This window comes from Populus trichocarpa, chromosome 11 (genome assembly GCF_000002775.5).
Source record: "Populus trichocarpa isolate Nisqually-1 chromosome 11, P.trichocarpa_v4.1, whole genome shotgun sequence".
Taxonomy (NCBI): Eukaryota; Viridiplantae; Streptophyta; class Magnoliopsida; order Malpighiales; family Salicaceae; genus Populus; species Populus trichocarpa.
Window position 1 is genome coordinate 6,012,778 of NC_037295.2, and position 71,179 is coordinate 6,083,956.

General features: G+C 31.8%; 6 protein-coding genes and 2 non-coding genes across 21 annotated transcripts in view; 6 read left to right on the top strand and 2 right to left on the bottom strand.

The window, feature by feature from the left end:
* The first annotated feature begins 4,120 nt into the window (after positions 1-4,120).
* LOC7472291 (shaggy-related protein kinase eta) lies at positions 4,121-8,367 on the top strand. Its single transcript, XM_002317368.4, has 12 exons — positions 4,121-4,457; positions 4,981-5,073; positions 5,195-5,254; positions 5,332-5,604; positions 5,673-5,747; positions 5,822-5,878; positions 6,398-6,538; positions 6,639-6,689; positions 6,767-6,862; positions 7,047-7,130; positions 7,383-7,484; positions 7,702-8,367. Exons 1-12 carry the CDS (start codon positions 4,443-4,445, stop codon positions 7,795-7,797), a joined length of 1,143 nt encoding a protein of 380 aa, XP_002317404.1. The 5' UTR covers positions 4,121-4,442; the 3' UTR covers positions 7,798-8,367.
* A 6,824-nt stretch (positions 8,368-15,191) lies between these two features.
* Positions 15,192-21,635, top strand: LOC7472290 (probable LRR receptor-like serine/threonine-protein kinase At5g45780). 6 transcript variants are annotated; one of them, XM_024611472.2, is made up of 12 exons: positions 15,192-15,655; positions 15,783-15,915; positions 15,997-16,068; positions 16,468-16,611; positions 16,726-16,797; positions 16,876-16,935; positions 17,367-17,440; positions 17,524-17,673; positions 17,766-18,104; positions 18,649-19,040; positions 19,665-19,986; positions 20,337-21,635. In XM_024611472.2, the coding sequence occupies exons 1-11, from the start codon at positions 15,556-15,558 to the stop codon at positions 19,980-19,982; spliced, it is 1,854 nt and encodes a 617-aa protein (XP_024467240.1). In that variant the 5' UTR covers positions 15,192-15,555; the 3' UTR covers positions 19,983-19,986; positions 20,337-21,635. The 6 variants fall into 6 exon arrangements, with proteins under 6 accessions (XP_024467240.1, XP_024467241.1, XP_024467243.1 ...); XM_024611473.2 differs by lacking the exon at positions 20,337-21,635 and adding an exon at positions 20,147-20,335; XM_024611475.2 differs by lacking the exon at positions 20,337-21,635 and having other exon boundaries at positions 17,524-17,586; positions 19,665-20,134.
* A 5,027-nt stretch (positions 21,636-26,662) lies between these two features.
* On the top strand, positions 26,663-29,555 carry LOC7473399 (uncharacterized). Of its 2 annotated transcripts, XM_024611835.2 has the most exons (3): positions 26,694-26,788; positions 26,924-28,147; positions 28,935-29,555. In XM_024611835.2, exons 2-3 carry the CDS (start codon positions 27,219-27,221, stop codon positions 29,140-29,142), a joined length of 1,137 nt encoding a protein of 378 aa, XP_024467603.1. In that variant the 5' UTR covers positions 26,694-26,788; positions 26,924-27,218; the 3' UTR covers positions 29,143-29,555. The 2 variants fall into 2 exon arrangements, with proteins under 2 accessions (XP_002317402.1, XP_024467603.1); XM_002317366.3 differs by having other exon boundaries at positions 26,663-28,147.
* Positions 29,556-35,231: 5,676 nt separating this feature from the next.
* TRNAE-CUC (transfer RNA glutamic acid (anticodon CUC)) lies at positions 35,232-35,304 on the top strand. The gene has a single exon. It is a non-coding gene; the product is annotated as a tRNA-Glu (tRNA).
* A 40-nt stretch (positions 35,305-35,344) lies between these two features.
* LOC7455899 (60S ribosomal protein L11) lies at positions 35,345-50,933 on the top strand. Of its 8 annotated transcripts, none has more exons than XM_002317364.4 (5): positions 35,345-35,511; positions 35,619-35,769; positions 35,858-36,053; positions 36,846-37,056; positions 50,760-50,933. In XM_002317364.4, the coding sequence occupies exons 1-4, from the start codon at positions 35,509-35,511 to the stop codon at positions 37,036-37,038; spliced, it is 543 nt and encodes a 180-aa protein (XP_002317400.1). In that variant the 5' UTR covers positions 35,345-35,508; the 3' UTR covers positions 37,039-37,056; positions 50,760-50,933. The 8 variants fall into 8 exon arrangements, with proteins under 8 accessions (XP_002317400.1, XP_052301263.1, XP_052301265.1 ...); XM_052445303.1 differs by having other exon boundaries at positions 36,846-36,993; positions 50,696-50,933; XM_052445305.1 differs by having other exon boundaries at positions 36,846-36,929; positions 50,632-50,933.
* On the top strand, positions 48,926-48,998 carry TRNAE-CUC (transfer RNA glutamic acid (anticodon CUC)). The gene has a single exon. It is a non-coding gene; the product is annotated as a tRNA-Glu (tRNA).
* Positions 50,934-52,098: 1,165 nt separating the features above from the next.
* Positions 52,099-54,443, bottom strand: LOC7463822 (SAP-like protein BP-73). Its single transcript, XM_024611795.2, has 3 exons — positions 54,283-54,443; positions 53,047-53,385; positions 52,099-52,680 (listed from the first exon to the last, which is right to left on the bottom strand). Exons 1-3 carry the CDS (start codon positions 54,389-54,391, stop codon positions 52,337-52,339), a joined length of 792 nt encoding a protein of 263 aa, XP_024467563.2. The 5' UTR covers positions 54,392-54,443; the 3' UTR covers positions 52,099-52,336.
* Positions 54,444-70,483: 16,040 nt separating this feature from the next.
* The window catches only part of LOC7455897 (receptor-like protein 51), a 1,820-nt gene continuing 1,124 nt past the window's right edge, over positions 70,484-71,179 (bottom strand). The window contains exon 1 of the mRNA XM_002316780.4: positions 70,484-71,179. This exon is cut by the window's right edge and continues 1,124 nt beyond it. Coding sequence (XP_002316816.4) covers positions 70,837-71,179 — 343 coding nt within the window. The 3' untranslated portion in view covers positions 70,484-70,836.

Here is a 71,179-nt window from a genome sequence, read left to right on the forward strand (position 1 = left end):
ATTAAATAAAACAATTTGTTGAGCTCTCTCGTGCGGTTTAAATTGCATTTTTGTCTCGTTTACTAGCTCAATATTTGGTTAGTGTCATAAATGTTTTAACATTTATTATTGCTAATAATTCTCGATTTATTTTATTAAATGCACACATTATCTTCTTAATTTACAATTAAATTTTTTTAAATAGTTTAAAACATGTTGCCAATGCCTATATTGTTTTAGTGTTGATAAAAAACTTTTGAGCCCAACATGTGCTAGAAGTGACATATTACCACTACTCAACTAAAAGAATTGAAAAGGTTTATAGTGCTTCACTGTTCATATGAAGAGTGAAACATCTTTTTTTTTTTTAAAAAAAAGTTGTTTTTCTTTTTTTAAAAAACAAAATTCTACCCTCCAAGCTTTTTTCTTCCATTTTAATTTTTCAACATTTTATTGATTTTAAATTAGTTATCATAATTTATTTTGGTTTGGTTTTTTGAGATTATCGTAATCTTAAACAAACATCTCTACATTTGGTTGGTACTTAATTTTTGTAAGCATCTATTTTTGTTATTATAACATTAAATAAAAAATATTTTTAAGAAATAAAGCTTTTAAACCCTATGGAAACCATGATCTGGGTCGCAAGTTTTGCGATTTAAGCCGCTAAATTCAAGCTAATCCATTATGTTATTGTCTTAATACATACAAAAAAAGATGTCATGTTGATTTTTTTTTAAAATCAAACCATGCTTTTATTGGTCATTCGAGTTGTTTTAGAACCTGCCAAGTCAATTGGATCACAAAAAGTCAACTCTCTTTTGGTTTAACTTTAAACTCGGGCTAGACAAGTAGTCGAGTCAAAAGGTTTCAAGATTGACCCGTTGGGCTGAGTTTAATAATAATGTCTAACAATTTCCTTTTAAAAAAAAAAACCATATTTCTTTTTTTTTTTTCAGTTGAATCATTTTTTGCTTTTTTATATCAATTTCATTCTTCAATATTTGGTTGATTTTTAATTGGTATTCGTAATTTATTTTAGTTTGTTTTCTATGAGTTTTTCGCAATATCAAATATACGTTTTGACATTTGATTGGTGCTCAATCTTATGAAGGCCTATTTTTGTTATTATATCATTAAGTAAAAAATAGTTTAAAAAAATAAAGTTGTTAAACCTAGTGGAATTTATGATTTGGGTTCCAGGTTTGATGGATTAAATCGCAAAACCCGAGTAGATCTAATATGTCGTTGTCTTAATATTAAAAAAAAAGATGCAATCTTGATTTTTTTTAAAGCCAAAGCACATTTTTTACCAGTCATTTGTGTTGTTTTTTGACCTGTTAAGTTAATTAAGTTATGTCGAGGCAACTCTCACACAATATAATTTGGAACTCGGGCTAGGTAAGGATTGAGTCAGGAGTTTTTATAATTGAATCGTTGGGTTGGCTTCAATAATAATACCAAAAAATCCCTTGTGACCTGGATACTTTTTTTAGGCTCAATTGTTTTTATCCAACCCACAACGTAACGTAAGACATTAGTTAACAAAATCTAAATCACCTTGAAAAAACATTGTTCATTGTGAGTGAAGACACTATTTACTCTAACAAGGATTTTGCCCTTCCCATAAAAAATTATTGAACTGACTATTTTAGTATAGTATTTTTACAAGGTTAATTAGTCATTCTCAGATTAATTGGGAACAACTTGGTTTTTTCACATTTATTAAACATAGTAAAATAACTAAATTACTCTTCAAATCAAAATTTATAAATCTAGCATTCGAGGGCTTTTTTGTATTTTCCCCACTGGTTTTTTTGTTATGATAAACTTGACTAAGGGTTAATTTGGTATTTTAATAGATATAAAATATATTTTAAAAATTTGTTGGCACGTGTGTGGAAGTTGCTCGCACTCATTGGGTGGTGAGTACAACACCTCCCAAAGACCAAAAATCCCCTTCCATCACGCCATTGGAATCATCACAACATCTTTTTTCTATTGGGGCAGCACTAGGCGGCTTTGGTGTAGTAGTTTATTATGACCATGCTTTCTTTTTTTCCCCTCTCCCTCTTGAAATTCATGTTGGTCATTAAAAGTTTTAGAGTTGTCTCTTATTTTTTTATATGTCAAAGCCGATCCTTATTCTTTTGATTTTTAATTTTTTTTCTTGATCCTTTTGTAAAATTCTGATTTGTTTTTAATTTAATCCTTTAATCCCAATTTATGATATGTTGTTATTTTTAATTTGGTCCTCATTCTTATGATTGTTTTTTTTCTTTTGTTAGATTGATTATTATATTCAATTTCACCTTTTGATTAAAAAAATTAGTTGTCATCTAATTTGTTTTTTATTTCAATTTTGACCCTTATTCTTTTAATTGCTATTTTTTAAAATCCTTTTGTATAATTGATTTTTTTTTTCCATTTTCATCATTCAATATTTGATTGGTTGAAAATTAGGCTTTATTGTTTTTCCAGATAGGATACTTGTAATCTAATGATTCAGGTTATGAGTTTGAAAAGTTAACGTGATTGACATTGTTTTCCTTTTCTTTTGACTTATTTTCTTTTTCGATTTCATCATATGATTTTTTTAAAAAATAGACTTTGTGATTTTCTTTGTTCTTTTTTTTATCAGGCTATCCTAATCGTGACTTGGATCGCGGGTTTTATGAGTTAACTGGGGTTGACTCAACCCTTATCACTTGGGTTACAAGTTTGTCATGCTAATCCGAGTTGACTTTGGCCGGGTTTTTGTTGTTATTTTTTTTACCCCATTTTGTCCTTTCATATTTAATTGGCTGAGTATTGAGCTATAATTGTTTTTTCCAGGTTATCATGATCATTTTTTTATTTGGTGTATTTGTTGTTGTTTACTACTTTTTATCATCTAATTAAAATAAAACCAACTTATTTGACTCACTTGTGTCTATGACCTGAGCCATGTTTTTTATTTTTATTTTTTAAAACATGTTTATAGCACTTGAACATTGTTTGTTATGCAAAAAATAAAAAAAATTGCCCCCATAGTGTAGCGCAAGTCCACTGCTAGAAGAAAATAATCACTAATAACTTACTTTGCTTTAGTATTGTGACGTTAGAGGCTAGGAGGTGTTTGAGAGTGTGGTAGCGGTTGTTTTTCAAAGTGCTTTTCGCTTGGAAATGCATCAAATAATATTTTTATTATTATTTTTTAAAAATTATTTTTGGATCAGCATATCAAAATAATCTAAAAATAAAAAAAAAATTAATTTTAAGAAAAAAATTCAAAATTTGCCTAACCCTCGTTTGAAATGCAATACCAAACATGGGCTAGGAATTGTTGCTTTTGCTCTGTGTCCATCCACAAAAGAAAAAAAAAAAGAAGCAAAATAGCTTATGTTTTGCATTTCATTCACGGAGACATGCTTTTTATTTATTTTGCATACAAAAATTCATTTTACAATAATTTTAAACAAATACTATATTTTTTAAAACCTATTTTTAAAAATAAAACACAATTAAAAGTGTTTTTTCTAAATCTTTTTTTTTTAAAAATTAATTCGAAATCGCAAAAGCTATCACAATACCAAATACTAATATCAAACACTAGTAAACAAATGAACAACAGAACTAAAAGCACAAGTAAAGTGTGCGTTTGGTATCCTAATATAAGATATTTTTTAAAAATATTTTTTATTTTAAAAATAAATAAAATATAATTTGTTTTATCACTTTTTTTTTTCAACATGAACACATCAATTAAAAAAAATATTAAAAATAACTGATTTAATATTTTTTTAAACAAAATATATTTTTAAAACAGATAAAAAATAAATACTACCGCACATGGTTCTGTTATTTTTCCTCCCGCAAGGTTGATGGGTGAACAACAGGAGAGGTTGGAAATTTTTCCTTTTTAACGGGCAAAATAAAAGAACATAACAGATGGTTCTGTTATTTTTCCTTTAGGATCTAACGGTAACGGTAACGGGAAGGAGGAGAAGAAACAGGGGGCGGACAAATGAGGTCCAGGCAGATGTCCAATAATTGTGACGTTGTCAGCAAAACAAAATTCAAGTCCCATCATCGTAATTCTCTCAAAACCAGAGGTTAGTTTATAAGAACAGGAAAAAAAAAAGGGAGGGGGGCTACGGAAAGTAGATAGAGAGACCAAAACGAAAGAAAAAGTAGAGAGGAAAGAATTGACAAAAAGAGAGAGAGAGAGAGATAGAGGGAGGAAGAAGCTGGGATCACATGGGCTTGTTGTAGTTGTTGTCTCTCTCTCTCTCTCTCTCTCTTTCTAACTTGTCACTCTCCTCTCTCTCTCTTTTCTCTCATTCTCTTTGGTTCGCTGAGTCTTTCTTTCTTTCCTTTTGCCTTATCTAGTATCGCCCCAACATCAACATGATCTCTCAGCCTAATTTCTGAAACAAAAAACACACTTGATCACCTTCATCTTTCTTTCCTTTTCTCCATCCATGGCTGAAGATAAGGTATGTTCTATCTCTGTTTTTTTTTTACTTTTTTTTTCCTGGGAAATTATTACATTATCCCAGGAAAAAAATCAGACATTAGAGTGTTGGCTTTGTCTTATGTTTTTGTTTTTCTAATGTTGGGTTTTAGAAGGTGCGAGGTGGTTCTAAGAAGCTCTGATGCTTTTTTTTTTTTAAATTCTCAGCATCCAAGCAGGTTTTCTCTTGCATTACTGTATGGATTTTTTAAGATCTGGGTTTTCTTTATTTTCCTGCGTTTTCTCAGCTATCATCCTTTTTTTTTTTTTTAACAAAAAAATATCTTTTAGCTTCTTTGATGAGTGAAAATAGTCCTGTTAGAATAGATCTAGATGGTGAGCTCATACCATCTAATTTGTATTTTTCTTATCATTTCTCCTTCGTCATGCTCCAGGATCACTGTTTCCTCTAGCTATGCAATTGTTTTTTTTTTTTCCTTTTATAAAGCTTAACTATAGTTTTCATATAGATCCAAGATCTCTGATGTCCATATTTTTTTTTGTAGGAAATGAATGCCCGTGTTGCTGATGGGAACGATCCAGTCACCGGTCATATAATTTCGACCACAATTGGCGGTAAGAACGGAGAGCCAAAGCAGGTAATCATTCTTGGTGATACCTTTTTATTTACGTTTCTGTTTTTTATGGTTGTTCTCTCATATACCGTGTTTATGATATGGTTGTTCTCTCAACATATGATGAATGTTTTTGTTTGTGCAGACCATCAGTTACATGGCGGAGCGGGTTGTGGGAACAGGGTCGTTTGGTATAGTCTTCCAGGTATCCAAATGTGTTTATCTGTTGGAGGTATTGGCGATTATGTACGCTTCCACAAATTGATCTATCTCTTGTTGTAGGCAAAATGTTTGGAAACTGGGGAGACGGTGGCGATAAAGAAGGTTTTGCAAGATAGAAGATATAAGAACCGAGAATTGCAGTTAATGCGAGTGATGGATCATCCTAATGTTATTTCGTTGAAGCACTGTTTCTTTTCTACAACAGATAACAATGAGCTTTTTCTTAACTTGGTTATGGAGTATGTTCCCGAGAGCATGTATAGGGTTTTGAAGCATTACAGCAATGCAAAACAAGCAATGCCACTTATCTATGTGAAACTTTACACGTACCAGGTATTGCATCAGAAGTTGATTTGTTGCCTGTAATCCTTATGATATTAATTACTGGACCTTTTTTCCAGATTTTTAGGGGACTGGCTTATATCCACACTGTTCCTAGAGTTTGCCATCGGGATTTAAAGCCCCAAAATCTCTTGGTATGCTTCTATACTGTTAAATGAATGTTAAAAGATGTTAGCTGTTATGTTAAGTCATTCTTGGCTGTCTACAGGTTGATCCTCTTACTCACCAGGTTAAGCTTTGTGATTTTGGAAGTGCAAAAGTGCTGGTATGCTGACTTTCTTCTAGTTTGCATTTCTTCATCTTTGCATTGTGTGACTACAACTCTTAAGCTCAAGGCAGTCTGCAGTGTTTTTTTTTTTTGGGTATCAGCCTGGTTCTTAACCAAAAGAGACATATGCAGTCACTGCTAATTCATGTTCCTTCTGTCTCCGTGAAATTATAAAATTCTGAAAATGAAAGTTACCTGCAACATTGATGGAATGCTTGATGCATCCTTGTTTAATTAGTTTGTTGGTAATCACAGTGCATAACATAATTTGGTTTGATATCTGCATTTCTTTAACGGCTGCGATGAGGAACTTAGTTGTTTTGGTGGACTAAATACCATTTTAGCTGCCCATCTAGTTCTGCAAGTACATGGTTGTAGCTGCTTATAATAATTGAGTGACTACTAAAGTTGAAGCTCTGTTTTTACTAAAAAGCTTCTGTGCTATTGTGATAAGATCTGATTATTTTGCTTCTTATTCTTTTTCAATACATTGACAATCAAGGTTCCTGTGAATAGGTCAAAGGTGAAGCTAATATATCATACATATGTTCCCGATTTTATCGGGCTCCAGAACTTATATTTGGTGCCACGGAATACACGACATCAATTGATATATGGTCTGCTGGTTGTGTGCTTGCTGAGCTTCTTCTTGGCCAAGTAAGCATTTTCTTTTCATTGCATTTTAAAATTGCTCCTTTTGACAATATTCCAAATGATAATTTTTACTTGACTGCTGGCCATCTGAATGCTTTTACAGCCACTGTTTTCAGGAGAAAATGCTGTGGACCAACTTGTAGAAATTATCAAGGTATGTTTTGCTTATGGGTGCTTTAACTAATGCAATTCATATGATCACAAGCCAACTTCTTACATGCTGTTTTACAGGTTCTTGGCACTCCAACAAGAGAAGAAATTCGCTGTATGAACCCGAATTATACTGATTTTCGGTTTCCACAGATAAAGGCACACCCATGGCACAAGGTATGCTTTCAGTTACTTTTTGTGAACAACTTTGAGGTGGTTTTTTTTTAATTTCCTTTTCTCATGCAGCTAAAATATTAGGTATTCTCTTGCAACGAAAAAGTTGGTGATCATTTAAGCACCATTATTTTCCTTGTATAATTTGATTTAAAGCAGATTTTCATTCAATTTTTCGTTGTTTTAGGTTTTCCATAAGAGGATGCCTCCAGAAGCAATTGATCTTGCATCACGGCTGCTGCAATACTCACCAAGTCTCCGTTGTACAGCAGTGAGTTAAATTTCTTGCCCTTTCCTTGTATTTTTTTGCTCTCGACCTTTCTTCTTCCCTTGCATAGATGTGTAAGATTCATATTGAATATGGCACTCCATGACAAATTTATCTTGTTAATAGTTGACTGCAGTAAATTTTTAGCCATTAGTTTTTCTTTTAAAGAATCACAAATTTTGATGGCACTTTCTTTGTTCTGCTTGAGATGTAAGTTTGTCCACTGATATTTGACAATTTACTTTTGGATCACAGTTGGAAGCATGTGCACATCCCTTCTTTGATGAACTCCGAGAACCCAATGCTCGCCTACCAAATGGCCGCCCTTTACCAGCTCTCTTCAACTTTAAACAGGAGGTATGTCTACGTTTGGAATTTTTTTGTATCTCATCTTTGCCTAATTAGAAAAATAATATGCGAGGATTTCATATGTAAGATGGAGTATGTTGGTAGTTGTGTGATTGGTTGTTTCTCTTTTTATTTGCAATTATTGTATTTTGTTATCTAATTCTTGTGTATGCAACTAGCTGTGGTAATTCTAATTGTTCACTCAATTTTATTGTTTCTGTTACAGTTAAATGGGGCTTCTCCTGAGCTTGTTAACAAGTTGATACCGGATCATGTGAAACGACAAATGGGTTTAAATTTAATGCACCTGGCTGGGACATGAGCAGTGAAGTGGTATGGGATTTGATATCTGGCAGTTATTTCTGTGATACAAAAGGGGGGAGTGCTCTTTGTGTTTTGATCATCATGAGGTCTGACCAGCAACAATTCTCTCTACCAGGATACATAAAGGATCAGGCGGCTGGATAGCTGTAGTTTCTTCATGTTTTCTTCTCCCACATTGTTTCTCCCATATCCCATCCCCTTTTGTCAAATTCCTTTTTGTTAATGTACATGTTTGATAGTAAAGATAGCCTGAGGTGCACTTACCAGATAGCTACTAGCAAGAGGTAAAAGGTGAAGTGTTCATCCGTATAGCTAGGAAGAAGGCCCCAAATAGGAAGAAGGCAGAAAAGGGGTGGTGGGTGTTGGATGCGGGGGATTGTTTTTTACTTGCCTGTGTTGTTTCCAATTAGCTTTTGGTGATTTGTGGTGGCTGACATAAATTAATCTCAGACAATTGTCATCGCTCCCTGTTTGTGCAAAAGTAATGCTATTGCGTTCTCTTGTAGCAGCTGTACTTGTTCCAACCTTGTACTTCCGACTTCAGTTTTAATATTGGCATGTTTGTGTACATCACATGTTTCTGTTTGTTTGAACCGAAGTTTAGTTCATTATTTTTGCAAATCTGAAAGTCAACATGTTTTAATCGCAGACAATTGTCTTCACATGTTCTCTAGCTTTATGATGTTCCAGCCGCAAGAATTTATCTGAGTCGATGCAGAAAATCATCTGGGTTTGATGATTTGTGAAGAAGATTGCTTCAGGAAGGTGTAAGTTGGGCTTAGGGTTGATTGCTGGTGATGTTTGGAGAGGTGGGTTACTGATTATCAACGAACAAATCATTTCTGTAGCCTATAATTTTTACGAAAGCATTACTCAAGCCTGGGTGCTATGCACGTATGTTAACCATCCTTTCTGACGGCTCGAAACGGTGTTTGTGATAAAAATATCCGCACAAAGCGACAAGGCGTGGAAGAGCCGAACTTTGGATTCTTTCACCAACGGAGTCGTCGCGAGAGAGAGAGAGATATAGAAGAATTGTACGTGGAGATTTTTTTATGTGGAGATTTTTTCATGTAAACAACATTTGAAGTGTAAATTGAAAAATTCATGGATTCATGAAATAAATCAAAAAAATGTGTCAATAAATAAATAAAATATTAATGATAACTAAAAATAAAATTAGAAAAATCATTAAAAAAACAAAAAAACAGGTATATAATAAGATATTTAATTTTTAAAAATAAAATATTTATTTGGATGTGTTTACTAAATTTATTTATTAATTTTTTTATTCAATTAAATGATATTAAAAATAAATACATATTGAATTGATTAAATAAAATAAGTAAAAATATTATGATAAATTGCACATATCAAAATATTATCTAAAAATTTTTATTGTAAAAAATAAAGTTCTTGTATACAAAAGATTAAAAAAAATTATAGATGAATTATAATAATTTTTTAAAAATTTAAACACGCACAACACCATCAGAAAAACAATCACATATAAATGATATTAATTAAAACATAAATTTAAAAGTTATTAAAAAAAAGATATTAGTAGAAAAAGCAATATCAGAAAAAAAATAGCTCAGTTGTTGCGGCTTAACTTGTCAAACTCGTGATCTAGATCTAAACTCAACCGGATTCAATATTTTTTTCCCTTAAATTTATATTCAACATAAAAAAAGAAAATGGCTAAAAAGAGCACAGACTGGCGGGCCTATAACCCAACACGCCTGGGACACTGCAATGAAGAGCCTAGGATCATTGCGCGCACACACACACACGCTTTAAAGAAAAGAGAAGAGGGCCAAAAAGAGCGCAAATTGGCGGGCCTTTGGCCCAACATGCCTGGGGCACTGCAATGAAGAGAACGATCACTGGCGGGCCTTCAAGCCTAGGTGCATTGGCGGGCCTAGGCTTATTTTTATTTTTAAAAAAATTTCTTAGAGGGACGGACAACAAGTTTTTTGAAAAAAAATATAAGATGATGACACGTCGCCTGCTAAGGCAGATGACTTGTCATTTATAAGCCTAGATTCCAGCTACCACCGTGGTGGCTGAAAAATCAGTGCAGCTAGTTTTTTGGTCAAAAACCCAATTTTCAAGCTATTGCAACCCTAAAACACCTTACAAACACTCTTATAATATCTACAAACCATTTCATCAACTCCAAATACTCAAAAAATGGTCCAAAAACCCAAAATCAAATCGATTTAGTTTTGGCTTTCTCAGCTCAGATCTAGTTTTTCATGTAACATCAAGACTCTAAACAACCACCATGAAGCCCCTCTCATCTCATGGAACTCATGGACACTAAGAAAACCTATTTTGGTGTCTGAAAATGGAGTGAACGGCGACTTTCTTTCTCATTGTTGGAATCTGACAACCCTTCTCTCTCTCATCTCTCCAACCAGGGACTTAAATATAATACAAATAAAATTGTGCATCAAAATTAATTTTTTAAAATTAAAGGGATCTAAATTGTATAAATTGCATTATTTTCAAAGATCGATGACCTAAATGTATTTTTCATTTAATCTCTGGCACGCCACCCATGTTTGAAGCTTTTTTCATTTTGGTCCCTCTTCTTTCAATTTCACTATTGACTAAGAATTCAAAAGCAATTGACATTTAATTAAGATTAAATTGTACAAAATAAAACTTTGAAGACCAAAATAAATTATCAGAAAATAAATAGTAAGTCCACAACGTTGTGTGTGTGTGTGTGTGAACAATGATTAGTTATAGAAAAAAGTGAGTAAAGAAGTGAGTAAAGAAGACCGAAGAAAAAAGAATTATTAGAAGAATAAGAGAAGAGAAACTGGAAATGAGTTTTTATGTTATTGCTTGAAAATCATGAGATTACTATGATTTATATAAACTGTTATTGATTAGCTAATTAACCTTCTTGCCATTTATTCATTGTTACCAACTCCTCCTAACTATTTCTAATTGACTACTAACATACTATCCACGTGACAATTAGAATTCTAGTTATGCTTTTTTCTCTCTCTGGAACAACCTATTGCCTTCTTTATTCAACATGTTTTCTTTATGCTTCATGTCAAAATTGTAACAATACTATCCCTTTGAATTGATTCTTGTCCTCGAGAATCTGTATTGAACTCAAGGATTTGGATATTAATTTCTTCAAATGTTTTCACGTTGCATCTTTTGAAAATAGGTTTGACTATTAAATCAAATCAACTATTATTGCTTTATTTCCTTTTTCATTGTCTTTCTATCCAATACTACAAAAGAAAAAATCTTCATTCTTCCACCTTTATCAATTACTAGTAATCTAGTAGACATTACCTTTCTCTCTCATTTTTTTTTGAAGTAGAGAGACATGAAATACATGATGTATTAAGCTTCCCTCAAGCAATTTCAGTTTGTAGGCTACTGCTCTTACCTTCTTAATGATTTGATAAGGCTTGTAGTACTGTGGATTGAGTTTGAAGTTCTTCCTTAGAGCCACATCACCTTACTTGTATGGTTGTAACTTCAAAAACACCTAATCACCTTATAAGAACTCTCTTTCAATCCTACCTTTACCAATCTTCTATTTTATCATGTGCTTGGTTATTTCCAACTGCACTTTTAGCACTTTATCCATGTTAACTTGTCTTTTCATTAACTCTTCCATAATAGCTACCGAGGTAGATTCCTGATTGACCATTTCTCTGTTTAGAATAGAGTAACTATATAGAGTTTGGAAAGAACTCATTCTTATGGCTGAATGACAACTACTGTTGTACCATCAATGCCTAAAAATACCACCTCTTAAGATTATGCGTAGTCATACACTGAAGATAGGTCTCTAAGAATTGATACACCCTCTTAAATTGCTCATATGTTTAAGGGTGATACGATGTGCTCATTAATAATTGAAATCCTAGCTTTTTAAACTGTTCTTTCTAGAATATACTGGTGAGAACTTTATCTCTATCAGTAACAATTATTGCAAACAATCCATGAAATTTATATAAATGGTCTAGGAACAATTGAGCCACATCCTATAATGTGAAGGGACAAGTTAAAGCTATAAAATGCCCATACTTAGTAAACCTTCAACTTTTACCATAATAGTATCCTTTCCTTCAGACTTGGGCAATTATTCCACAAAGCCCATGTTTATAGTTTTCCATATACCATTGGGAATTAACAATGGTTGAAATAACCTTGGATAAGCTGCTTTTTTAACGTGAGCTTGTTTCCACACATTATATTCCGTTACAAACTATTTCACCATTTTAAAAAAAAATTAGCCTCGAGTCTCTTATATGAATTATGAATTCTAGCATGTCTATCCATATAGGAATCATATATGGCCTTAACTAGTTTTTCCTTTAATTCTCCATTTTATCTCATAACTATTATGCCTTTATACCTTAAAACTCCATCTTTATAAATGTATTTATGCCATTTATTAACGATTTTACTAACAATGATCTCATACAACAATGGAATACCTTCATATATCTTATAGACCTCTTTGTACCAAACTGGCGAAACTTCGATTATTGCTCCAAAATTGCTAACTTTTTTAATATGAATTTCATTACAGCTTCTCCTAGAAAGAGCATCTGTAGCAATATTTTCCTTGCCCTTCATGTATAAGATCTAATATCTCAATCCCAGCAACCTATACCTTTTTTTGTTATGAAGTATGAAATTTTTAATCCAAAAGATACTTTAGGTTTCTATGAATTTCTCTTGCTCTAGATAATTCCTTCATTTCTCCATTACCATTAAGATTCCCAAGTATTCTTTTTCATATATGGATATCTCTATATGCTTATGACTCAATGCCTTATTAAAAAAAAGGCTAAAATGCATACTCTTCTGGCTCAACACTACTCCTAGTCTAAAATCACAAGCATCAATTTTTAAGATAAAAGTCTTATTGAAGTGAGTCAAAACATCATAGCTTCATAGAGTGCCTTTTTAAGTTGCTCAAAAGTTTCTTGAGCCTTTTCACTTCATCCAAAATGATTTTTCGTTAGCAGATTTGTTAATGGCCTTTTAATAATCCCAAATTTCTTGATAAACTTCTATAGTAGCCAACAAGACCTAGGAATCCTCTAAGCTCTTTTAAGGAATGTGGTATAATCCAATCCTTCACTAATTCTATCTTTTTACTATCAGTTACAACAACTACTTCTACTAAAATCACATGCCTCAAATACTCCACCTAATGTTCACTTGCACATTTGGACTTCTTTTCATATAATTTGTTAGCACTTAAAGTTTCTAATACATGTCTCAAATGATTAACAAGTAATTCATAAGTAGATCTATAAATCAATTTGTTATTGAAAAATACCAAGATAAACTTTCTAAAAAATGGTTCTAATATGTTATTCATCAGTGCTTGAAAAGTAGCAGGAGCATTTATCATCCCAAATGGCATTACTTTGAACTTGTAATGTCCTTGAAGAGTTCTGAATGCAATCTTCTCAATATCTTCTTTATTCATTCTTATTTGATGATATCTATATCTTAAGTATAGCTTGGAGAAGAACCTGAAACCATGCAATTCAACCAAAAGATCATTAATGAGAGGGATTAAAAACTTGTTCTTGATAGTTAAGTTATTGAGTTACCTATAGTCCATGCAAGATCTTCATGTATTGTCTTTCTTCTTCATAAGCAACATTGGTGAAGCAAATAAATTGACATTGTGTTGAATTATTCCATTTGTGAGTATCACTTTCACCAATTTCTCTGTCTTTTTTTTTGTATAAAGGAAATTTTGTAAGGTTTGATGTTCATAGGTTGTGATATTGGCTTTAAAGGAATCTTATAATCAAACTTTGTAAGAAGGGGCAAAGTCCTTTGATCTTTAAATACTACTTTAAGCTCCTCTTACAATGTCTTAATATCTGCAGTTTCTACTGATTTTCTTGAGTATTCAGTTACTTCTAAGAAAAAAGAATTATCTAACAAATCCAAACAAGATATCCTTGCAGTGTTTTATACCTTTCCTATTGTTTTTCATTTGTAATCCTGTTTCTTTAGTAATGACCTTCAATTTTATTATTTTGCCTTCCTTTCTAAAAGACAACTTCATCTTAATAAAATCAAAGAGCATTGAAAAATATACTTTTAATCATTGGACTCCCAGTACTACATCACATTTGCATAGTTTGAGTATGCTTAAGTATACATTGAATTCATAACCATGCATGAACCAAGTGAATCCATGATTTTATGCATCACATAACATGACATTTTTATTTACCATTGTGACTGCCAATAAAGTGGTTTTTCTAATAACAACTTCCTATCCTTTAATTACATATTCACCGATGAAACTATGAGTACTTCTAACGTCAATTATGAATATAAAATCTTTTTCTCTGCAACTACCTCTAATACTAATTGTATCATAAGCATAACTCTCAACTAGGACATTTAATGATAACCCAAACTCATTAAATTAATGAATCTAAATATTTTATATGATTAATACTACTTATTCAACAAATTTAATTGATTGATACATATTGATATTTTGTTACGATAAATTGATAAAATTATAGCCAGCTCGATAACTGCTTTAGCAGCTGCGATAAATATAACAAAAATTGATAAAATATTTCATATCCTTTAATTCAATCTTGTTGTTTTCCTTATCATCATTTCCCATTTTTCTTCATCTTCCTTAGATTCATCTTTTCCATTCTTCATTCCTTCTATCATTTGTAGTCTTTTATTACTATATTGATGTCGTAACACCTACTTACCTCCACCTTTAAGCATTGTCTAAAATCCTTTTCTTTGCTCTCCACACACACACACATACACACACATTCAATTGGGTGAATGTTTTATTTTGTTTGATTGAATATCTTGATTTACATTCATTTCTCATTTTTTTCAATTCTTTTTTGGTTATTCTTAACTATTTTATTTATTTATTTATATAAATGATTATTAATTTATTTAATTGATAATCATACTTTTTTAATTTATATTTTAATTTTTTATGTAAAAAAATATACCTGTATTTTTTTTAAAAAAACTTACAACATGCAACAGACCATTAGTTAGATAGCTAGTATATAAATATTTGCCGTGATTGATCATCCTTTGTTACGAAACGATGGCGTTTCAAATTTGCCCCCGACATAATCCCAAGTACATTTATTTTCGCGCCAGAGCGAGGGCTCCTAGGTCACAAACTCAAAAACAAATATATATATATATATATATATATATATATATATAAAGGACAGTTGGTGTAGATTAACCTGAGTCGTTGAAACAATTTAATGGGTGAAAGCGAAGGTCTCAACGGCCATGACTTATTGTATTATATATTTATTATTATTAATAAAGAAAAATATCGAAGGACAGTTCATGTAGATTAATCAATTTAATGATTAGCTCTGATATACGAGGGAAAGGAGGGAGACAAGGGGAGCGAATCTCGAGGTTGTCCAAACCATATCGGAGCCATTCTTCTCGTCTTTCACGATCTTCCATCACGCCAATGAAAAAGAAATCACGTTTCTTTTTTTATTGTAGTATATATTTATTTTTATTATTTCCCTTCTTGCGTATAGAAAGATTAAATAAAATATAGAGGGGTAGTAAGCAGCTAGCAGGTAGGCGTTTGACTCCAGGACATGAAGACAACACCCGAATCCAATTAGTCCTTTTATCGGCCCCCTTTCCTTTACTCCTGTCAGAAAAAGTAGGGCAGTGTTCGGTTGGCTTCCTCATCGGTACAGAAAGTAACATGGCGGCCATTTTGTTCCGTACCTTTTTAGTAATATTTTGGGTGCGTTTAACTCAAGCTACTGATACTCTTCTTTCTCCAAAAGGTGTTAACTATGAAGGTATGACCTTCGAACTCCATTTTCAATTCAAAATGATCCAGCATTGCACTTCCATGTAACTTTGTTACTGTTAGTTTGTGTTTCATTTCTATCTTTTTTTTTTTACTTTGTGGGTTTCTGAATTCAGTGGCAGCATTGATGGCTGTGAAGAGAGAAATGAGAGATGAGATAGGTGCAATGAATGGTTGGGATTTGAACTCTGTTGATCCTTGCACTTGGAATATGATTAGTTGCTCTACTGAAGGCTTCGTCATCTCCCTGTAAGTGGGAACCTTTTTTTTTTGGTTAGTAATAAAATTTTCATATTTTAGATATTTTATTCTGGATATTGTTGTTGCTAGTGAAATGGCAAGTGTGGGATTATCAGGAACTCTTTCGCCTAGCATTGGGAATTTGATTCACCTAAGGACAATGTGAGCTGCTACTTCTTTCTTTCTCAGAGTTCTTCACTCGATTGGTTCATGGATTTTTCTGCTATTAATTGTTTGTTTCTGGGTATAAGCTAATAATTGGATAGTCTTATGGCTATTAAAAAATTGCTGTTATGACGATTATTATTAACTGGTTTGACTCAATTTGCCAGGTAGGAAATCCAAATAGGAAATCCAAATAGGAAATTTGAAAATCTTTTCTGTTTGTAATAATTTATGAGCCTTGGTATTGTAAAACCATGCTATTCGTTTGAGTTCGTTGATAGTTTATCCAGAATGATGTTCTTTTTTGTTCCGGTTACTTGACATAAATGCAACCGATTGAAGTCTTGATATTGTATTTTGCATTAGCTATCTAATGTTCATGATCTGTACTTGCAGGCTATTGCAGAACAATCATTTATCTGGTCCCATTCCAGAAGAGATAGGAAAGCTTTCAGAGCTTCAAACGCTTGACCTCTCAGGTAACCAGTTCGGTGGTGGTATTCCGAGCTCTTTGGGCTTTCTGACCCATCTAAGTTACTTGTGAGTTTTGCTTGACCTCAACAAATGGCATTTATATTCCTGTTGGTTTCCTGTCATGTTTCTTCTGATAGTTCGTGTGTGTTATGTAAAAGTTTAACATGCAAACTTTTCCAGGCGACTCAGCAAAAACAATTTATCTGGACAGATTCCAAGACTGGTGGCCAGTCTTACTGGACTTTCATTCTTGTATGTGGTCTGCACTTGTCAACTATATTTCCTCATATAGTTTATGTAAATCTAACTTTTCTTCCAAATTCTTGGCAGGGATTTATCATTTAACAATCTTAGTGGTCCAACTCCAAAAATATTAGCTAAAGGTTACAGGTGAGATCTTTCTTAGGACTGTAATTATGGAAAAATGTTATTTTGTTGATTCTTAAATGCCTCATTTTTTGCCTGTGATTTTTTTTTTTTAGAAGTTTTGACTGAAAATTGTGCATTTATTGCTCATTTAGGAACCTTAGGTGGTTCTGGGCTAGCATTCATCCAGTATAATGGATCTTTGCAGAGACTAAGATTTATTATCTGATATAGTTGAGCTTGCTAAATGCTTGCAATTGGCAAGTAAATTGTTTGAAATGCTGGTTTCATTTTCTACTGCTGTTTCCTTTTCATCATAGTGTTAGAAACTTCTTGTGGAAGGAAAAACAATTCAATATGTGCTTGCAATGGTTGGATGGGAGTTGATAACTTTGAGTCTCAATAATGTTTACCTTCTGTTTGCAGCCATTTGATAGTGTGCATGTTTATTGCAGTATTACAGGGAATAGCTATCTTTGCACTTCCTCACATGCACAAAATTGCATGGGTATCTCTAAGCCCGTGAACGGTAATGCACTCTAACCAGTTAAATAGTTCTGTTAAAGAGATGGACTTTAAAAATGTGACTACAAATTCTTGATGTCCTGCTAGCAGAGACAGTTTCATCTGAGCAAGCCAGCAGTCATCATCGGTGGGTGCTCTCTGTTGCCATAGGTATCAGCTCCACCTTTGTGATTTCTGTAATGCTGCTTGTCTGTTGGGTGCATTGTTATAGATCTCGTCTACTCTTCACATCATATGGTACTTCCAAACTGAGATGCTTTTGTAAATTTCCTAAATGAAAATAGATCATGAAAAGCAATGTGATTAATTGTGATCATTGCATTTTGCAGTGCAGCAAGATTATGAATTTGATATTGGTCATTTGAAGAGGTTTTCGTTCCGTGAACTACAAATTGCTACAAGCAACTTTAGTCCGAAAAATATCTTAGGGCAAGGTGGATATGGAGTGGTTTACAAAGGATGTCTCCCAAATAAAACCTTCATTGCAGTTAAAAGGCTGAAGGATCCAAGTTTTGCTGGAGAAGTGCAGTTTCAAACTGAAGTGGAAATGATTGGCTTGGCTCTACATCGAAACCTCTTAAGTCTACATGGATTCTGTATGACACCTGATGAGAGGTTGCTTGTTTATCCTTACATGCCAAATGGCAGTGTTGCTGACCGCCTGAGAGGTTTGTCTCATTTTGCTTGTTCAAACTCTACTATTAATTCATTTGGGCAATTAAGATTTATATTATCCTCCGGTTCTAATGGAAATGAAGGTAGTTTCTCGTTAAAATTTACAGCAATAAACAGTTGGAGAAAATTTAGCATTTAAGTCCATGCTCCACAATAGTTCTATGAAGAAACTGTTTCCTTTCTTTTTTGCAGCTCAAAATGATCTTCTTACCCCTCGTCCAATGTATCTCAAATTGCGATCATGACCTCAAATGCTCATGTTTTGGTTCTTCAACTAGAAAATCATGCCAAGTCTTTCTCTAGTTATACTAAGCTTTTTTTAATGCCATTTCTACAAGATTTTAGTAAATTTTGTGGCTGCATCTTTATATTGAATGTTGAATAGTGTTGGTGATTGGTCAATAAACAAGCTCTTATTCATTGTTGTTGTTCAAACTGTTTTTATATTTCTCTTTGTTACTTCAACCAAAACGAAACCAATTAGAGGTGGAGAATTTGGTTCTGTTACTTTATTATTCGTACAATTTTCCTTTGCAGAGACTTGTCGAGAAAAACCATCTTTGGATTGGAACAGACGGATACACGTTGCCCTTGGGGCTGCTCGTGGACTTCTATACTTGCATGAACAATGCAATCCAAAGATAATTCACAGGGATGTTAAAGCTGCAAACATTTTGCTTGATGAAGGTTTTGAAGCTGTAGTTGGGGATTTCGGTCTTGCTAAGTTGTTGGATCTTAGAGATTCACATGTCACTACTGCAGTGCGGGGGACTGTAGGACACATTGCACCTGAGTATCTTTCAACTGGGCAATCATCTGAGAAAACTGATGTTTTTGGATTTGGCATACTACTTTTGGAACTCATAACAGGGCAAAAGGCATTAGATGCTGGAAATGGTCAAGTTCAGAAGAGAATGATTCTTGACTGGGTAAGTTATTTCTCTACATTGTACTCTATCACTGAATTTACAATTTACAAGCATCTCGCTCTTCCATTTGTGTATTGAGGTATTGGGAGCCTGTATTCCAGTTAATCTATGATTGTGGTTGTAATTGTCCTTAATCATAATATCCATAACTCAAATGTTTGATTGCTGTGATAGGTAGCATCAAACTGTAGAAGGTGTCTGAAATTGAAATCAAAGAATGATTGCCAAAAACCGGAATATTCTAAAATCAAATGTGCAAATTGTGTAGAGATATCTAGCCATGCCTCATTCTCTAGGCATTTACTGGAAATTATACTACTCGCTCATTTTGGGCTGCTTTGCCTTTAATTGCTAGTGTCATGTTGAGGAATGTGTCTTTTATACCCGCTTAATAAATTCTCAAGGATGGAGGACTACCTTGGCTATCAACTGATTTAGGTCACTTGTAAATTACCTGTAACATGCATCGTCTAGCTATATGATTACTTTCTGGTGACTGGAAACTTGTTTTCATCTTAACTGCTATTTCAAGATAACCACTATATACTGAATTATAATCCACCATATGTTCTCGTAATGTGCTGCATTAAATATAAATTTGTAAATGGTGGTTGAATTATACAGGTTAGAACTTTGAATGAGGAGAAGAGGTTGGAAGTGCTAGTGGATAGGGATCTGAAGGGGTGTTTTGATGCGTTGGAGCTGGAAAAAGCTGTGGAGCTGGCTCTGAAGTGTACTCAGTCACATCCTAACCTTCGGCCAAAGATGTCAGAAGTCTTGAAGGTCCTGGAAGGTCTTGTTGGGCAGTCAGCTATGGAAGAATCACAAGGAGCACCTAATATTGGTGAGGTAAGGGCATGCAGTTTCTCGAGGCATGATAGAGATGTTCATGAGGAATCTTCTTTCATCATTGAAGCAATGGAGCTTTCGGGACCTCGGTGACCAAGTATAGTTTTCCTTTCCTGACATCAATGCAAATTATTTTTTCATTTAGTATGAATTAGTATACTTTTCCCTTTCTGAATTCAACTGTAAATGAGTTTTGCATTTAGTAGGACACTATTTTACATATAAAAATATGTTCTTTTATTCTCTGCATTTTGCAGTGGGGATTGGGTTGGTCGGAAGGGAGCCAAAATGTTCTTAAATTTGGTTTATGGATATTGAGATAAACCTGGGTCGGTGATAGGTCCCTCAGTTGAAAACAATTAGCAGAACCTGTCACAAACTGAGCACTTCCTTGTAACTGAGATATACGCAGTTCCTTCTACTGAAATGTTTCGTTTTGCATGGTAGGATATGCTCATGTCCAATTCGAAAGTTTAAACATAGGTGGGTTCATCCTCGTACTTGATTCTCTACAGAAGATGTGAAAGGTGATCCACTAATGGTTCCAGAAGTCTTATGTTTATCCTATCATGGAAATACTGCACCTCGTGATTATCATGGACAGAAACTTCAAACAATACACTCCTAATTGTCTTCAGAGCCATTAATTTTCATGAAGAGCACGCCTCCAGCTAACATCCACACACATGGCATGCAAATACAACTTCCACTCTGCTAGAAATGACAAATCAAGTGGCATCCACTCTGCTGATGATCCTTACCAAGGACTCACGCCCTCCTTATAAATCCCACCAGACGACTTGATTAATGACTAGCTGTCAATGCACATGCCATCTCTACAATTTGCTGCTAGACCAATGGCTTGTCCTCATAATTGAAGGCTGCTACGTGTACAACCTGGCTGGCACTTATCAGTAGGCCCTACTGTCATTTGCTTATGGTGAAGGGAATCTGATCATCTTCGTGCACAAGTAGGGAGGGGGTCAGTTAAGATTTCACATGCTGAAATGAATATCACTCAGTCGTAGCATTGAAAGGGAATAGACATGGTAATTATTTAGATTATGACCTCGAACGCCCCAAGTATCACTCAAGTTTTTTCCTGGTTCTGCCCTCTACTTTAATCATGTCGATGGTTAGTACCCATGGTTTCACCTTTGGACTTTCAAGCAATGGTTGGTCCTTCAATCGCGCAGATCCTTGACAACAGAGGGTCCAGAACCTTAAAGGTTGGAAGCTAATTAGGTGGTAACTTCCAGAACTCAAGTATACCTACCCTAGGTGAACATTAACTCATTTATTTAGTTATGTAAACAGCAGTAGCAAATGAGAGAGGACTTCTGTTCTTGATTCGTTTCCAGCATCAGTTCTTTATTAAAATAAAAGAAAAGAACAAAAGAGAGGGTGGCAAATGGCATGCACGTAAAGAATATTTCGATGCTCTCCGTGGAAGAAACCTGGGAGTGAGTGTGATGCTGATACCAACTCCTGTAAGCAGGACAGCATCTATGGAAAACGATGGCAAGCTTTTCATCACCTGAGCATCCCTGGCCGCCTCAGTTTTTGGTTCTTCGATTTCTCAAGACAGCAGCTTCCTCGCTTTGCCCCTTCAAAACGTTACGTTTGGATTCATACGCTCAGACATAATATTAATTCTTTGCGTGTCTTCTGTTGTTTCCAATCTTTGTCATTTATTTTTGCTAAATTCAAATTACATGAAAGATTATATCATTTACGTTTCTGTTAGTGTCTTCTTTTTTCACACCTTCAACAATTTGAGGCATTTTATTTTACGTAATTTTGTACGTCGTAGATAGTTTTTACTATTTTTATGTGAGTAACTATTGATATAAATAAAAAATTGTGGATATATATAATGAAAATCCTACTAATTCATGTACGGTAGAAAATTATAAAAAAATAAATGAGCTCAGTCGTCTACCATGGTTCTAGACACAAAAAATCGTGAATTGGAACAGTATAAATACAATTTTATCCTTGCCAAAAAAATGATTAAGCCTACTATTAGGGGTAGAAATGTCTTTTCCATGGGATACATTTATCATTGCAAAATTGATTGGGGATAAAATGGTCCGGACATGTTTTTTGTTATAGTATAATGACTCTTTTACCCTAAAAAGCAAAAATAAATAATATTTGAGTGAGTAGCTCGTCTTTTTTTATTTTATTTTAAAAATGAACAATAGAGTTATGGTCATGTCCTTGAAAAAGAAAAAAAAATATACATGCATAGAGGGGCTTCTCTGTCTTTTAAAAAAAGAGAGTAAAATGACGGAATTAACCTTGCAATTCGAAAAAACAAAGGCTATTTGTGAGGGTGTTTTGGTCATTTTCAACTGGTTTTGTTATTATTTGTAGGTTTTGTCAGGGGCGGCTTGGTAATTTTAAGTTTAAATATTATTTAAAAAAAACTGTTAAAGAGAACATTTCACGCGTTAGCGCGTCATGCCCTCTGCGCCATTCAAATAGTGCATGAGGTACCATGAGGTGGCCAAAGTCCTGTTTTCACCACAGCTTTAGGAGTGGCGCATCGTTCTTTTTCCAATGGTGTAACATGTGCTCAAGGAAAAGGTTTGGTTGGGTTATAGTGGAGGTTTTTTTTTTTTGTTTTTCTATCTTTTCTCTCTCATTTCCTAGAAAAACACACTTGAACTTAAAAAAAAAACAATTGTATCCTCTGATTTGTAGTCTTATCGATTTTGGTCATTCTTCTTTTAATTACTATTTACTTGGCTTTTAATGATTTTTGAAGTTTGGATTTTTTTCAATTTGATTTTTTATCTGATTTGGTCCCTCTACTTTTTATTACTCGATTTTTGTGCTTTATACTTTTCTTGATTATGTTTTTTTTTTTTGCAATTTCTTCCCTTTTGATTTTATTGCATTTGTTTTTTTTTTAATTTATTTTTTTTTCATTCTTTTGATTGCTATATTCTTATTCTTTTCTTGATTTATCTTTTTATCAATTTTGTCTCTCAACATTTAATTTCATTTGGTTTTTTATTTAGTCTTGGTCTTTATTCTTTCAATAACTTTTATTTTTATCTTTTTTTTAGTTTCCTTTTTTTTTCCAATTTATCCCCTAATTATTTTCTTTCATTTTTTACACCATGTTTGGTCTGCATTGTTTGGGTTTTAAATTGTTTTACTATTGAATATTTTACTTTGTTATTTTTTCATGGTTATCTTCCAACGGGGAAGTCTTTTATTGAAAATTGATTTGTTTTTTCAAATTTATCATTTGACATTTGGTTATTAAGCTCTTAGCTTCATTGTTTTTTGTATTTTTTTTGTTGAGTTATCATGATCTTATATCTCAGCTAATAGGTTAGTCAAGTTAACTATGGTTGCCTCAGGTTTTTCTCCCTTGTTTTTTTCTTATAAAATTGATATGTTTTAACAATCTCATACTTTGATGTTAAATTATTGGCCCTAGAGCTATGTGATTTTTTCACTTTTTTTTTAAGTTATCCTGAGTGCAGGTTAATCAAGTTAAGTCGAGTTAGCTTGCATTTTCTTACTCAATGTTTTTTTATTTAACTTCGGTTCTTTTTGCTTATGTCCTTTTTTTGGAAGTCTAATTTTTTTTATCCCGATCTCATGTCGCGAGTCTGTCGAGTTAACCTGAGTTAATTTAGGTGTTTTTCCTCAATTTGTTTATGACTTTATTTTTTTTTTCAATTTCATTATATCGAGAGCGAGTTGGTCAAGTTAACTTGGGTTAGCTTGCATTTTCATTCAATGTTTTTTTATTTAACTTGGGCCTTTTTTGTTAGGCCCTTCTTTTGGAGGTCTAATTTTCTTATTATCCTGATCTCATGTCGCGTGTGGCGGGTTAGTTGAATTAACCTGGGTTGACTCAAATTTTTTTCCCTTAATTTTTTATGATTTTTTTTCAATTTCATCATTTTGCATTAAATTATTTTCCCTTGAACTTTGTTATTTTTTCACTTTTCTTATTGTTTGGTTATTCCGAGAGCGGGTTGGTAAAGTTATCCCGGATTGACTTAGGGTTTTTTTTATTGAACTTTGGTTTTTTTACTAGGTCATCCTTTTGAAATTTTTTTTATCCCGATCTCATATCATGGGTTGTTGGTTCTTCAAGTGACCTCAAGCTGACTTGAGTTTTCTTCCTCGATATTATATTTTTTGAAGTTTTTTTTTTGTTTTCATCTTTGATATTAGGCTATTAGACCTTGAGCGTTACAATTTCCTTTCATTTTTCTTTTGCGAGTTCTTTCGGTCTCATTTCTCAAGCCACAATTTAGTTAATTTAATCTGGATTGTCTTGGATTATTGTCCATTGAATATCCTTTTTAGCATTGGAAAAAGTTTGGTTAGACTCGCAATGTAGCGCAAGTCACCTATTTAGTTAACTTTAAACTTAAAGATGAGAGGTTTTACCGTACCCCTCCTTGCAGAGCACTATTTATTAGAACAATGCTTTGCTTCTTCTTTTTTTCCTTTGCTTATTTGGTTATTTTTCAATCAATGTTTTTTTCTTCTAATTTCATCTTTTAATATATTTATTTTTTTATTGAGTTATCACACTTTCATGACACGGATAATAGCTTTTACGGGTTAACCCGGTTGACTCAGAGCTTTTTTTTTAATTATTTTCTTTTCAATTTCATCTTTTAGTATTGGGTTGATTAAAAATTAAACTTCATGATTGGTTTTGTATACTTTGTATTATGTTAGTTCAACCTCATGACATTGGAATAGTACTTAATAGGTTAACCGGAGTTGACTTAGGTTATTTTTTGTGTTTTTTTTTCAATTGATTTTTTTTAAATTTTCATCAATCAACACTAAATCAGTTAAAAATTGAGTTTCATAATCTATTTTGATTTACTTTCTATGAGAATAGCTTAATATCATGATCAAGATCACGAGTTTTGGTATACTTAACCCTGATTAAATCATGTCATTTTTTTTTATTTTCTTTCTAAAAGATTATATTGGTCTCATGACTCAGGTCATGAGTCCTTCAACATTGGATTTTTTTATTGGGTTATCCTTATCTCATGATTCAGATTGCGGGTTTGGTTGGTTAACTCAATTGACTTAGTTTTTTTTTCATTGACTTTTTTTTACCAATTTCATCATTTAATATTATGTTTGATTGAGAATGAAACTTCATGATTTGTTTTGGTTTGCTTTTTATTAGGTTATCTCGGCCTCATGACCTAGAAACAGTGCTTAACGAGTTAACATATGTTGACTTGACTCATTTTTTGTGTCATTTTTTTAATTAAAATTGTTATAAATTTTATTATTCAACATTGGGTCCAACATGGACGACTGAAAAATAAGCTTCATAATTTATTTTGATTTTCTCTATATGGGGTTATCTTAGTCTCATGACCAAAGTCATGGATTTGACAAGTTAACCCAGGTTAAATCGGGTCATTTTTTTTTATTTTTTTTATATGAGGTTATTTCGGTCTGATGATCTGGGTCTTAGGTTTGGTAGATTGACTCAGGTTATTTTTTATATTCTTTTTTTTTAATTGATTTTTTAAAATTACATCCTTCAATATTAGGTTGATTGAGGGTTGAAATTCCTAATTTGTTTTGATTTGATTTTCATAATGTTATCTTGGTCTTATGACTCAGGTTGCATGTTTGACATGTTAACTCGAGTTGTCTTTTTAGGTAATTTCTTAATTGATTTATTTTTCAATTTTATCCTTCAATATTTGATTGATTGAGAATTAGGCATTATAATTTATTTTTATTTACTTTTTATTAGGTTATCATGATCTTATAATCCGAGTCGTATATTTGACATATTAACTCAGGTTTACTTAAATCAATCCAATATGTTGTTATCTTAATATTAAAAAAAAAAATTATTTTGAATATTTTTTTAATCAAACTATATTTTTACGAGTTGTTTGAGTTACTTTTGGACACGCAAAGTCAATTGGGTTACATTAAGTCAATTCTTGCACGATTTAAATTTTTTTCTACTAGAAAAAAAATATTAGGAACTTCTAAATAAGTTTTTTATGTTTAAGAAAAATTTAATTTGACCCGTGGTATAGCGCATGTCAATGGTCTAATATAAAACTATTTAAGCATTGTAATAGAATCCAACTCATAAATATATATATAAAAAAAAGAAGACAAACTCAAATAAAAATTTAATTAAAAGTAGATTGGACAAAGATTTATTAATCTCCATTTAAAAAGCAGATAATAGTTTTGCAATTAAGATAAAATAATAAATGTTTTCTCCGTAAGTTAATCCATAATATTTTTTTAAAGTGTTAAAAAAACTAATTTGTATGTGTAATGGGGAGACTGTCTGGTAATAGGACATGGTTATTTTTTATTTAAAAATATATCAAAATAATTTTTTTTAAAAAAAATTATTTTTGACATCAGTATATTAAAATAATATGAAAACACAAAAAAATAATTTAAAATAAAAAAAAATAAAAATAAAAATTAATTTTAAAAAAAAATTTAAAATGTAAAAATAAAAGAGCTCATGGTCCCATCATAGAATTTCTTTCTTATACAATTTAAATCCAAAAACAAGTCTCAAAATCGCTAAAACTTTATTAAAAAGTATATAATTATTTACTTTATATAAATAAAAATATAAATTAAAAACAATAAAATACTCTAGAAAATACTCATTTAATTACTTTAATAAAATTAAAAACAGCTAACATACAAGGGATGAATAAAAGCTTTTTAACGTATATATATAGAAGATCTCAAAGTTATTACCACTTAATTATTATACTCTTACATAACGTCTTCCATGCACTTTCTTTCCCATCAAAACTCTTTTACCTCCCACAACAAAAACACTCCCACTCCTCCAGACACACAATCTGCTGTCTATACGGACAGCATTAGACGTAAGTTGAATTTGTGAGACAACATTGTTGTTATAAAGATGGATACATAGATAGATCTCTCCTTTGTAGTAGTTTAATTTAAGTTGAACTTGGAAAGTAAACGTTTTTTTTTTTGTGGTTGACACATGACGGCAGGTTTTATTAGGGTTGAAGTTGTTGAATGGAGTAGGTAACTATCCGGGGCTTCAGTTTTCATTACAAAGTTATCATCTTTCAGTTATATTTAGCTTGTTCAGTTCTTTGGTTGTTTTTATTTTTTTCCTGAAGATCTGTTGGTTTCTTTGGAGGTTTTGTGTTTCTTTTGTTCATCGTATGCTACCAATAGAGATGATGTTGAATTTGTGTTGATACCTGAGTTTGTCTATTTATAATTGCTGGTTTTTTTCGTTGGAAATCTCTTGGAGAGGTGGAGATTGTTTTGTTATGAATAATGGATCAAGAAACACATGGAAACAAAGGATTTATTAGGAATTTGGGCCAAGTTTATCAGGGAAGGATAGATAATGTCGGTGATTTGAGTGGAAATATGAGCAATTCGGATAATGGGGTTGGGTCAGAGGCTATAACTGTTGTAAATTTAGGAGAGAAAGTATCTGCTGTGGTGGAAACTGAGGTTTTGAATTCGAATATTGAGGGGTTGGGATTAATTGAGAGAGTGGTCAATCAGGGAGCTAGTGATGGGAAAAGAATTGGGGAGTCATTGGATGAAGGAACCTCGTCAAATTCAAGTAATAGGGTTAATGAAACTGTACTTGAGACTGTGAATGTGATGAATTCAGGGGTGACTTCAAGTGTCAATGGAGAAAATAAAGATTTGGGATCACAAAATGAGGAGTTGGGGCTCAGAGGTGGGGTAATAAATCAGGAAATACGTCATGTGCTACGAGATGGTGAGGTATTGAATCTAGTTGGGCAAGGAAGCAGTCGGCATTCGAGTATCTCAGTTAGCGAGGTTCTGCTAGAGACTGTTATTGTGATAGATTCTGAAGAGAATGTGGGTATTAGTGGAGGAAACCAGAGATTGGAAGCCAAGGAAAATGAGCTGAGGTCCACTAAGGAAACAGTGGATGAGTCCGAGGCAGAGGTGCACCTAGGAGGGAAGTCGTCACGCGTGATTGATATGAAGTGTGGTGATGGTGATGGAACTGGAGGAGGAGGCTTTAAGGATAACTGTGATGGAGAAAAAGTTTGTAGGATTTGTCACTTGACTTCTGAGGGGTTACTGGAAGCTACTGACACAACTATTACTGCCACAGCCACCTCCATGGATCTAATTCAGCTTGGCTGTGGATGTAAAGATGATCTTGGCTTTGCACATGTGAATTGTGCCGAAGCTTGGTTTAAACTTAAAGGAAATAGGTATATGTTCTTTTGCTTGGAAGTCAGTTTTTCTACGACTTTTCTGCTTATATGCATACATGTACATCGAGCTCAGCATGCTCCAACACTGTCATTGTTTATTGCAATCAATTTTTTTTTCCTGAGATTGTGTGCAACTGGCAAATAATCAAACTTTGTTAATTGTAGATCCTCGATCTTTTCTCATTCTTCTATTATTTATTTATTTTTTTGCACCCTGGTTGTTTCAACAAACAAATTCTTTTTTCAAGATTAGCTGCAAGAAAGTCGTGTAGAACATATTAGTAATATTCAAGTATCATGAATTGGGTAGGACCAAATTTAATCGTATTCGAGTCAGTCTAATGTTGGTGTGTTATTATTGATATCCATCTCATGGACGCTTGGTGTCAGTGTCATGAGTCCTGGAGGGGGAATCCTTGTCTTCTTTGAATTAGTCTCATGTTGGTGTAGCATTATTAGTTTTCTTTGGTATACTAATGAGAACATCTTGATTTTCTAACTGTATCAAAACATTTCTCTATCCTAGACCACCAGCCTTCTATTTTCCTCAATTTCTGTTTCTGCTAAATCACGCTTGCTGTTTCCTTTTCCATTATTTCCCTATACTTCTCTCTCAGAGTATCTCATTATAAGACACTTAAGTTTGAAATTTCTAGGATCATTTGTAGCAGATCTCGGTTTATGAACTAATCGTAGAATTGGAAGTTGCCAATTTGGGAATTGCCTTGAATCAACTTGCCGGGAATTCATCACTCACAGATGTCTTCTTGTTTTCTTTATGCAGAATCTGTGAAATATGTGGAGTGACAGCAGTGAATATTACAGGTATTGGGGATGACCGGTTTCTGGAGAGGAGGTTTATTAGTAGTGGTGGTCATTCATCTGAGAGAAATGGAGGATGTTTGCGGGGACAAACCTTCTGTAACTTCCTAATGGCATGCCTGGTAATAGCTTTTGTGCTCCCATGGTTTCTTAGGGTGGATATGCTATAGAATTTCTTCCATGGTCATTCCTAGGCCCACTCCTAGAAGTTGCACCTTGTGGATGATAGTGCGATTCCTTAACCATTCTTGTGGAGACTTCATAGGTCTTCAAGTTTGGTCTGAACATTCCAGGCTTCGGATTTCCCTGCTTGCCACCTAGACAACAAAGTCTGTATCGTGGAGGTTGTTGCTGCTTTGCTCTCATTTTGTACAGTATACCATACAAGGCTTCAGTCAGATGGGTGACATTGCTAGATTTTTTTTTCTATTTTTTTTTTTTAATTCTGTCGTTTTCTTTCTATCCTTCTCACTATTTTACACAAACAGATGGTTCTTAGTTAGGTCTCTGCATACACAGATGTTGCATTCATATATAAATTTGTTTATTAATGAAAAGTCAGTTTGCTTGTTCCTTCTCAGAACCTCTGCCTTGAACATTGCTTCACAACATGAAGTTTTGATCATTAGCTTGGTAGACTGTCGCTTATGTCACTAGCCTACTTTTGTGCCAAGCCATAGCGATTCCTTAAATTTCAAAAAGGAGCTTCGGTCCGGCGGATCTTTTGCATGGTTGTGGAACTTTTGATCCTTCAAATGTGCATGGATAGTTGGGGATTCTTATATCAAGTGCTCCAGTCATTGGGGTAAACTCTGGAGATTTTTCCAGCCATATACTGTTCAAAAGCTTCGAAAATGGCCTATAATATTGCCATTGCATCTCCTGCAAGCTTCCATTCTCCGATGATCACTTCAAACGGAGCTCCAGCGGGGAGCTTGTACTAGAATTCAACTAGTTTTCAATTCTCTGTTAAAGTGCCAGCAATCCCTCTTTACCAGCATGGCGTGGACCTGTCACAAAATGAACTATCTGGCCTGCATCTGCATTTATCAGGAGAGTTAATCAAAAGGTAATTAGTATGTAATAAAAGAAATGATTATGAATCAGCCCACTTATTTATAAAGCCTGCAAGAATCCTTAACGCTTATATTGAACCTGCACCAGTAAATGAAAAAATAGAATAAAAAAACCCATCAAACACACCATATTGACCCAGGCAGCCATCTGCAGCACTAACTGAAACAACAACACATGAGACAAGATTCTTGCCCAGACCTCAAAAATAATTTCCAGGCTCTCAATTGTCATACAATGAACATAACAACAACACTACTGACACCGACACGGAGCTGCACCCAAGTTATATCAATATTTTATTAAATGTTTAAAAAATATTTAGTCTGTAAGGAATTTTTTAATATCGTTATTAAATTTAATACTTTTTATTTAGTTTAAATTTCAAATTAAATCATGTAAAAATTAATTTAATATGACTCAATCAACTTGATAGATTCAAAGGTTACCCAAATGACCAGTAAAAAAAATGATTTTACTTGAAATAAATTTGAAAAATGATATTTTTTTTTAATATTGAAACGACGACATATTAAATTAACTCGGATTTCATAGTTTAACCCATCAAACTTATATCTAGATTATGGACTCCACTGTGTTTAACAACTTTTTTTAATTATTTTTTACTTAATAATATGATAACAAAAATGAACACTTGCAAGATTAAGTACCAATAAAAAGTTAAGATGTTTATTTAAGACTGTAATAATCTCATAAAAAAAAAGCCAAAATAAATTATGAATACCAATTCAAAATCAACCAAATATTGAAGAATAAAATTGATAAAAAAAAAAAGCAAAAGACAATTCAATTGAAAGAAAAAAAAATTGGAAGATGGAATTAAAAAAAAAGAAAACTATTTGTCATTGCTATTAAACTTAACCTAGCAGGTCAACTTTGAAACCTTTTGACATGATTCATTGCCTAGCCCGAGTTTAAGATTAACTTGCATGAGAGTTGACTCTAGATGACCCTGTTGACTTGACAGGTTCAAAGAAAACCCGAATAACTGGTAAAAGCATGGTTTGATTTAAAAAAATTCAAAATGATTTTTTTTAATATTGAAATGACATATTGCGTCAACTTGGGCTTCGTGGCTTACTCACAAAACCTGCAACCCTGATCATAGACTCCATTGGGCTTAAAAAAATTTGTTTTAAAAACTATTTTTTATATAATGATATGATAACAAAGATAAAAACTTGTAAAAATTAAAAAATAGCCAAATACCAAGACGTTTATTTAAGACTGCAATAACCTCATTTAAAATAAACCAAAATAAATTAAAGAATTTGGAAGGTAGAATTTAAAAAAAAAAAAGTTTGAAGAAAAAGGGAAATTATGTCGAGCATCTCAAGGTTTGGTTTTTTCTCACTTTGCAACCAATTTTTTAATATTACACTTTTCATCTTGGGTCAAAGCTAATTTTCAAAATAAACAAAATAATATTGATGCCCAAATATATTGTTAACGGAATTGATGGCTTGATATATCTTACCTTATTTAGTACGTGTGTGTAGGTTATACTCTTACTTGATATAATATTATTTATGGCTGATTTTCAGTCTTGTAAAGGGCTATAATTCAATATATAAAGAAGATAATTCTCACAAGGAGAGGCATTCAGTCCAAAACCCTCATAGAAATAGTATCAAAGCCCTAAATTCTCTTTATAGTATTTTTTTAGCTTGGTTGAATCTTTTTGGTTTCTTGTTTTTTTTTTCCAATAGTTTTTTTATGGGTAGCATTAGAAAGCAGGTCTTCGGTATTCTTCTAAGTATTGGTAGAAGTGGTTATCTAGTTTGGAGGTTCAGTTTCTAATTATAGAGTTCTCAGCTAGATATTGGTTTCTAAGTAGTGTGGTGATTTTTTCTATTCTATTAGTTGTTTTTTTTTTATTATTATATCAGAAGAAAATTCTATTATACGCCTTACTGGTAAAAATTATACCTATTAGGAATCCATTTTCAGATGTTCACGAAAGAGGAGTTATGATGTCATTTGGATGAGTTTTCTATGGTTCCTACTGATACTAAGGAACCTAGTTCATGGGGAGGCAACAAAATTATTTCTTGACTTTTTAGCTTTGTTAAACCTCATATGATCAATAATATTTATGGGTTCACTACTACTAAGAGGATATATGATTACCTTCAGAGAATTTATTATCAAGATAATTTTGCCTAAAAATTTCGATTAGAATTAGACATCAGAAACTATCATAAAGGAAACCTCTCTATTGAGAAATTCTATTTTAGCTTTATTAATTTATGGAATGATTATTATGAGTTGGTGCATTCTCAAGTTCTGAAAGAAGCTTTAACAACAATATAAGTGGTTCATTATAAAAGCTAACATGATCAATTCTTAATAAAGTTACGATTTAAATTTAAAAGTCACGAGCTAAGCTAACCAATCGTCAATCTGTCCTATTTTTTGAGGTTTGCTTGGGTGAAATCTTGCCTCATAGTTTGGCATTACTTAAGATACTGGTGGTTCTGAGTGATTAATATGGCCTGCACTGCTCAAAGCAGAGGACGATCTAGATCTTTGTCATGATGTTTTAGTTGCAAGGAAATAAGAGCATATTGCAAAATAGTGCGGTAGGAAATTCTGTAGTTATTGTAAGAAAAAATTTCATATTATTAAGGATTTTCATATCCGTCTTTTTAATCAATTCACTTATATTATTCATGTTCGTCTTCGGTCCACTTTTGTGTCTACATCTTTTGTATAACTTGTTGTTATGAGTTCTTCTTCCAATATTACTAATAAGAAGGTTCAATATATGATTATTTCTACCCTTTTTACTCTTGGTCTCTAAGAGCAAGAAACATCTTCTTATTTCTCATTGGTTAACTGATTTAGTGGCTTATAATCATATAACTAATAGTTTGATTGATTTATATGATGTCGTAAATATGATGGTAAGTAATATATTCAGATCACTAATGGTAGTACTCTTCATATTACAGCAGTTGGTAGTTAAGTTCTTTCTTTACTAATATTTATGAGTCTCTTAATTTAATTTTCAATCTCATTTTGGCTAGGTAATTAGTAGAAAAGATTATTCTTTTTATTTTGATCATTTTGGTTGTTATGTGTAGGATCAAATGTCGAAACAAGAGATATCGAGGGGGTCTAAAGTGAGATTTCTTTTTCCTCTTTAGTCTTTTCCTTTCCTCATTCAATTTTTTTTGGTTGTTTTGCTATTGCTAATAATAATAGCCAATTTTGGCCTAAGAAACTGGGTCATCACAACTTTGTAATTCGGACACAACTTATAAAACGTGGTTATTTGAATAATACTAATGAGTTTTTTTCGTTCTCATTTGATTGTGCTTCTTATAAACTTGGTAAAAGAAAATCTTTACCTTTTTATTTGCAAGGAAATCGTGCTTCTACATGTTTTGAAATTATTAAATCTGATGTTTAGGTATAAGTCATGTTCTTTCTCATGCTCAAGACATTTTATGACATTTATTAATAATTATAGTCATTTTACATAGGTTTATTTTCTTTGTTTTAAAGTTGATATGTTCTCAACATTTTAACTTTTGTTGCTTATATAGAAACCTATTTTTTTTATGTGTATTAAAATCTTACGCTCAGATTCTAAGAGAGAATACATGTCTCATTCTTTTCAATCTTTTCTCTAACAAAAGAGCATTCTCTCTCAACATTCATGTCCTTACACTCCTTAATAGAATGATGTTGTTGAGCGTAAGATTTGTTATTTTTTAGATGTTGTTCGCACATTGATACTTAAATCTTATGTTCTTTATATATTTTAGGTAGATGTTTTATCTATGATTGTATATTTGTTTAATTGTTTACCTTCTCCTACTTTGCATTTTGATTCTCTATATTCTTCTTTGTTTGGTGTACCTCCTAATTATAATTGCATGCATGTTTTTTGTAGTGTTTTTTTGTTCATTTACCTCTCATTGAACATTACAAGCTTGTTGTTCAATCTATTCAGCATGCTTTTCTTGGTTATAGTAAATCACATAAAAGAATTGTATGTTATGATACAAATGCTATCGAGCTTTGTATTTCTTGGAATGTGATTTTTTAAATGAATATTTCTTTAAATCTTGTCCTAATTATGTCTTCCTCTATTTCACTTCCTCTTTTTGATGTTGTGTTTAATACTTCTTCCCTTTTTAAAACAAGTATTGTGTATTAATAACATCACCTATTATCTCTTCCTTCTTCTAAAATATAGCCTAATCCTCTCATGCATACGCCTTAGCGATATACTAGATTTTCCCGACCCCTGAATTGGTATGGTTTTTTTCTTCCACTTTTTAGGCTACTCTAAATAATACTTATATGCCTAAATCTTATTCACAATTTCTACTAAAGAGTATGGGCATCAAGCCATGCATAATAAACTACATGCTTTTCAGGACAATTATACTTGGGATATCATCACTTGTCATGTTGGAGTTAATTTTATTGGGTATAAATGAGTATACATCATCAAGCTACATGTTGATGACTCTATCGAACGATATAAAGTTTGTTTAATGACGCTTATGAGCCCATAAGAGTATAGGCTTGAATATAATAAAACATTCACTCACGTGACAAAAGTAATTGTTATATATATATATATATATAAAAGTAATGCAGTTAACCATAATTACAAATCACATTCTCTCTCCTCATGTTCATCCTCTTCCTCTCTCTCTCTCTCTCCTAATCTCTCTTTGAAAAACAAAATAAAACAAGAAAATCTAAACACAGATAGATCTTTAAAGAAAAAATCAAAGAAAAATTCACTTTCTTTATCACTCTCTCTCCTTTTCTACACTCTTTTTTTATTGTTGGCATCGATTTCTTTAAAGAACTCAACAACAAAAGGTGTGTTTGAATGGTTTTTAATAAACAAGATTTTAAAAGAATTTCCTCCCTTGTAAAGCATCAAATTTTAAATTTGTATTAATGAATGTCTTCAACTCGAAACATCATTAAGAAGAAAAGAAAACGAGAAATAAATGATTTTTTAAAAATATTTAAACGGACAGTATCCACATCTTTATGTCCATAAAAGTATAATTCACTGCACCTTCACCATCTAATTTTTCATGTAGGAAATTTGCACATACGCCAGCACTTTTAATTCAAGTGATTGTGTCTATTAAGATATATATAGTAGTGGACGAAGAAAGTCCAGCAATCCGTTGTAGTCTAGTTGGTCAGGATACTCGGCTCTCACCCGAGAGACCCGGGTTCAAGTCCCGGCAACGGAATCTTTTTTTTTCTATTTTGTCCCAAGGAAGGGTAATATGGTCACTTGAGTGAGCACCCTAAACCAGGCAGGCAAGCAGATCATAGCACAAAACCCTAGTGGTTGTCCCTCACTTATATTTAATCTTCTTGTAGAAACAAATTCCACAGCCTTTCCTCCTCCTCCTCTGCCTCCATCGAACCAGCCAAGCTCACACACCATCACAATGGTATTGTTATTATAATTCTGTACTCTATCAAATCTCTTTCTACAGATGTTGTTAATGAATCTCTCTAACTATTTCTTTTTTCTAAAAAAAATAATAAAAAAAAGCAGGCTTCAGAGAAGAAGCTATCAAACCCAATGAGAGAAATCAAGGTCCAGAAGCTGGTCCTCAACATCTCCGTCGGTGAAAGCGGAGACAGGCTCACTCGTGCCGCCAAGGTGCTCGAACAACTCAGTGGGCAAACCCCGGTGTTCTCGAAAGGTGCGGGTCATTCTAAACCCTTTTTTTTTCCCTTAAAGTGCTTTTGTCTTGGTTGTTGGTTTGTTTTTTACTGTTTTTTAATGAGCAGCTAGGTATACTGTGAGATCTTTTGGGATTAGGCGTAATGAGAAGATTGCTTGCTATGTGACTGTGAGGGGAGACAAGGCTATGCAGTTGCTTGAGAGTGGGTTGAAGGTGAAGGAGTATGAGCTTTTGAGGAGGAACTTCAGTGACACTGGTTGCTTTGGTTTCGGCATCCAGGAGCACATTGATCTTGGAATCAAGTGAGTCTTTTCCCCATATATTTATGGTTACTTGTTGTAAAGATTCGCATAATGGATGTCTTTTATCCCTCTCTTATTTTGAATTATATTAGTATTACTTGTGACCCAGTTGAATATGAGGCTTGAACATTATGCCAATTTTGAAGGTTTAGGCTAGAATACTTGTGGTTTAGATGGTGCCACTAGTTTGCTGAAATGGGGTTTATATAATGTTGCAACCATGGCGCATGAAACATGGTTAGCTTTGTTTGTGGATTATCTTTTTTTTTTAAATGTGGACACAGTTCTAGGTTAGGTTTCTGATTTTTTTTGTAACTCGTATTTAAATATGATTTGGCAATTCTAGACTTAAATGGATTTTCAAGAGGTCTTTTATTGTGCATATACGCTGAAGGAAAAATTGTGCTTATCCTGATGCTTGGGTCATCTTTTGGATTTTTTTGATGTTGGAATGAAGATAGACGATGTGGTAGATGGAATATTGATCTTGAAGATAACATTCATTTAAGTTGCAGCAGCACTCAAGGGTCAAGCTATGCCATATTGTTAGTGCTAGTTTGTTTTGGATTAATTTTTTTTCCTTCCCATGGAGGGATCCAAGAAGTATAATTTGGTGATACCTAACTACCTGTCTTGCAACACAGTTATGCCCGGCTCCTTTTAGCTAGCATTGGTATAAACCTTGTGATTCCACTAGGTAGTCACATTGGCGGGACAGGGTTTTTTTTTTAATAACTTGACCTGTTTCTGTATTGTATATGCTCAGCATAATGTTTTATCATCCCTTCTCAGGTATGATCCTTCCACTGGTATTTACGGCATGGACTTCTATGTTGTTTTGGAACGTCCTGGGTACCGTGTTGGTCGTCGTCGCAGGTGCAAGTCACGCGTTGGCATTCATCAGAGAGTTACAAAGGATGACGCGATGAAATGGTTCCAGGTCAAATATGAAGGAGTCATCCTTAACAAATCCCAAAATATTTGATCTTAGATCTTTTCCTGACTTCTTCAAGTTTAAATTTTGGCAATTCGTTGACCCTGGGCAGGGATTTATGTACCTGGAGTTGTAATTTTCGTCTAGAATTTCTTGAATTGGTAGATAATCTGAAGTTCTATGTATTTTTGTGTTCTTGTTTCACTGCTTGTGCTTTTATCAATATAATGCTGTTCGTTTATGCTGATATCATGCATCCAGTATTCCCAATCAAAATCGGTGTGGCTTGTTTGTCCATAATCAAAATCAGTGTGGCATGACATGGACAGTAATCGACAAATAACAGGGCTTCGCTGCTGTGCAGGCACCCAACAAAGCAGGGGACATAATTTCCCGTAACTACCATAGAGGCTTTAAGCTTCAACTACAAGCATGTGGAACCAATAAATTATGTTCGTGCAGTTGGGCAAGGCATTTTTTGTAGATAAGCTCTTCTTAAAGTTCACATTGACTGACTGTGACCTCTGCGGCCTTAGCTTTTCCTGGAACCGTTTTACATGGAGTAATAATTAGAGAGGGGGCGCCATTTCATTGTCTCTGTTTTCACTTGTATTGGAATGATGCATATTTTTTAATATTTTATTTTGATCCTCAAACATTTTCCTCTTTGATTTTGGAGATTTTGTTGCTTTAATTATGATTATTTTTTAAAATATTTTTACTTAAAAAAACATCAAAATAATATTTTTTAATTTTTTAAAAATTATTTTTGACATCAATGCATCTAAATGATATGAAAATATTAAAAAAATATATTATTTTGAAGCAAAGAAAAACATAATTTTTTTTAAATTTTTTCAAAAGTGTTCTTAAACGCAAAAACAAAAGAGAATAAAAAATGAAAAAGATGGGTAAATTAGATGTAATCTTAGAATTTTATAAGAAAAGTTCAATTTGCTCCCTCTACCTCTCAACTAATAAATGACCAGTTTCTTTAGTTGTTAGAAATATAATTTTATTTCTAACAAAACTTTTTTATTTTTTTATTTTTTAGTGTTTCTTTAGAGAGAGAGAGTCTTTGAATTTTGGCATAGAGAGAGAGTTGTCATTGACGCTGACTTCGACACAAATCATTGACGTTGACTCTGACATAAAAAATAATCGATTTTGGTGTCAATGAATTTCATTTCAATCTATTTTTCATGAGAGTAGTTAGAAAGTCGTCGGATTCCAACGTATAGAAAGAATTGTTATTAAAATTGATTTCACACATAAAAAATAATCGATCTTAGTGTCAATGAGTTTCACTTGATAGGAAGTTTTACCTAGGTGTTATTTTTCCTCCATGCCTAAGAAGGTAGATCTTCCTACAATAAGATTTTCAGGTTCAAGTTGATTTTGGGTTTTTTAGTTGTTTTTTGGGTTATCTGAGACCATGAATAGGTTTATTAAGGTGTTTTTCCATGTGTTTTGGGTATAAAAAGAGAGAGAGCTGAAAAACAGGTTTTTGAGCAAAAAAACAGAAGCCCTGGTTTTTCAGGGACCTTTCGGTAGCAAGATTTTGCAAACAGTAGACGACATGTCATCTGTTTATTTTTTATTTTTAAAAAATAGAGATGGATGATATGTTGTCTACCCCTTATTAAATAAATAAATAAAATATAAAACCAAGTCTTGTTGTGCGGGGTGGCTGGAAAGCCCACGTGCTCAGGTTCTTTTTTAAAAAGGCCTAAGCATACTAGGCCAACAAGTCCACGTGTCTAGGCCACTAGGCTCACGTGTCTGGGCTCCTTTTTGTTTTTTTTTTTAATTAAAATTGTGTGTTATTTTGTATTTAGGTAAAAATAAATTAATAAAAATAATTAAGCCTGGTTGAGCCCAAGACGCGGCCATAAGTTTAACGAGTTAATCCAAAATGTAAAGGTCGATCCAATATTTTGTTGTTTGAATATATATTTTTAAATATGTTAGGTTGAATTTTCTTAACCATTTGGTTTATTTGATTTTTTCTCTACGGGATTAATTAGCTCAAATTTGATCTATTACATTATTGCTATAGTCTCATGATCTGGATCACGAGTATAGCAAGTTGACATGACTTGACTCGACCATTTTGGTATATCACCATGTCAATATTTTTTTAATAAAAAAGTCATTTTGTAGAATTTTTGTTCCTTCAATTTGTTTTCTTCCAGTTTCATCCTTTAATTTTTTAAATAAAACTTTTATCCTATAATTAGGTAAAAAAATAAAATTTAAAAAATAAATAGTTAAACTCATTGGATTCCATAACCTGAATCACGGGCTTGACATGTTAAGTCGGGAAGCTCGGGTTGATCAAATATGTTTTCGTCTCAATTTGTTTTTTAAAAGATGTGATATTGAAATCTTTGTGAGTATTTGGTTTATTTAGAATTGGTTTTCATGATGTGTTTCATTTTGGTTTATATAGGATTAATTGGTTTTGGTTTGTTTTCAATAGAGATTTTTTTATCATCTTGATTTTTTAAATTTAGATCACATTATTATCGATCATTTAGTTTTCAGGTTTAATAACACAGTCAAAAATACTTTCTACAATGTTAACATTTTTTATGTTTTTTTTAAATAATCCAACCCGTAACGAATCGCAAACCAATATTCCAAAGCTACTAGTGTGTGTTTGGCTTGGAGGTGTGGTGGCTTTTTTTTCAAAGATTCAATCCTTTTAAAGCACAAATCACACCTCCAAAAGCTAAAAATACATGCTTTTTGTGTGGGCCCCACAAAAAAAAAAAGCCAAAGCCACCTTCAAACCAAACACTCCAAAGAAGCTAAACTCCCAACCAAACTTGGTACTCTGGCTTTAGGTTTTGCTCCAAATAACAATGAATTATTAAAGTATGTTTGGGAGAGTGGTGGCTTTTGTGATTGCGGTTGGTAAAAAGTAGTTTTTTTTTAAATCACTTTTTCTTGTGGTTTTGTATAGTAAAATATATGTTTGGTTAATATCGTGATTAAAATTATTGTTATCTAAAAAGCAATTTATATGTGTTTGGTTAAGTTGCTTTTGTAAGTGTTTCTGGTAATAAAATTACCAATAAGGAAGATGGGAGCATTTGTGAGCATTTTTTGTTGTAATACATAAAAAAAAAATAAGAATATTACATTATTGTTGCCCTTCAATCATCTCATTAAACTATATGCTATTCCATCATAGACATAATTCATTCAAGAAGGCCTCTAGTTGCCTTGGCTTTGAGAACGTGGAATAGCATCGGTTAAAAAATCATCAGGAATAAAATTAGGATTACGATCATATTCTGTAAATGCAACATCTTCTTGTGACTTCCTCCTAATATAGTTATGTAGTGTCATTGATGCCACTACATTCTGCACTTGTGACTTGTAAGGATATGCCAACATGTTCTGTAAAATTCTCTATCTTTGTTTCCACATTACAAATGCACGTTCAATGACATTTTGAAATGATGAGTGTGCACGATTTAATTGCTCTTCCCGGCTTGTTGGTTGCCCTTGATACTGAAAATCTTGGAAGTGATATCTCTCACTTTTATATGGACTAAGATATCCATACTCATTTGGGTACCCAACATCAACCAAAGAATATTTCCATGCAATGATAAATGAAAAATTTATAACAAATTTCATAAAAAAAATATAGAATAAACATATTTTAAATTTAAATAACAATTAATTATTGTCATATATTTACCTTAAGGAGGTTTTGGAAATTTTATAGTTGGATTGTTAATAGCCTCCAGAAAAATATGAGTATCATGAGCGCTACCTTCCCATCCTGCCTAAAAAAATAAGAATTGCATAACAAAACTATATGCGGCCATTACGTTCCATGTCAGTACACCATTTCTATTGATAAATGATATTTGATTTTCTTGAGAAACAGAAGCACAAACATGTGTACCATCTATCACACCAATACAATTTTACAAAACAAAACAATAACCAACATTTCATAAATAATGACTAGCAGAATCTGAAACTAATTTTTTTGTCATTAATTGTTATAAACACCATCTGTCTGACCTTAAAATGAGGCATAAATCTCGGATTCATCATAATTTCTCACGAAGTGTTTAAAAATTCATAGTCCTCTAGTTTAATTATGTCTACTGCAAGCAAACAAATTGTCTTGAACACTACATTAAAATATTGACTCATGGTTTCACCAAAATGTTGAAATCTTTCTTGGACTTGCCTATTTGATGCACCTAATGCAATGGTGTACAAAAACATTGCCACCTTATCAATAACACTCGTCCTTTTCGATGGTTTCAACTCATACTGTGTTTCCAAGTCATAACAAAGGTTTTGTAACGTCGTTGCATCCATCCTAAACATGTTAACACACCGTTTCCAGTGTCCTCGTACGAGTTCATTTAACCATCTCATCCCCGTGTTATATGAAACCATACAAGGTTCCTTATGCACATAAGTAGCATAATACATGTGTAAAGCACCAGCGGTGCATAACAATAGTTTTTTACGATCAAACTCTCATAGCTAAAATGATTCATCCTCGTCATCAATACAATTTTCATCTTCATTTTAATCACTATCATCATCACTGTCATCATCATCATTAGTTCCGCCGAAATCATCCCCATCATCGCCACCATCATTAACTCCTCTATTACCATCACCATCACCAGCAACTCCACCACTACCACCGCTACTACTATAATTAATATGATCAATTACATGATTCATCACAGTATCATAATTCTTGTCATAGTTAACACTAAATATAGCATAAACCCATTCATCTGTCATATCTACCAACATAAATTCAATTACAAATATTTGTGTTCATTACAATTCATATCATAAAAAAAGATTCATCACTTTTTATATACCAATTGACAACATTATTTACCACTTTGAAAGATATGGGGAAAAAATTCATGTTATAGATTAATAACATCAATTTTATTTAGAACATATATAGAAAAAGAAAAAAAAATGAATGTCATGTTTTTTTACGGGTTTGGAAATGGTAAGCAAAGGATGAATAAGAAAAATACGCACTAGTTTATATGCATGATTTTTCATGTGAAATAAAAATTCAATCAACTATCTTTGACTTAAATATTTGTGTCGACTGGAAACTTCATTTGATGTTGCATATCACTGAAATGCATGTATGCAAAAAACCATCCTAAAAAAATAGTTTGAGGACAAACTCTAGTAAAGAATTGCATATAATTCATTCAAGATTAATAAAAAGGTATAGTTGGGCTTGTATTGAAAGACCATTGAACTTCATTGGCATTGAATTTAAAAACAAACAAGCCTTTGTTTTGCACTGAAAGTTATGAAAAACAAAATTGATTGAAATAAGGGTAACTTATAACTACAATTTATTTTGTAGGAGCTCTCAAAACTTAAAGTTTTCTTGTTGTAGTGTATTGAAACATCATGAAGGTTATTTCTCATATTGAAGTTACAACATGCATTATATAGGAATCTGCAAGTATTGTAGGATAAAAAAATAACAAAAATGTTTTTGCAAGTTTCAGTAAATTATTATAACCAAACAAATAACATATAAATTATAGTCTGCATCAATGTACTATGAAAAAATTTTACAAATTTATAGAATGCCCATTTATATGTTAGCCCTAATTACGAATATGCCTGACATATATTATCTTATATATATATATATATATATATATATATATATATATATATATTTTGCCAACTTTTCATGCACTACATCCACTACTCCATCATCACTTCCTATTTCATATTGGTACGATCAATTTCTTTTGATGCTTTGATGAGATCATAAGTAAATAATTAAACTTTGGTCAGTTGTATGTACTCCAATTTCTTTTCAACCTATAGCCTTATATATAATTACTGTCAAGAACAAATTGCTGGAATAGTTTTATTTCACATGACTTATGTCGCAAAAGTCAAGCATTAATCATATTGTTTTGTCTAAAGTTGGACATGATGGAAAATATAGAATTGTTATGCTGCAAACAACAACTCTATTAATTATTCATGTTCTAAAAAGAATTGTCAAGTCAATTTACTTGTTGTAATTTCATGTTTTGGTTTTTAGTTCTTTCTCCTGGTATCTTAATAGTTTTTTTTATCCTATTATGATTTGGAACAACGTAAATATATATAAAATTTCCAATTTTATTGGTGATGTGTGATTTCACCTTCAAGTTTCATAAAGGCTGATACTGAGAATTTAACATATAATTGGATTCATATTGCTATTACCATCAATAACATTGCAATAATAGAACTAGCTATGATTTGAAAATTTTCTCCAGCACCTGGATAAGAACAATAGTCGGCCTTAAAATAAGAATATTTATAATAATTCACCATCAACATAATAGTAGACAACAAAACAAGTTTACCAATATAGCTGTAAATTTAAAACATGTTAGATTAGCAATCCGCAAACATAATTAAAAAAATTTATAATAATTCTTCCTCAACATAACAACAAACAACACAACAAGTTTACTAATATTCCATTAAATTTAAAACATATTAGATTAATAATTTGCAAACATAATTAAGAAAGGTGGTTCTCTACTTAAATCAACACTACTCTTCTTGCTTCAATCCATCAGCCTTAGGAGTCATTGTCATATTATTCCAAACTTATACATCATTTGGCACCATAACAAAACTCCCATGACATCCAGTTGTTAAAGCAATTGACAATAAAATATTTGAATTAATCACGACATAATTATTTAGGACAGAACAAAAACTAAAAGCATTATTAAAGCAATACTAACCTTGATTTAATGCTTTTGACTTCTCTAATACATTTTTTGAAGCCATTGATACTTCCTATCAATATCTTCAATTGATGCCCCCATCTCTCTTTTTTTCCTCTTAGAAAAGTACTCAGTAGCAAAATAGTATAATTCATCATTGAAAGTAATTCCGGGTATGGAATAGACCTCTGTCATCACCTCACTAATACTACACCATATCTTATCCATACTATCATTCTTGATCGAAACACGATTAAGTAGTTGATCCCAATGTGAAAGCAATTGAGCTCCAAATTTATAAGGTTTTTTGCTTTTCTTTTTTACTTTGCCCATCCTATTGTTCTCTTGTTTTTCTCTTTCCACTATTATTTATGGTACTGCTATTTCTCATATTAACAACAACTAAATTGCAGACATGATCTATATAATTGGGAATGTCATCCTCCTCTGAATCACCACTTCCTTCCTCAAGATTTTCTTCCTCATTAACATTAACATCCTGAGTGCTTTGATTCATAACATCATCATCAAATAAAGTTTCAGAAGATTGAGTCTAAGCATAATGTCTAGTCGCCACAACATTGCTGAACATTCCATCAAACTTACTGCAAAATGATGGTTCAATCCCAGTATGTCTAAACTTTTTGGACCATCTGATTTTCTATATAAAAGAAATATAAAACATCAAATTCATAAACCATATAAAACATGCTAAGTAGTTTAAGAAATAAGACAAAACAAAGACAAATCCAGACAACGAAGGTATCAATAATTAACCTGAGTTTTTTTCTTCCATCATCATCACTAGCACTAATAGTTCCAAGTTCACTATTTCATCCTACTCTTATTTCAGAAATCAATTTTTTTCCAAATCCTTCAGTCTTTTTTTGCACCATTCCATTTGTTTTTAAGTTGAGTCTTACTAAAAGCATGACCAGTTTTCTCTTTAAAGATAGTTATAACAAATTTTCATCCAGCCTTATTGAATTGAGTGCTTGGCCTTATTCCTCTATCAATAGCAGCAATACAAATATCACAGAATGTATGCACCATCTCTTTAGTCTAAGATGCTTTATCCGAGCTTTCAACACCTTCCATTGATTATTTTTTTTCTAGCATGATTCATCAAACCACAAAAAGAACACATGAGCATTTAAACTTTGCAATACTTATTTTTTTCTAGCATGATTCATCAACCACAAAAAGAACACATGAGCATTTAAACTTTGCAATAATTATTAAAGATGTTATATGCATAGGAATCCTTATAAAATTGATATTAAGAAATGTGATAATGTTGTCATCAATGTAGTTGATTCAAATACCTATCCCTATTGTGTTCTATTATGTTTATTTATGCAATAGATATATACTAACGCCAATGATTAACATGGTAGATAAATTAATCTGAAGTCAAAATCCTTAAAACTCCATAGTTAAAAAAAATAATGACAGAACCATAATAAACATTATAATAATAGTTGAGCTTTCCTAACTAACTTTTCCTTCTTAAGTTATGACCATTAAGGTCCAGCATTATGAAAAACAAATTACACAACACATAACCACATATTCAGATTCCTAATTATTATAATCGATAAACTGTAATTTACGAATCAATAACAATAAAATATAACCTTTCAAGATGTATCATACACTGACATTCTAACAGAAACATTCTACATAATGAAATATTTTCATTTCAAATCTAAGTAAAAGCTGCATGGCTATATGAAAAAACAAAAAACAATTTTATTGTAAAAGACATAGCCGAGCCAATTAAATTAATACACAAAACCACTTCCACTTCAACAAAAAATGTCAACCCAAGTTATAATCTAGACAGCTCCCAATCCTTTACACAATAGGTAATACCTAACTGGTGAAAGCTTGCTTTATATTCTTATATGTATAAAGTCATATTGTTTTCTGATATTTAAAGTTTTTTTTTCTCATATTAATTAAAGCTATATTGCTTTGTTTTTTTTGTTCTATCATATGTAGAACGAAAGAACTATAGATGATAAAAACTTCAGTTCTAATTTAACAAGTCCATGGCCACGAAATATACATTATTTTGGTACTAGTCTTTAACAATCCAAATGCAGAACATGGAAAGGGAAAAAACATAGAAGATTTGAAATGTACAGTCTATTACTCATACCCACACAAATAAAGCATGGAAACCATGTTAATGACGAAGTATTTAAAAACCAAAAACTAACAAAAAAAAAGAGCCATTGTGTAGAAGTCCACTTCAAACAAGAATAATTGAATATTGTGAAGGATGCAATGAGGAAATGAAATCTTAGAATCAAAGGTAAAAGGTAAGCAATTCTTCGAGAACTTCAAAAAACCACTTTTGAAAATCTAGAGATGCACAACAATCATCCATGATTTTATTCAAATTTCAAAAGCAAATGGAATTCTAAGTTCACAAATTATTTTTTCACAACAAAATATCACCAAATACAATGCTAAGCCACCTAAAAAATAATATTTGATATAAATTCCAATAGAGTTGATTGTTCAAACAAGGTCCATTTAGGAACACCAAACTCCTATAATTTTCAAACTCTCCAATATTTATAGATTCAAATATTTTATATCATAAACCAGAAAAAATTACAAATAACCGAAGGTAATTTAATGAGAAGATTGATAAAGGGAAACTTTCTTGATTTTTGTGATGTGCGTGTCTGCACCTTTGACTTTATGTTTAGCTACCAGTGAGAAAACCATCATGAAACAACCTTTAAAAATGTTTTGATAAACAAAACACGCCACAAACTTTCACTAGCTTGTCTATATGAAAACATTGCAAACTTACCAAGTTATATATGAAGTTTAGAACAGGATGATCCAACACATCAAGGTCTGTAGCTTTATCAAATGCATTGAAGCATATCTGGAGCATAAGAAAAAAACAGTACGAGCTAAAACTAGAGGAACTTCAAATCTAGACATCATGGAACAAATAGAGTTTCACGTCTTATCAAAACGAATGTAACTTTCAAGGGTAACCAATTTAAAAGAAACATAAAGTAATACAGACTCCACTTCTCATTTAATAATAAACAATTAACCACTTTAAAGGAAACATTGCCATTTACTATAGTTAAACAAAAATATAGACTCCAATTCTTATGCAAGCACTTAGTTGACCATTTTAAAACTTTTATCCAATACAAGGCATCATCCCCCCTAAAAGTCAAGGGCAGAAAAAAGAATCTGCAAAAACATAAATATAAACTCATCATAATGCATCTAACGAGGAAGCATGAGAAACATATGGTGGTCACATGGCCAACCTGTTCAAAAACTAAGCAGAAAAAAAAAGAAAAACACTTGATAAATGAAAAAACCAAACAAGAAATGAATGAATCAAAATAAGATTACCAGATTTGTAGTGAAACTTAGGGTAGGTGTGGGACGGTGATTACAACCGGATTAAGCGAGCTTTTGCTACAAATAATAGTTTGGTTTGTAGATATGCAAAGAAGGAAAACAGATCTCTAAGGAGAAACATATGGTGGTCACATAGCTAACCTATTCAAAAACCAAACAGAAGAAAAGAAAAACACTTGATAAATGAAAAAACTAGACAAGAAATGAATGAATCAAAATAGGATTACTAGATTTGTAGTGAAACTCAGGGTGGGTATGGGACTGTGATCGCAACTGGATTAAGCGAGCTTTTGCTACAAATAATAGTTGGGTTTATAAATATGCAAAAAAAGAAAACAGATCTCTAAGAAGAGTGATGTCTTAGAGATCTGGAGGCTACGGTGAAGAAAAAAAAGAAGCTCTAGAGAAACGGGTTACAATGTTGCGTTTTTTATGGGGAGAATAGTTTTGTCCAATATTTGCAACGGTATTAAGCACCCATAATTTCATTGTTTAGATACTATCTCCTGACCAACTTTTCACGTGAAAAACTGGTAAAAGATGCTTTTAATTACCTGCGGCCATACCTCAATTTTAACATGAGGTCCACAAGTTAAACATCAGTTTGATTTCATTATCAAACAATATCAAATTGTGTCTAGAATAAACCATAAAAGCCACCACTCTCTCAAACGCACAATTAATTTAGTTTTTCTTGGTGTTGATGTTGTGAGGAAGAATGTCCACTTGATATTTGTGAAAAATGAGTTGAGTTTAAAAACATACACTAATTCCATCTCTCACTCTTTATTTCTTCACTTTTATCGTCAAGTTAACTCCATCTTATCATCATAAACTTGTAGAGTTCTTGAATATTGAATATTTAATATTGGATCATTCTCCTCTCCTTAGTCCGTCTATCTTTATTCCATTATTTGAATTACTTACATGAAATACTATGAATTTGTTTGGTAATAAAAATATTTGTCCATTGTTTTCTTTCTTAATAAAAAAAATTGGAAACTATGTTCATTTATCGAAAAATATTAAATTTTTATTTTCATTGAACTAAAAAATTTTACAAAACCCAATATCATAACTATTATAAAATAATCTAAACCAAAATTTATAATAGTTTTGTATTTATCATAATGTAACTATAAAACATTGCTTTTATTTCATTCATATTAAAGGTCATCATAAAAAAATCTACTTACTATCTCTAAAAAAAGGAATAGCATTTTATAATAAACTTTTAATAGAAAAATAAATTTATGACATTGATCAAATATAAATAAATAAAATAAGATAATTTTAGAGTTTCATGTTACTAAAAGTATTTGTATTTCACACATCGCATAGAGTATATATTATGTCTTTTTTTTTTCTGTGAGAAAATGTCAAATTTTTAATTTGTGTTAACAAATGTTTTCTTCTCCGTTCATCATTGTAGGCGCATTTTAAAAATAATGTTTTGATGTGTTAATGTAAAAAATAATTTGTAAAAAATAAATAAAAATATTATTTTAATATATTTCTAAGTGAAAATTACTTAAAAAAATAACTGCTACCATACCCCCAAAGATTTTCAAAAAACAAAATTAAATGGTTTTTGTAAATATTTACATGGAGGACTATATCCATAAAATTATAATTCACTGCAGTTTTACCATCTAATTTTTCATGTAGGAAATTTGCACATACGCCAGCACTTTTAATTCAAGTGATTGTGTCTATTAAGATATATATAGTAGTGGACGAAGAAAGTCCAGCAATCCGTTGTAGTCTAGTTGGTCAGGATACTCGGCTCTCACCCGAGAGACCCGGGTTCAAGTCCCGGCAACGGAATCTTGATTTTTCTATTTTATCTCAATCATGGAAGGGTAATATGGTCACTTGAGTGAGCACCCTCAACCGGGCAGGCAAGCAGATCATAGCACAAAACCCTAGTGGTTGTCCCTCACTTATATTTAATCTTCTTGTAGAAACAAATTCCACAGCCTTTCCTCCTCCTCCTCTGCCTCCATCGAACCAGCCAAGCTCACACACCATCACAATGGTATTGTTATTATAATTCTGTACTCTATCAAATCTCTTTCTACAGATGTTGTTAATGAATCTCTCTAACTATTTCTTTTTTCTAAAAATAAAAATAAAAAAAGCAGGCTTCAGAGAAGAAGCTATCAAACCCAATGAGAGAAATCAAGGTCCAGAAGCTGGTCCTCAACATCTCCGTCGGTGAAAGCGGAGACAGGCTCACCCGTGCCGCCAAGGTGCTCGAACAACTCAGTGGGCAAACCCCGGTGTTCTCGAAAGGTGCGTGTCATTCTAAACCCTTTTTTTTTTTTTTCCTTAAAGTGCTTTTGTTTTAGTTGTTGGATTGTTTTTTACTGTTTTTTTAATGAGCAGCTAGGTATACTGTGAGATCTTTTGGGATTAGGCGTAATGAGAAGATTGCTTGCTATGTGACTGTGAGGGGAGACAAGGCTATGCAGTTGCTTGAGAGTGGGTTGAAGGTGAAGGAGTATGAGCTTTTGAGGAGGAACTTCAGTGACACTGGTTGCTTTGGTTTCGGCATCCAGGAGCACATTGATCTTGGAATCAAGTGAGTCTTTTCCCCATATATTTATGGTTACTTGTTGTAAAGATTCGCATAATGGATGTCTTTTATCCCTCTCTTATTTTGAATTATATTAGTATTACTTGTGACCCAGTTGAATATGAGGCTTGAACATTATGCCAATTTTGAAGGTTTAGGCTAGAATACTTGTGGTTTAGATGGTGCCACTAGTTTGCTGAAATGGGGTTTATATAATGTTGCAACCATGGCGCATGAAACATGGTTAGCTTTGTTTGTGGATTATCTTTTTTTTTTAAATGTGGACACAGTTCTAGGTTAGGTTTCTGATTTTTTTTGTAACTCGTATTTAAATATGATTTGGCAATTCTAGACTTAAATGGATTTTCAAGAGGTCTTTTATTGTGCATATACGCTGAAGGAAAAATTGTGCTTATCCTGATGCTTGGGTCATCTTTTGGATTTTTTTGATGTTGGAATGAAGATAGACTATGTGGTGGATGGAATATTGATCTTGAAGATAACATTCATTTAAGTTGCAGCAGCACTCAAGGGTCAAGTTATGCCATATTGTTAGTGCTAGTTTGTTTTGGATTAATTTTTTTTCCTTCCCATGGAGGGATCCAAGAAGGATAATTTGGTGATACCTAACTACCTGTCTTGCAACACAGTTATGCCGGGCTCCTTTTAGCTAGCATTGGTATAAACCTTGTGATTCCACTAGGTAGTCACATTGGCGGGACAGGGTTTCTTTTTTAATAACTTGACCTGTTTCTGTATTGTATATGCTCAGCATAATGTTTTATCATCCCTTCTCAGGTATGATCCTTCCACAGGTATTTACGGCATGGACTTCTATGTCGTTTTGGAACGTCCTGGGTACCGTGTTGGTCGTCGCCGCAGGTGCAAGTCACGTGTTGGTATTCATCAGAGAGTTACAAAGGATGACGCGATGAAATGGTTCCAGGTCAAATATGAAGGAGTCATCCTTAACAAATCCCAAAATATTTGATCTTAGATCTTTTCCTGACTTTTTTTAAGTTTAAAGCCTGGGAAGTCGTTGACCTTTGGCAGGTTTTTATGTACCTGGAGTTATAATTTTCATCTAGAATTTCTTGAAGTGGTAGAGAATCTGAAGTTCTATGTTTTTGTGTTCTTGTGTCACTGCTTGTGTTTTTATCAATATAATTCTGTTCGATTATGCATATATCAAGTATCCAGTATTCCCAATCAAAATCAATGTGGTTTGTTTGTCTATAATAATTGTGAACTGAGCTATTGTAGATGCCTTGTAGGCCTTACCATTTGGATTTGGAATGCAATCGAGTTGAATTGGGTATGCAAATGTTTTATGTTTTGGTCTTACCTGGGAAGAATTTTATTGATAATGATATTGAAATTGTCTTCTGGATTGGGAAATCGTTGTAGTTGAAATCAATTTATGGCCTCAATGGGATTTCGCCCGTTTTTATATTATGTTTTTATGTTAGATTAGGAATCAAATCCAAGAAATTAATGTTATGTGAATTATACATACAGAAAAAAATATGATGTAAATTATGCCTTCAGAGTAGTAGATTGATATTATATAAATTATGCATTTGAAGTAGAGTAAAGATATTAAATGAAAATATAGAAAAAATGATATGAAAAGGAATATGTTTTTTGTGGCAGGAACTTACATGTGTGAAATGTTAAATTGATTGCAATGACGTGAAAATAGGATTAATCATAATAGTGAGATTTACTCCAAGTGATGAGCTAGTGAATCAAAGGGCTAAACAAATCTATGAAGTGGATCAAAGTATTGAGCTTAGTGTAAGAATGAAACTAAAAAATCCATATATACAAGTAAAACAAGAGTCATGAATATTGATTTGGATTTGATGAATTCAATCATAAAATTGTGTTAGATAGGGAAAAAGATTGGGTAAAAAGGTGGATACTATGATAATAAATAATTTTTAGATGAACATATGTAAATAATTTTTATGTAAATGAGCAAGTTCAGAACACTACGTGGGCTGTTTGATAAAAAAATTTCACCTCTTTTCACATGATTATAACAGTTTTTAAACTGATATGAATTTCCAGATGTTACAGTGTTTCAAAGTTTTGAGAAATCTGGAAAGTCAGCTTATTAATCCGAAAGGTATAGTGGGATCTTGGAAGCACGCTTTTCACAAACGAAGCAAGCAAAACGTTATCCAGATTTGTCTGTGTTTTCTATACTGCATGTGTCTGATGTATAAATGAATTATCTTGTTTTTATGTTTTAAAAATGTTTTTTTTTATTTTTTATTTTTTAATTTAAAATAATTTATTATTTTTATTTTTAGATTATTTTAATATATTAATATTAAAAATTAATTTAAAAAAAATAAAAAAAATATTATTTTGAATTGAAAAACATCCACTATCATATGTAATCTAAAAACAACATTTAGTAGAGAAAACATAAAACAAAACTAAAATATCTGTGGCTAAAATAACATAGGAACTGCATTTAGAAAACAGTCAGTTCTTGGAATTTAAGTTTCATTCTGCCGTGTTTATTGGTTTCCAGCAGCTAGTTTGCTCGTCTTCTGGCTCAAGAACTTTCCATTTTTCAGGACCTCAGCAACTCCAGAAGCTCACCCTTCTTCAACTTTGAGTAACCTTTGATTCCCCTGGACTTTGCTAGTTCCTTCAGTTCAGTCAGTTTCATTTTCTCTACTCTAGGCAGCTCTAACTTGTGGTTGCTGGCTTTGCCCTCTGATGCTTCACTATTCAGCTCAGTAGTGTTCTCTCTTGAGGTTGATGGAGATGGTATTGGGGACTTCTTTGTGAAATTAGACGGTGGTCTGGTTAACTTAACATCTTCCAAGGCATGTTCTGCTTGCGTCTTCTGGTCCTTGGACACACTTCGTTTTTGTGTCAGGACCTTATTCCCTTCCCTGACTGTACTTGGGCCTGTCAAAATTATGAAACTCCAAATCAGACATTTAAGCGAGTAAACAAAGCACACGCATAGTGGTAGGAGTGCTGCGAGAGTGCGAGCAAGTTCAATAATGATGCTAATCATTCAGGGGAATAAGAGATTAAGGAAAGAATCATGAAATTTTCTTGTGGAACTGTGTGATGTCTACAAGGGTTTCAAACATAAACAACAGAGAAACGTGTTAAGGGTACTGGTTTTCTTTTTATATGATAGTATTCTCGTGAAGAAAAAAACTTGGAACTTAAAAGATCATTTCTCCTTGGAACTGCACGTTAAATGGTTATATCTACTAACAAACACTGTTCTGGAATTGAAAGAAGCATATCCATCTAGATTACCTTTTGCGTGCTTCGTTGAATGGCGAAGAACTTCCAAAATGGAATTGGTTGGGGAATTCTCATTGGACCTGCTAGCTTTTTTCTTCTTGGTGGCTGTAGACTCTCCCTTTGAGATTGAAGACTGTATCCGTCTGAACAAGGCCATTATCTCCGCCTGGTTAGATGACATAGGTTGTTTTCTGTCAGAAGATTGGGACTTTGAATCCTCATCCTCCTTTTCTGTTCTTCCTGGTGCAGAACTTTTCCGGGGAGGTCTGCCTTTGCTACTTCCATCAGACTTTATGCTTGAAACACTAAATTGAAGCACACCATTATGTGATGCAAAAGCTAAGGAACCATCTGCAATCTCAGGCAAATTTAACAAGCTGCATCAAAAGATGAGCTCTCAGTTTGAAGTTCAAAAAATTAATTGGCCCAATACTAACACACAAAGCGTTGATAGCTAACATTCATGACAAGTCAATGAAAATATGAGGAATGAAGTCTAGGAAAAAAAAAAGAAAAAATAAATATGTAAAAGCAAAAATGCTAAACGTCTGGCAATGATCTGTTTCTGAATTGCAATCAGTTTAAAATATTAAAGCAGTTTGTACTGTTGGGAGTTTCATCACCGAGGGGACTAGAGGATTCCCCACCAGTCTAACCAAAACGAGAAAAACCACTGAAACCAGCATAGGAGTACCGAAATCTCAAGGATTGGGAAATCCAATATTCTTGACTAGATCGCATTCAGCGATGAGTACTGTAATTATCACAGAAGCTGTACTGTAATTACCACCAGACATTCTAATACCAGACACTTTCATGGGCCATCAAATTTCATGAGTGAAACTCAGGCTTAATGCAAGCTCACCAACACTAAATGAATTCATCCAAGTCCATACAAAACCCAATCGCATACTAGTATTTTCCAGGACACAAGAAATGAAAAGGAGAGACATTTGCAGCCTTAACGATAAATCTCAATAACTCAAATCTCATATTGCCTCATGTTGAGGGAGTCTCAACATTTTCAATTCATGACATGGTGGACACCCATCAATCAGAAAGATGTATGTAAGAAAGAAACAGGAGATAAAAGGAAAGATTGAAAAAAACAATTTAACATGCAGCAGATCTATCCATATGTAGTTTTGTCACACAACAACTTGAATGATGATGTGCCCATTCATTCAAAACAAAAAGTCAAACTTGCAAATATAAATTAATGGAAAGTGAGTGCCAAGGAGATGATACCTATAAGAGAGTAAACGGGGCACCACAACTTGAGCTGCTTGCTGAAAGAAATACAAGAGGGTTTGTTGAAGAAAGTGTTTTGAGGATAGAAAACAAGAGCTGAAGCCATCCTTCCCAGGAAAACTTTGAGATTCTGAGAATGCAAGTGGATTAGATCCACAGGTCCTCTTATATAAGACCACCACCTGTTGGAGTAGAGTAGTTGATTCCTCTGGTGACTAAAACTAGCTAGGCCACCTCCCACTTTAGCGCGTGGGATTCACATGCCATTTTAGATACCCGAGTTGACATCAAAGAAAAAGGTGTGCCCTTTCTTTTTTGTGTTAAAAACTTCAAATTTTTTTGCCCCAGTTATTTCTAGTTAGAACTTTCCCGCCTTAATCCACTTCCATTGTTGATTTTAATGGCCAAAATGGCTACACCAAAGTTCTCTCTCCAAATAGCAAAAACAGCAGAGGAAAACACTCTTTTCTGTTTAAAGATGTGTTCTTTTTCAATAAGCCACATCCAAAGTTCACTCTTTTATCATCAAATTTACACTTTTCTCATGCAACAGTACCCATCCCACCCTCATCAACCCAAGCCAAATATAACAAAATCACTGACTGGAACAAAAAAAAAATCTATCCATTTTGTAAAATGGGCAATCTTGATAAGGTAATAGAACCGCTTTACATGTCTCCAAAAAGTGAAATTGAGTTAAGGACCTGTTGTTCAATATTGCAACTTTGTGCAGAGCTTGAGTCTTTACAAGATGGCAAAAAAGTCCATTCATGTATTTATGCAGGTAACTTGTTGGGGATTTGAGGGATGGGAGGCTGGTTTTTTTATAACATGAGAAATGGAAAGGTTTTTTCTTTGGAATCTAATCATGAATGGGTATGCAAAGATCGGTGATTTCCAAGAGAGTGTGTGTTTGTTTAGGCAGATGTTGGATTTGGGTGTTGAAGTTGACTCTCATCCAGTTTGTTCTTGTATGCTGAAGTGTTTTGGAGCTTTAGGAAGGTGAATGGGCTCATGGGTTTTTGTTAAGATTGGGTTTTGGTGCTTTCATTGCTGTTATTAATTCTCTCATTGCGTTTTACTTGAAGATTTGGAGAGTTGATGATGCGCGTAAGTTGTTCGCTGAATTGATTGACAGAGATGTTGTTTCGTGGAATTCGATGATATGTGTGTATGTGGCAAATGGTCTTTCCGAGAAAGGAGTAGAACTTTTCAAAGAGATGCTATATTTTGGAGTTGAGATGGATTTGGTTACACAATGGCCAGTGTTCTTCGAGCTTGTTCTAACTGTAGTGATGTTTCATTGGGTAGTAATGTCGGGTTTCTTGAAAAATATAAAAACGTCCAAATAATAATTTTAATTTTTTAAAAAAAGTTTTATTATTTAAAATTTATACTAAGGTTATTTGAAAATCATATATTTTTTTCTTTTAAATTATCGTTTTAAGATTGAGCAATGGCAAATCATAAATTGTTTAAGTATGCGGTTTCTAACAAAAATTTACACAAACCAATGAGGAAGAGATTGATATGCCTTTAGCTCTTCTTTTTCTTTTTGTTTTTTGTTTTTTAGGTGTTCTGTATTGTACTATTTGGTAACATTTAATTTATAGTAAAACCTGAAAATCCTATAAATGACAAAATATCAATTGACCTTTTAAATAATATCACACATATTATTTCAAGATAATTTTAGAAATTCATTCAATCAAGTTCATACTTAATTTTTATAGATTTAGAATTGTAATTCATTATATTAATTACATTATAGTTCCTAATTTTTAAAACTTATTTATAATCAAGTCACACTTGATTAATTATCTTAGTTTAATTTTATGACTAATAGTTCTTACATGTATCACCCATTAGGTTTTCTAATAAGCTGATCCAAATATAAATCACAATCATAAATAAAATAGAATTAATTAAACTAATTTATTATCAATTCAACAATTCATCGATTTATATTTGAAGATCAAGTATAATGTCTAGCAACCTCTCATGATCCTCCAAATATTAGAAAAGTCATTAATGTTTTGACTTAACCTTTCAGTGACTAGTTTCTCGGTGTAATTATTATCCCTTCATCAACAACATTTTGATTTAGACATTATAGCATGAATTGTGTTTACTCTATCAAATCATATTTGTTCTCAACATCATAGTCATTGATTATTTGGATAAAATTTGAAACTCTTTTCAAATTTTATTCCACCTTGCACAAGAATTTACAATCAATATTATTTGAAAACATATGAAATATTTCCTCTAATTCACTCAGGATGATAAATCTTCTCTTGGTTACTTAAATATTTTTATATAGTTCATATTATACTCAATATTTGCTTGTTTTTTTACACCTGATTAAGACAACATGTAGCATGATCAAAACATAACATTTCCTATATAATATAACTTAGTGATCTCAAGTCCAAGGATGACTTACATAACCTTTAAGTGAGCATTTTCATAGAAATAACTAATCTCTTCATATGAACTTCTCATATAGGTTAGTTTAGTGTACATGTCATCTAACAAGCACTTACATATTAGTTCTTGGTATCCATAATACCTCAACTTTTGAAATCAACTACTTCTTTTCACAAAGAAAATAACATAATATGTGTTAGTCTCAACGACTCTAATTAATATCGAGTCTTAATAAAGCATTAACTAGGAACATTTAAGAACAAAGATTTGATGCAATATGAATCTCATGATTATAATAACTTTATAATTTCCTTTGTAAAACATTTTTATCCCTAAAACTTTATCTTTACTCTAGTTTAACTAATTAAATATTTAGTGAATATTAAAGATAAATAAGCCTTTATTAATAGTTAAATAAGTTTACATAAACAAAGTCAATGTCATATGCAACCAATCACTTAGCTACAAGGCATATATATTAACAATCTCTCATTTGCACTAAAACCAATTACTCATGTATCAAATATGATATTTCTCTACTTGATGATAATGTTTTTATTAGGGTAGTGGCTTAGCAAGGGGATCAACAAAAAAAATAATTTAGTAGGTACTCATTATATCTTAACATATTTTCTTTATATGATTCTCTAATCAAATAAACTCGTTTGAGTATATTTTTATATCATTGATGAAAAATTGATTCATTTGCTTATGCAATGACTTCATTGTTATCACAGTACAAGATTATTGGACCAACAATGCTAGGAATAACACTTAGTTCAGTGATGAACTTTTTTATCCAAACAACATCTTTTGTCCTCTCAAATGTAGAGGTATACTCATTTTTAGTTGTAGCACTTAATTTGATCTCTTATTTAGAACTCTTTCAACTTATATCACCATTATTTAAAGTAAAATATAATCATATTGAATTTTTTATTTTCAATATTTAATTGAAAACTAGCATCCAAATAATCATGGACTGCTAGTTCATATTCTCTATAAACCAGAAAAATGTTCTTAGCTCTTCTCAAGTACTTAAAAAATATTTTTAACTAGCTTTTAATGACTTTCACATGGATCAAATTGATATTTATTTGTTATGATTAAAACATAAGTTACATCTAGTCTTATACATAACATCACATACATTATGGATCTTATACCTAAAGTATATGGAATCATTTTTATTCTATCTATCTCAATTTTTATTTTAAGGTACATATCCTTGGAGAGATATATCCTATATGAAATTGGTAAGTATCCTCTTTTGGATTCTTCCATGCTAAACTGTTTTAGCATTTTATATATGTATGTGGATTGAGATAATTTAAGCAACCTTTTAGATCTATCTTTATAAATCTTTATTCCTAGTATATAGGTTGCTTCTCTCGTATCTTACATGGAGAAATTTTTAGATAACTAGGTTTTTACTAACTATAGTAAAGAAATGTCATTTCTTGTTAATAATATGTTGTCTATATATAATATTAGAAAAACAAATATACTCTCACTAACCTTTTTATAAACACAAGACTCGTCCATATTATTGATGAAATCAAGCTGTTTGATTATTTCATGAAAATGAATATTCCAACTCATTAAAGGTTGTTTAAGTCCATAAATAGATTTTTATTACATATTTTATTAGCAAATTCTTTAGATTTAAAACTTTCAAGTTATGTCAAATACACATCTTCTTGAAGATTTCCATTTAGAAATACAGTTTTGAAATCCATTTGTCAAATCTTATAATTATAGTATGCGGCTATAAGAAGCAAAATTCTTATAGATTTTAACATAGTTACAGAAAAGAAGGTTTCATCAAAGTTAACCTATTTGTCTTTATTTATAACATTTAATAGCTAGTTTAGCTTTGTACATTTGTATAATTCATATTAGTATTTTTTTTAAGACCCACTTACATCTAAATGGTTTTATCCCTTCAAGTGGATCAACCAAGGTTCATACCTTGCTGGTGTACATAAAATCCATTTCAGATTTCATGACCTTAATCCATTTGTTATAATCAATACCAAATATTGGTTCTATATAATTGATAGGCTCATTAAATATAAGAAACTCATCATTTTTAACTTCCATAAGAAGTTCATATCTTATTAGTACATGATGTGTCCTACCAAATCTATGTAGTTTTTATGTTTATTCAGCTTTAGGATGAACACCCAATGTTATAGTCATAGGCTTAGGTTCTATTTAGATGTTAGTTTATGGTTCTTAAACTTCTGTTTTTCTTTCACTACTCCTTTCAAGAACAAACTCTTTCTTTAGAAATATAGCATGTTTTGAGACAAACATTTTTGCTCAACGGAATGATATAAATAATAATCAATAGTTTCTTTTAGATATCCCATAAACTTATATTTATATGACTTAGCTCCTAACTTTTTAGATATAATATGCTTAATATAAATGTTACATTTCAAATATTTAAGTATGATAAGATTGGTCTTCTACTATTTTATATCTTATATGGAGTCTTATTAATAGATTTTGATTGAACCCTTTTTAAAAGGCAAGTACTAATTTGTAGGGCATAACCCTAAAAGAAATATGAAAGGTCTGCATAGCTCATTATGGACTGTACCATATCTAAAAAAGTACAATTTATCCTTTCAGAAACTCCATTATATTGTGGTGTTCCAGAAGGTATCTATTATGAGGGAATCTCATTTTCTTTAAGATAATTTTAAAAATATTGGCTAAAGTATTCACCATCTTGATCCAATCCAAGTATCTTAATACTCTTTTCAATTTGTATTTCAACTTTATTTTTAAACTCTTTGAATCTTTTAAGTGATTCAGACTTTCATTAAATACACATGACCATATCTAATATGGTCATAAATGATGAAACATATATATACATCTATGACACAAATCATTATTGGTCTATATACACTTAATAATTCATTAGATGTTTTACTCTTTCAGTAAAGAGCTTTACAAGTTTCATATGACTCATAATCAAAAGGATCAAATATCCTTGTTTACGTAACTTAGTGGTTCTTGTTTTATTGATATGACATAATTTATAATGCCATAAAAAATATGAATATTGATTATCTAATATGTTCTTCTTGCTATTTATATTGAACATGGGCATTTCAAGATCAGATGTATAAAAACCATTTGTATGAATACTAGATCCATAATAAATATCATTTTTATAAAATGAACAATATTTTTCCTTAATAATAAATTTAAATCCATTCAAAAATAGACACGATATTTCTAAAAAGTGCTAAAATAAAATAACAATTATTAAGTTCTAATATCAGTCCATTTGACAAAGTTAATGCAACAACCCTTACTTCATTACCAACTTATATATCCGTTTTAGCTTTATTCAATCATAAACACACATGAAGTAGAAGTTTCAATAAGCTTATTAGCTTTCATAGTTACAAGAATCTTTGTAATTCCTCTTATAGTTGCTTTCCTTGTTATAATGATGACAAATACATTTGTCTTACTTAATGCTTATAGTAGGATTTCATGTTTAAACCGCAAGACCAAGTCAACACTACTCATAATTCATGACGAAGCCTAATTGACCTAATTTTTAAAATAACCAATCACCATCCTCAACATATGGGTGTTCATCAAGGAACCTTTTATTATCTTACAACAGAACAATTTCTTAGAGATATCATACATCTTAGTCCTATTAGCCACATTAAACAACTCTTTAAGATGTATGATCATTATATGGGCATACATACTCCTATACTGTGTATGAAGTTCAAGTAATATAATGTTGATAATCACTCCTAACTATCCTCAACATATGAGTGTTAATCAAGGAACCTTCTATCATCTTGTAGCAAAACAATTTCTTAAAGATCTCATACCTTTTAGTCTTACTAGCCACATTAAACAACTCTTTAAGATGCATAATTATTATATGGGCATCCATATTCCTATATTGTGTATGAAGTTCAAGTGACATGATGTTAATAATCACCCTTAACTTTGTTATCAGCGTCCTCATCAAGGACAATGAGAAATGGATTTTCAAGAACATATAACATTCTTTCTTGTTTGACAACAATTCTTATATTTTGGTATCAGTCCAAAAAGTTTGGTTTAGTTAATTTATTAACATTAAATATGTTATGTAAGGATATATTTATTTTTACTCATGGTAATCTATCAACCTATTCACGTAAAGATAACAACTTTTAGTTTCATGTATACATATTTATAACCAAATTTAGATAAGACTTTTAATCATAATTTGATCTCCCATTATTTTCCAGCAAATTAATGCCCTCACTATTAATCCAAGAAATCTTGCTTAGATCTTCTTGTGGGCTAAGATCTTATTTAATTTATATGACCTTAAGTAACTCAACAAACCAAAATAAACTAAATTAGGTAGATAACATAGCTTATCAATCAAATCTTTATGTGACTCTTATATCAGTTAGGTGATGACTTTTGATGTAAACATATCATATATGTTTCGCCTAACTATACCTTTAATGCTATATGATCATATGTAACTCATATAAGTTAGTTAAGTAGGATCCAATTTTATAGCATTAAACATATTCAATTAACAATAACCTGGAGTAGCTCAACAAATTATCCATGAATAGAAATCTGGTTTTATACATATAAAATCAAAAGGTAACAAATCATGTTCTCAACATGTACTTAATATATTAATGAGGGATTTATTATTTTAATGAAGTCTCATTTCATGATATTAATGATATATCATATACAACAATTATATATAAACATACCCCTAACATATTATTCTAATTGAATGATTATAGATATATCTAAACTAATTTTCTTAAGCCATCGAAGGGAATTAGGTGGTCAAAACCTAGGAACTGCTGCAAACCTTCATAAGTCCTTTACGAGCACCATAATTGTAGCCTTCACCTCTGTTCTTTCTTTGTCTTGGATTAAAAAATTACTTTTCTTATCTAAATTCCTACATTTTTAAATTATATAACATTTACATAATTGTAAAAGAAACCTCAAGTTACGTTCGAGGGGAATTAGATAAGAAAATAGTTTTACAACCTAGAAGAAAAATAGAGAAAAGGCAGGACACACAAGCCCTATTTAATATCACAACCATTCAACCATAAAAAAAATCACATTGGTCTTTTGATGTCCATAATCATCCATCATGCATAAAAACATATAAATAGGCATAATTTAATATATGCATGCTTCAATTCTAATTATTGGCTTTATGTGCAATTTTAAAATGATATTTCTAACACTTAAAAATATTAAATCAAATCCAATTTAATGATTTTTCAAACAAAATAAATTTTATTTAATACTTTTCTTATCTAAATTCCTACATTTTTAAATTATATAACATTTATATAATTGTAAAAGAAACCTCAAGTTACGTTCGAGGGGAGTTAGATAAGAAAATAGTTTTACAACCTAGAAGAAAAATAGAGAAAAGACAGGACACACAAGCCCTATTTAATATCACAACCATTCAACCATAAAAAAAATCACATTGGTCTTTTGATGTCCATAATCATCCATCATGCATAAAAACATATAAATAGGCATAATTTAATATATGCATGCTTCAATTCTAATTATTGGCTTTATGTGCAATTTTAAAATGATATTTCTAACACTTAAAAATATTAAATCAAATCCAATTTAATAATTTTTCAAACAAAATAAATTTTATTTAATACAAATTTTCTCTAAAAACCATTTTTGAAAGTTTAATAAAAACGTTAATCATATTAAAATTCTTATTAACATCCTAAACTATTTTAGGATCAAATAAATAAAACTTTATCCCTTAAAAACTCTCGCTATTTAGAAAAACTATTTTTCTAAAATTATTTAATTAAATCATAATCCAATTAGGATAACAAAAAAAATCAAAATCATGAATGAAATGTTTTAATTCAATCCTAATCCAATTAAGAAAATTAATTCTACAATTAATTTAATTTGGGTTTCAATTTTAAAATATAAAATCAATATCTTATATATAGAGGGGTAAATCCATAATTTTGTCCCAAATATACCTATTGTAATAAAGAATAAGTGGCAAGGACATAATGATAATTCTGTGTCAAAATACCCATTGTAATTAGGTATAAAAAGCAGGGGCAAACACATTATTTTACCTAAAACACTAAAATATTGCTCCATAAGCATAATCGTAATTCTGTCTTTCATCTCTTCCTCCTCCTTGGTTGTTACCGACAATGGGCACAATATCCACCGCCAAAGCAACCACAACAATGGTTGCTGGTGCTCTACCTAGTGTTTGTAGCAAAAACCATAGCTGTCATTACTCTACGCAACCACAATGCACGAGGCAATAACCCCATGCATGGTTGCTCTGCAACAACTAGTTATGTGCATAGCACAACCAGGTGTGCCAATGTATTTACAATCAAGTCACAATTAATTAATCATCACAATTTATATTCTGAGTAATGGCTTTTATGTATGTCACCCATTAGGTTCCCTAATAAGTTGGCTCAAATATAAATCATAATCGTAAATAAAATATGATTCAGTAAATTAAACAAATTAATTTATTATCAATTCAATAATTGATTGATTTATATTTGAAGATCAAGTACAATGTCTAGCAACCTTTTGTAATCCTTCAAATATTAGAAAAGTAATAAGTGATTTGACTTAACCTTTTAGTAACTAGTTTTCAGTGTAATTATTATCTCTTAATCAATAATGTTCTGATTTAAACATTATAGCATAAAGTGTGTCTACTTTGTCCAATCATATAGAGTGATGAATACTATTTGATGGGATTTACAATCAATACTATTTGAGAACATGTGGAATATTTTTTCTAATTCATATTGAGTGATGAATGTTATCTTGATTATTTTAATTCCTTCATGTAATTCATATTATACCTAATACTTGTCTGTTTGTTACACTTGATTAGGACGACGTGTAACAAGATTAAAACATAACATTTTTTATATAAAATAACTTAGTGATCTCAAGTTCAAGGATGACTTACACAACCGTCATGTGAGTTTTTTCATAGAAATAAATGATCTCTCCATATAAAATTATTAAATGGGTCATTTCAGTACACATGTCATCTGACAACGTATCAACATATTAGGTCTTGGTATCCCTCATACATTAGTTTATAGGTACCGGTCTTAACTGCTCTAATTAATGTTTAGTCATGATAGAGTATTAATCAAGAACATTTAGAAACAATGTTTTGATGCGACATGAATCCTATAATTATATATATAGTTCCTACTTATATACTTATCTCTTATAAGTATATAATAGGTAGGACTTGAACTGCATATAATTTCTTGTCAGCTAATACATCTAACAATGTTTTGAAACTAAAACAATGGTTGCATAATAAGTTAATTAAAGAGATAATGGAACCCAATATTTGCTAACATTTTCTGTATTAGGAGCTAAGCAGCGGGTCTTAGTCCTAAAAATCTTGAATGTAGAAGGAATGGCTTACTTAAAACCTACTCGAGCTCCATTGCCCTAGCAATTCATCGTCATGGTATGGTGCCATGCTAAACAATACAGGACCTCACACGCTCGTGTGTTTCAAATCACACCCAGAGGAGCCTACACCGAATTGGGACTACAACTTATCTAACACAACAAATGAACCCATATAATGTTTGTCGTAATATTTTTCATTTTTTATAGACTTTCTATGTCTTAATTTCCATTTATATAATCCCATCAACCAATGCCAATTTGGCTTTTGTCCTCCTCTTGATTTCAGAGTGAGAATCACCTTGTGTCACTATATATGCTATCAGTTTTTGCTTGTTCTAATTCCTTTACAAAATTATAGTCCAAACTAAACTCTATGTTTAAACAATCCCATTCATGTTAGTTTCTTCATCCAACTCCATCACTCATTTCAATGAAATTGACCTACCAACATTATTTGACTAACATATAACCAATTATTTGATTACATGTGTCATATGTTGACTTGAAATGTAATTTCCAACCACAAAAAATAAAGGGGAAATGTGGAAAAAAAATAGAAAAATCAAATATAACATTAGATGTCACTAGTCTCATTTCCTCTCTTTCCTTTAATTGCCAAAAAAAATTCAAGAAACAAATCCCACCAAAAAGAAAAGAAAAGAAAAGAAAAGAAAAAGATCTTTCCTTTTTTAGCCAATATTCTCTCAATAATTAAATAATATAATCTATCTTTAAAAATTGATTAAATAAATTCAAGTCAATCACATATTAATTTCTCAAAAATTAATTAATAATTAATATTATTTGAGTGATTAAATAAATTTGAGTAATTCATATCCAAAATCCACAATTTAATCTTCATAATTAACTGATTGATCGAAAAGCAAAAGTTATATCCAAATCACATAGAAGTAGATAAATTCTATTTTTGGTTCAAAATCATAAAACCTAAATAAAACACCAATTATGATTCAAATGCTTGTATCTATGCATAAATAGAATTAAGTACAAAAGAAGACTTGGTGACTTCATTATCTTGCTTGACTTTGATGATTTCGATGAAAAAGCTCTTAAAAAGCATATCGTATCATCATAGGTGGTGGTTGTGGTGATGGAGGTTGCATCTACAATAGTGCTTGCTTTTAATTATTTTTACTCTTTTTTTCTTACCTATTATGTTGTTTTTTTTCTTGTTTCATTCTTATTTACCCATCTTTTCTAGTTTTTTCATTGGTGAAGGTCTATATGATTAAATGAAAGAAAATAAAAAAAAAGAAAAAAGAAAAAAATAACATTAGAATGTAGAGAAAGGGTGTATTTTTCTTTTCTATATGGGGCTTCACTTGTTAGTTCATAAAAAAAGTAATTGAGAAAGGTTGTGTTCTTAAAGGTTGGTCTTTGATGTTTCTACATCATTGGTCTCATATGTCTTTGGAGAAATAAAGTAGAGGAAAGGTCTAGGTGTGTTTTAATCAATAAAAGTATCTTCTAGTTGTTTTGTGATAAGAACAAAAGGGATAAAGACAGATACGATGTCAAAAAAACCAAATATGAAGCCAAAACAATTATATAAAAAAGGCCAACAATTATAAAAATAATATTTCTATAATAAATGAACAATGTTAAAATACAGTGAAAATATATTTTATTTTAGTTTCTTAGTTAATTAATTATTTAATGAAAAAAGTAAACTAAATCATGTTGGGAAAAGATTGGAAGTTAAAATTTCTAAGTTATTTCTTTATCTTCTTCTCTTCTTTTTTTCATCAATCAATCTCTCATTGGCTTACTCTTATCCTTTTTCTTGCCAATTGATGATGTTATAGAAAAACTTCAAATAGAAATTGGGTTTTTCATGGCTAGTGTCTTGGCGTGCACAACATTAAATGGCGGGTTTTCCCTTCTAGATTAAAAAGGTTTGGGAGTAATCATAAAATTATGATTTTGAAGGAGTTGTCATCTAGTATCATGGTCACTGGGAAACCTAATGGTCTAGGAGAGTCCAAGTAAGGGACTAGTTTTGCAAGGGAAAGACGCATCACCCCCAATGACCTAACCTATGGTTAGTTGTATTATTGATTGATTGTTTTTCTAAGTTATGTTTTGATCCGTTGGGCTATCTAAAGTTCAAGGCAAATCTCCCTTCATGAGGAAGTCTCTGCCTTATCGGGTTAAATCATAATTGTTCCAGGACTCAAATTTTAGCATCGCATTCATTTTTTACTTTGTATCTTTAATACATGAGAATATACCTTGCAATGTAATTTTATAACCGTTCTAGGACCCAAATAGTTAGGATGCTGGAAATTTGGGTTAACCTAAATAGCCAACAAGTGGGTAGCTTCTCTTTTTTTTGTAGAGCATGAGGCCCACTCCATCCTCTAAAAAATGTATTCTAAGGTGGCAACGGGTTTGTCTCGTCAAGATATTTTTTATGGTACTAGTGATGTCAAAATCAGAGCTCTAGTATGACCTAGTAACTTGTTCTTTCTTTTCTATTTTCTCTCCTTTCTCCTACCATGGTAACCTTGTGCATTTAATTTCTTATTTTGCATGGTCGAGGAGAATTGTTTATGCATAAGCATGGGTTAACAAATAAATAAAATATGCATGAAGGTTTTGTGCATGGACCATAATCCTACTCGTTTGAGCTTAGCCTAAATGGGTAGAATCTCTAACCATTTAAGCAAGGCCCAAAACAACTAAATCTTTTTTTTAAGTTATTTTTTCTTGTATCATCGCTGATAAATTTGATTTTCTTCTTTTTCATTGTGTAAACGTAAGCTTTTGTTAAGTAATAGGTATAAAAATATTTCAAATTCTCAATTATACTTCCATTTTTTTTATTCATATATTGATAAGATGGGACTTGGTGCCTTTTTATTTATTTATAGGTGGGTACTTTTGCAAAACATTATTTTGGTTGGAATTAGAAGTCTAACATTAGTGGAGATGGAGCATAGAATGGAGACTCAGTTTGGGTTAATCTTGGTAAATCTATGGAGGTGAAAATTGAGGAAATAAATAAATCTATTTTCTAGGCCTAAGGAATTAAAGCCATAGGTTCCTTTATTAGATTCACATTCCCAATAATTGGACAAGTAAGATTTTTGTCTCAGAACTTTATTTTCAAGAATTTTTCAAGGTACTCTAAAATGCTCATTTAGAATCCTACTGCTAGATAGTATGAGTAGCATATCCACAGTCGTAAGAGACTTTAAATAGTGAGGTCGAAAGACTAATGGAGTAGGCAAAAGAATAAAGAGATCATTAAAGCAATTAGTCTCATACAAGTCTTATGGTTGTTGAAGTTGTAGGTGGTTTCACAAGCTTCCACATTGCTCCCCGCCACCGAAGTGTACTGGACAATCATTTGAATTATTTTGGGTTGGATAAGGGTCGATACACTTAAAGATTTTTCTCAAGATGATGTAAGTAGTCTTAAGGTTATGTTTGGTAAGTGTCTCAAGTTAAAAATAACATAAACATATTTGATAAAAAAAATAAAAACATAAATAAAAACATAAAATAAATTTTTTATTAAACTTTTAGAGTGAATTTATATATTTTCAAAGTAGTAAGTATGAAAAAACATGTTTCTTTTGTCTTTATTGTCTGTCTTTTTAGTCATAAAACAATAACCATCACATTATTTTTCTTTTTAACCCTTATTGTTTATTTTCTTTCATTAAATAATAAATAAGATCTGATGTTATATTGATTTTTCATTTATGTTTTTTTGTCTCTTTATTCTTCATGGAAAATTTTATTTGAATCCAATATGACACATATGTTATTGAAAAAGTGACCACCTTAAATAAATGAGTGGAGGGATTAGACATAAAAAGCTAGCAAAACTCTAAATACAGTTTGGATCATAATTTCTTAAAGAATAAACTAGATTCTTGGTCTGTGTTATACTAAGGGTCATATTATTCTTTTAAATATAAAAAAACTATAAAGACGTTGTGAACATGTTTTATAGCAAAACAATTCTATCATGAACTCAGAACATGATGTATAATGGATGACATACCTTTAAAATATTGAGATGGTGACATACCGAATAACATATTATGAAAAGATATCTTATCAATATTCTGAAAAGATATTTATAAGGTTACTTGATAGCAAAGAAAAAACTAAATGAAATTTAATAAATAATAATATCTAAAATACATTTTAATTCATTTAAGAATTAAAAAAAGAGACCAACTAATAAAATATTAGAGGGAGAAACTAGAAGAAAAACATTTATTTTTTAAAAAAAAGAACAAAAAGCAACCCGAGTCAATCTACGTTAAACCGCTACATATGCAACCCATGACATGAGAACAATATAACCTCATAGAAAAAAATAAAGCTCAATTCTCAGTCAACCCAATGTTGAAAGACAACATTAAAAAAAATCAATTCACAAATCATTCCAATATCGAATGATGAAACTAAAGAAAAATCAATTTAAAACAAAATGACAAAAAAAAAGACTTGAGTCAACCCGAGTTAACTAGTTAAACTTGCGATCTAAGTCATGAGATTAAGATAATCTCGTAGAAAGAAAAACAAAAACAAATTACGAAGCTCAATTCTAAATTAGCATAATATTGAAGGATGGAATTGAAAACAATTAAAGAAAAGACATAAAAAAATCAACAGAATTTGATCCGGGACATGAGATCAGGACTACTTGTAGAAGGAAAAATGGGAAAAAAAAAAGCTCAATTCTTAATAAACTCAAAGTTAAATGATGAAATTAAAAACAAAAACCTAAAACAAAAACAAATAACAATAAAAAAATAAAAATTAATTTGACATAAAAACAAAATGATATGACATATTGTAATTTTGGATAGATCAACGTCCAAGAAGACAAGAGAAACGAGGAAGGAGAAAAAAGAAAAAGGTCATCAAAGCCTCACCGTCACCTATTCATTGACGCACACCACCTCCCCTGAAAGCCTTTGTTGGGTCATTTCTAACACCACAAAAAATGGTAAAGGTATTCTAACACCGAAGGAAGCCACATCCACACGTGTCGCCAGAGCGTGACGTCTTCCCTTACATGCTAATATATGGGTTGCATGTGCCAACCAAGTTATTCCTACCCACCTCTCCTAAAAGTTCACATTTATTTTAGTTTCAAATTTAATCCCTTAAACCTTAATTATTCTAGATCAATATAATTTTATTTTGTGAAACCAAGATTTAACCAAGGGCCATAATTTTTTCTTGATATTGCAAGTTTTATATTTAGATAACCAAAACAAATTATTAAATTAATAAAAGCAATGTAAAAAATCAAATAAAAAAAACAAAAACAAGTAAAAAAAAAACTTGAACTTTTTTCCCTACCCGTGCAATTCAATCCTTGATACTAACAAGAATAAAAAGGTTGAATATTTTTTAATGTTCAAATTCAGAACCCAAACTGTCATTGTTTTAAATCAATAAAAATTCATTTACCTCAACAAACAAGTATCACCTAGGTGATTAAAAAAAATTCTCAACACCACCCAATCCTCTAATCTAGACAACTAAGTCTAATCCCAAATAAATACAATGTCAAAGAAATAAATTGAAAAAAAAAAAAAAAAACATTGTGGAACATTAGGAGAAAACTTGGTGACCGAAACTTTTGCCACAGCTCTTAGTTTTTTTCTTAATAATAACTGATACAACAGAAAAACGATGTGATTTTCACTCCTTTATGTAATCTCATAACTAAGGAAATTAACAGAATAGTGACTGCAGAATGGAAGAACATCATCCAGTTCATAGAAATTCTACGGAAACAACGTTGGCATCAAAGAATGCATGCGATGACATAAAACAATCTGTCAGCCGCAAAGGAAATAGACATTTCAAGGCTGCAGAATGAGATGAAACGAGAAACAAACGAAGGCCAATGTAGCAGCAGCAAGAACTCTATGCCAATCAACCATTTGCAATCTTCAAGTTGTAATGTGGACAGCTATAGCACGGGGCTGTCTGTGAAATCAATAGCCTTTGTTTTCCATTTGACCTTAAAAAATCAACATTCTTCTAGTCGCATTCGTTTCCAGTCTCTTGTGACTTGTGATTCGGTGGGAACATTTTTCCTAATCACTTTTAACACCCAAAGAGAGTGAATAACTTGTGGGCTACAACTTTGGCTTTATTATTAACATACAGCTAAGAGAACCTCCTATGTGGGGCTCTATCAATGCAATAAACAATCCAAATCATAGAGGATGAACAGAAAGGCCAAAATTTCAAAATTAAATGGAAACTGGCAGGATCAAACATGCGCCGAATTAACGAAAGTGGGAAAAAAATAATTCTTGGGTTCATGATACAACATTAGAATGGACCACTTTTTCCCCTCTACAGAATGGAAATAATTCATCCACAAGGCTAAATTCAGAGTAAATAAAAAATAGAAATCACTGCTCTTTTCTCCATCCAATGATCAAAGCAGCGAAGAATAACCCCCCCAAATAATGATTTCACCCTCTCCTTTTCACTTTTTTCGCCTTTACAGCTACTCTTCTTCATGCTCAAGTGTATAACCAATTAAACAATCGAAATGATTTCTAGTAATCAGCATTTCTCTACTCTAAATTCTAAACAAACAACATTACCTTCTAATTAACCACACCTTTTGAGAAGAATAAGGAATACTATTAGGAAAACTATGGATGATAGCGCAATTGCCACACCAAGAACAACCTTATTAGGTCCATGGTGACCCTCTTTCTTGCTGCTGGAATCATCACTTTCATCATCATAATCTGATGAATCACTCCCACTATCATCTCCTGATGAATCATCCTTTGCAGGAGGTGGTGACAATGGCAATCCATGCTTATCACAAGGAGCAATTCCAAGCTTCAATTTTGAAGACAAAATCGTATGATTGTAACACAAATTGCTATTTCCACCAACCTTGAACACAGCCAATCTCTTCATAAAAGTAAGATTGAAAGGCAAA

What these genes read in the sequence shown, in the direction of transcription:
- LOC7472290 (XM_024611472.2), top strand. Translation starts at nt 15,556, where the DNA reads ATGGCGGCCATTTTGTTCCGTACCTTTTTAGTAATATTTTGGGTGCGT. An exon ending in CTTACTGGACTTTCATTCTT is followed by an intron (nt 16,798 to 16,875) that starts GTATGTGGTCTG and finishes AATTCTTGGCAG; the next exon opens with GGATTTATCATTTAACAATC. An exon ending in TGTTGCTGACCGCCTGAGAG is followed by an intron (nt 18,105 to 18,648) that starts GTTTGTCTCATT and finishes TTTCCTTTGCAG; the next exon opens with AGACTTGTCGAGAAAAACCA.
- LOC7455899 (XM_052445300.1), top strand. An exon ending in CACATTGATCTTGGAATCAA is followed by an intron (nt 36,054 to 36,845) that starts GTGAGTCTTTTC and finishes ATCCCTTCTCAG; the next exon opens with GTATGATCCTTCCACTGGTA. An exon ending in ACGCGATGAAATGGTTCCAG is followed by an intron (nt 36,994 to 37,351) that starts GTCAAATATGAA and finishes GCTGCTGTGCAG; the next exon opens with GCACCCAACAAAGCAGGGGA.
- LOC7473399 (XM_002317366.3), top strand. Translation starts at nt 27,219, where the DNA reads ATGGATCAAGAAACACATGGAAACAAAGGATTTATTAGGAATTTGGGC. An exon ending in TTTAAACTTAAAGGAAATAG is followed by an intron (nt 28,148 to 28,934) that starts GTATATGTTCTT and finishes TTCTTTATGCAG; the next exon opens with AATCTGTGAAATATGTGGAG.
- LOC7463822 (XM_024611795.2), bottom strand. Translation starts at nt 54,391, where the DNA reads ATGGCTTCAGCTCTTGTTTTCTATCCTCAAAACACTTTCTTCAACAAA. An exon ending in CCCCGTTTACTCTCTTATAG is followed by an intron (nt 53,386 to 54,282) that starts GTATCATCTCCT and finishes CTGAGATTGCAG; the next exon opens with ATGGTTCCTTAGCTTTTGCA. An exon ending in TTCAACGAAGCACGCAAAAG is followed by an intron (nt 52,681 to 53,046) that starts GTAATCTAGATG and finishes TAATTTTGACAG; the next exon opens with GCCCAAGTACAGTCAGGGAA.
- LOC7472291 (XM_002317368.4), top strand. An exon ending in CGTTTGGTATAGTCTTCCAG is followed by an intron (nt 5,255 to 5,331) that starts GTATCCAAATGT and finishes CTCTTGTTGTAG; the next exon opens with GCAAAATGTTTGGAAACTGG. An exon ending in CAAGTCTCCGTTGTACAGCA is followed by an intron (nt 7,131 to 7,382) that starts GTGAGTTAAATT and finishes TTTGGATCACAG; the next exon opens with TTGGAAGCATGTGCACATCC.